Consider the following 71,901-nt stretch of genomic DNA (forward strand, 5'->3'; position numbering starts at 1 on the left):
TCCAGGTGAGGCGGAGGCTGTACTGAACCAGCGCCTGGCTGAGGTAATGCGCTGGATGAGGGACAAGAAACTGAGCCTCTACCCAGATAAGGTGGAAGTCCTGTTGGTGGGCGGATCGAGGCTTCAGGTAAGTGACTTTGACCTTGTCCTAGACGGGGTAGCACTCCCTCTAAAGGACAGGGTCCGCAGCTTGGGAGAGCTCCTCGACCCGGAGCTGTCCTTGGAAGCTCAAGTGACTGCGGTGGCCAGGAGTGCTTTCCTACAGCTTCAGCTGGTCCATCAGTTGCATCCTTACCTGGACGAACACTGCCTAGCAACGGTGATTCATGCTCAGTTAACCTCCCGGTTGGATTTCTGTAACACGCTCTACGTGGGACTGTCCTTGAAAACGGTCCGGATACTTCAGCTGGTACGGAATAGAGCAGCCAGGATGCTGACGGGGACTGGGCGTTATTCTCACATAACCCCAGTCCTCTACCAGCTTCACTGGCTCCCCATCAAAGTCTGGGCCCAATTCAAGGTGCTAGTTTTAGCCTATAAAGCCCTCAATGGCTTGGGACCAGGATACCTGAAGGAACGCCTCTTCCCTGACATGCCCTCACACCCCTTAAGGTCTGCGGGAGAGGTTCTGTTCTGGTTGCCCTCTTTAACGGAGACAAAAAGAACAACTACCCGGAGCAGGACCCTCTCTGCAATGGCACCCAGATTGTGGAATGTGCTCCCTGGAGAGGTGTGGCTGGCACAAGTTTGTATTCTTTTCAGCACCAGGTCAAAACCTTTTTATTTAATCGCTATTTTAAAAATTAGTATTTTAATCATTCTGAACAGTCACTTTGATTTTGACTTTTATGTAAATTTTTATTGTATTATGTTATTTATATATGCGGTTTTATTGTATCTTGATTTTAAGGATTGTGAGCCATCCTCAAGGGATGGCATACAAAAGTTTTAAATAAAATAAATAAGAATAATAAAATACATACAGCCTTAAATATCCTGGCAAGTGATTTTGACAGCATTCGGCTTTGCAAACTAGCTATTTATTTATGTCATTTATGACTTTGCCTTCCAGTTCACAGTCAGCGTTCCCAGGGCAGCCAAGAACCTTGAGAAAGGCCCCGGTGGGCAAGCGGAAGTTCTGTCTCCTGGCCAGTGGCAAAGACTCACGTGAGGTGCTCACACAAATGTTTGTGAAAAGGAGATAAACCAAGGGCTTCTTAAGAGCTCAGAGCGGCCCACTAACATCACGGCAAACACCAGGCTGCTGATTCTTTGCAGAAGAGGGATCAAAACAGGACAGACCGACCACGTTACTTACCAGCGGCCATAGGGTTCCCAGCTGTGCTACATGCTCTCCAAGACCACAGCGGTCCGACCGGTCCAAGAAGCCAGTCCTAGAACTGGCCCAGGGCTGATGTCACAATCCTGCTCGACGGTCTGTGAACATTCTTAAAGGGAACCAAAAGCAGTTGCAGGCAAGAAAACCGTGACACTGCAGCCCAAATCAAGGCCTTGGACTCTTCAGCCGATTGCTACCGGTCACTTGCTTTCACTGGGCCGGCCACAGACTCTCAGCCCAACCTACCTCGCAGGGTTGTTGTTCTGAGGATAAAACAGCACTATGGATGCTGCCTTGGGTACCTCACAAGAGGCAAACAGGTAGGATATGAATGCAGTGTTAGCAGCAGCCGCAGAGGCAAGCTGGTGCCAAGTGGAGAATTCGCGGTCTTAGATCAGAATTGTAGTCTCCACTCTCACATTATCTTTGGTAAATTCATTTTTCTGGGCCTGATGAGTACGAACGTCCGGTCGACAGTATGGGAGCAGCACCCAAAAGCAACAGCGGGAGGTGAGGAGCCCCGGTTTTCTGTAATGATCTTTGATCCCATAACGAGAATAAAATAATGCCAAAGTAGAAAATGGAGTGCACCTTCCGACGCTTTGGGAACAGCATTCAGAACTTTAAAATGAGGATTTACCTTGGGCCAGACTATAAACATACTTGCAGTTGTATAACTTAGAACTGCTTTTGCCTGCAACCGGAAAGATGGGCAGCGGCTGGACTTTGTCCATGAAAGGCACTCCGGGTAGTCTGACTGGCAGGTTTCATGCAGAAAAAGGGCTTTTCCGTTACCCTGCTCCCAGATCATTTTGTTGCCTTCTTTTAAAGTTACAAGCAATACTTTCTGCTTGCAAAACACACGTGTTGCCTACCAGCAGGTGTCTTTTTTCCTTCTTTCCTTATTCCTGGCAGAGGCAAGTTTCTTCCCTTCTTGCAGTCCATAGATCCTAAAGCAACTTCGTATGCTGCCTTTGCAATCTACATGATGCTTCTATGCACAGTCCCCTGGCATGCATACCAGGTCAGCCATAACAAATACTGGCACGCCCAGCGCATACTCCCACAGTCCATGAGCTGTGCTCATGCACAGAAGGCAGGGGACCAAAACAAGCGGCACACGCTGAGGCCCAAGATGTGCCCTTGTTGGGTTGTAGCATTCTCACACCATTCTTCTGCTGAGAATGACCCTCGATTTCCCACAGGAGGCAAGTGGGACCAGCAGCCGCCCGCCATTTTAAATTTCCCAGCGTACCCAGAATTCTTTCGCAGCATCACACGCAATGTAAAAAGGCCATAACCCCTCTGATGCAGGGACAAACCCACTTTGGCAAGGCCTTCTCTAACTTGGAGTTCCCACTGCATGGAATCTTCAACATCCGCATCCAGAACCTGCTGGAATTCCACGACGCATCCCCAGAATTCCTTGGAGAGTCCTTGACATCAGATCTGGGCATCCCTGTAACCTCCTGGCCTGACATTTACTTATTTAAAACTTTTCGAGACAGTCCTATTACCAAAGTGGGACGGTTTAACAAAACAATTAAAAAAAAACACACACACACACACAGAATCCTAAAAAAATCAACTAATAATAAAACCCATATTAAAACAGTCACACTGGGGAAATAAAAAGGGTTTGGCCTGGCTCTGAAAAGAATAAAGTGATGGTGCCTGGCGGACCTCTTTGGGGAGCGAATTCCACAATTGGGGTGTCACCACAGAGAAGGCCCTTCTCCGGGTAGTCCCCCTCCTAATCTCCTTCAGGGAGGGCTCCTGGAGAAGGGCCTCTGCCCCAGATCCTAAGGGGTGGGCAGGCACATATGGAAGGAGATGCTCCTTCAGGTAACCAGGCCCTAAATGGGCTGAAAAGGGTACCACACTCCTGCTTTTAGAGGAAGGTTCTGAGATGCTGAGCATGGCCTTCCGACAAGCCAAGGTTCCGGCGTACCACAAGCCTTCACGTGAACCTTGGGCACTGCACAACGTTTGCGGCCCAGAAGGCTGCACTCATGCCTCCCCTGCCTGAGATTGCTCTGATGGTGGGGAAGAACGCAGCGTTGGGGTCACTGAGGGAGGGGAGCCGAAGTCTCCTTATCCCCCACCCCATTAGGAGCAGCTTCCCCGGCACTGGCGATTTACCAGACTGAACAGCTGCCTTTTCTGTGCTGCTGATTTGGGCTGCACAGCAAAGTAGGGGAGCGTCCCCCCGAGAGTGGCCGTGGGGCACACAGGTGGTGTACCCCCACTCTCTCCAAGCAATCCCCCCCCCCCGCCAAAGAGACACACACAACTGCAGAGCAAGGGGCGGAAACGGCTATGTCAATTTAATCAGAGGGCGAGTAATTTCACACACAACAAACCGGACACACACCATGAAGATCATTAACGAGGGCGCTCGGTTTAACTCGGCTGGAGGCTTCTTCAGAGCGTGAGCGCACCTGTCCAAATATCTGGTCTTTCAGAGGAAGAAACGCTGCTTCCTCTGACATGATAAAAGCAGAGCCGGCACTCGCCTGTCCGAGCTTTCAAGTAATCCAAATTGGGTCAGTCTTTCAGTAGTTTAACGACAGGGAGTCCAGGCAGAGAGAAATTTAACACTTTCGGGAAAACAGGCCCCGAAAGGCTCCGTGCCGCGTGCTTCCCCCCTTCTTCAATCAGCAGATTAAAAGATAAGAAAATGCACCAGCTTGGCAAATACCTTAACGACCCTTTCAAACATACCTATCCACTCCCATTCCATGTGGGAACGTCAGTGCTAGGGCTATGTCCCTGCCACATGTTCCCGTTGAGTCTTCAAAGCAAATTGCTTGGACGATCCCGACCTTGCAGGATTAAAAGTCCTCTGAGCATGGTAAAAAGTCCTAGGAGCTGAGTTTTTTTGACGTCGTCTTGGTTGCGTTTAAAAATATTAAAATCCAGAGGACTTGGCACGAAAAGCGCAGCTGCGTGGCGCCCTCTAGTGGTTGTTCTTTGCTGCCTCTTTTGCCGCGATGATCAGAGGAGTGAGGCTGGACAGGGGCTTGGCAATTTTCAGGAACTGGTGCTGGAAGAGAAGGAGAAGGTGTTGGCCAAGGAAGACACCTGCCCAAGCCACCCGACGGGGATCCATCCAGAAAGCAGGTGCCTCTGCCCCTAGAACTGATAGGGCTTCTTCCTCCTATTCCGCTCCCTGGCTGAGACATGCATGCGAAGCGGGGAAGACCAGGGCTGCATTGAGCTGAAGGTGCCTAGCGGGAGGTGAGCGGCTTGCAAAGGCTGCGGAGACCATGTTCTTGGAGAAATGGCTTCAAGAGCTGGATATGTTTCTCCTGAAGCAGGAAAGAGTACGGGCTTTCTGAAGGACAGCTGTGTGGAAGATGGAGCAGAGTTGTACTCTATTGCTCTGGAGGGAAGGTCTGGAAGCAACAGGGGGAAACTGCAGGGAAGGTGATTCTGGCTAAACGCCAGGAGAAACCTAACAGAAAGCGCCTCGGAAATCACTGGGCTGCCCTTTGGCAGAGGTGGCCCAGCGGAGACTGGAGGTCCTGATCTCAGGGATGTTTATTTATTTTTATTTATTTTTGGATTTATATCCTGCTTTTTTCCTACAAAGGGCTCAAGGCAGCTTACATCATCTCTCCTCCTCCATCTGATCCCCACAACAACAACCCTGTGAGGTAGGTTGGGCTGAGAGCCTGTGACTGGCCCAAAGTCACCCAGTGGGCTCCATGGCTGAGCGGGGACTCGAACCCAGAACTCCTGAGTCCCAGTCCCATGCTCTTAACCACTGCACCACACTGGCTCTCAATGTTGTGTCAGCTCCCACTGCAGATCCTTCTCAGCACAGGGGCTGGGGCTCACTGGCCTCCGAGATCCCTCCCTAAACTATGATTCCATGGATTCCACCCCTGAATGGGGTGCAGGACCCATCTCCTGACTGCAGGAACGCAGGAGGCTGCCTTGTCCCGGGGCAGGCCGGTTGGTCCATCTATAGCCCAGGAGTGTTTCAGAACAGCTCTCTGGGGTCCTGGGGTAGGAAGTCTCCTCATTGCATGCCCCCTGATCCCTTCAAACTGGAGATACCAGGGCCTGAACCCCTCCATCTTCGGGGCCTTCTGCATGAACAGCACATATGGCGCCAGACTAGCCTCCCTGTAAATTTATTCCAGAAACGGGTTGCTACTACAGAAAAGGCTATTTCCCTTGTCATAGCCAGTGGCTGCATTCACACAACACAACAAGTGTGCTTACTACAGTTTGCAGTTTTTTACCACGATCTGACGGATCGCCACCCTTTCCAGGGGATTCCATGGTATTTGTACACCAGGACCGTGGAAACTGTGATCCTAGGTGCAGACAACACAACAAGCCATGGTGATATGGAGAACCACAGAACAAACCGTTGTTTCTTATCATGGTGAATCAGAATGGAGAAATACCATGATGTTTTTCAGACCACTCAACAGACCAATAATGGTTAAAAAAAAAAAAAAACCACCATAGCTTCCTATGTTGTCTGAACCCGGCCAATATATGAGAATTCAGGGGGATCCGAAGTTTACTTGTATATCTGTATGCAGCCTTGTGCCAAGCAATCTGCACTGGTTAGGAATGCTGGCAGTTGTGATGCGAAATAACTGGAGGTTGGGGCTGGCACTAACTGAGGCAAATTCTACACTAGCATTTGACCAAGGGTGTGGAATGGGCTTCCACGGGAGGTGGCTGAAGCCCCATTGGTGCGGGTGTTCAAGGACAGGCTGGACATGCACATGGTGGGCATGTCGTGAGCGGAGCTGGCTGGAGCCGGGGGTCAGACTAGATGGCCCGGGAGGCCCCTTCTGACTCGCTCTGTTTCTATGTGCCTTTCCACTGAGCTATGGGAATCGCACAGGTAGGACATTAAGAGCCTTGCTGGATAAGACTAAAGGCTTATCTAGTCTAATGTCATATGCACAGTGACTGGGTGGCCTCATGAATGAATAAATTCATAGATTTCTGGGCTGCTATATTTTGCTATACATAAAATATATTGGGGTATATGGTATATGGCGAAAGTAAGGTGTTTGGGGGGAATCCTGAAAATGGCACAAAATAATGACTGAAGGGTGGAGAGGCACAAAGTGGTGGAAGGGAGGATCAGGGAGGAGAGACGGCTTGGGGCCTCCTACCTAAACGTCGAGTGCCTCATGTCTAGAACTTCAGGTCTACTGAGGAGGCCCTTCGGGCTACACCATCAGTAAGCAAAGTCTAGAGTCCTGAGAACTCATAGCAGGGACTTCTCAGAGGTAGCACCCTGGCTGTGAAACACCTTCCCCCTAGAAGCTGGACTGCCACAAATATTTGTTAGCCTCAGCCTAACTCTTAGGGGGTATGTGAGGGGGTGTCACACGGAGGTGGGCAGAGACCTGTTCTCCCCTGCAGAGGAAGGCAGGATGAGCTCCAACGGAGCAAAGCTCAGGGAACCCAGGCTCCATTTGGATGCCAGGAAGCACTTCCTGACAGTTGGGACCCTGAGGGTGTGGAATGGGCTTCCTCGGGAGGTCATTGAGGCCCCATCGGTGCGGGTGTTCAAGGACAGGCTGGACGTGCCCATGGTGGGCATGTCGTGAGCGGAGCCGGCTGGAGCTGGGGGGTCGGGACTAGATGGCCAGTGGGACCCCTTCTGACTCACTCTGTTTCTGTGTTTCTAGATGTTTTGCTGGGTTTTGGTGCCAAAAGACAGTGGGCGGAGGCTTCCCCACCACTCTGCCTCCAGGCTCCAAACCATGAGGGTCACCTGTAGGAGTTCTTTTGCGGATCCTCTCTTCTCCACATCCATCTCTAGGCAGCGATTAAGGAAGTCTCTAAAGATGGGAGAAAGCTTCTCCGGATTCTGCAACTCTGGGGTCCCGTTGGTAGCAATGAGATACAAAGCCTGGGTTGGGGACAGAGGGGGAGAAGGATGAACTGAGGGAACAGCTGATCTCTCTGGACCAAGTCTTTTCCCACCTGCTTGCAACTGGCAGTGGCACCAGTAATGCAGTGGGAAATTGGGAGGCCAAGCTCTCAGTGGGAACCCCCAGGTGTTGGCACGCCTGCAGGAAGGTTGGTGTGCTTGGGCGCACTGGGACGCCCCCAAAAAGAGCAGCACATAAGTGTCATCCCGAACGTGTTAGGATCAGCCACCAGGCATAGAACAGAGAGCTGGGAAGCGGAGTGTGCTGGTTAACATGGGACTTTGGTTGGATCGACCCAAGGCTGCACGAGAAGGACACAACATGCCCCCTTCCAACTCAAGATTTTTATTTATTTATTTTATTTATTAAAATATTTTTATGCCGCCCCATTCACCGAAGCCTCAGGGCGGCTTACAACAATTAATTAAAATAATTATAATCATTAAATTAAAAAATATAAACATTAGATTAAAATACAAAAATACAATATAAAATAAGCCGCCCTGGCCAGATAAAATCCAATAATATTAACAGTTAAAATGACACTTGAATAAAAAGGTCTTTGCCTGGTGCCAAAAAACAAATAACAACGGTGCCAGGCGATCCTCTCTGGGGAGCGCATTCCATAACTTAGGCGCCACCGCAGAGAAAGCCCTCCTCCGAGTACCCACCCTCCTAATTTCTTTCACGGAGGGCTCCCGGAGAAAGGCCTCTCCCGCCGATTTTCCAAGCTTTTCCTCTCCCAGCACAAAGGATAAACATCTGATCTCAAAGAGAACAAGCCAGATCTGTTGGTTTTCACTTCCAACAGTGGCAGATCTTCTGCAAAGCTCACGGGGCATAAACCCCGATTCAAAACCAGGCCTGACTTTGCTCTGTGAGAGGGAGAGAGAGAGAGCAGCTTGTTGGAAAGACTCATTTTCCTCCAGCTATTGTAAGGGAAGTGGAAAATCCAGGGGGTGTGGCAGACGACATCACAGCCCCCGCCGATCAGGAAATCCCGGCGTGTTGACCCCGTGAGCCAGGCTCCGCTGCAACACTCGGTGCGAAGGCTGCAGCTGGGAAGCTTCGGCCTGAAAACCTAGCTCTGAGCCTTGCCCCTTCTCTCCAGGCTACACCTGGGCTGGGAAGCACTCTAGAAACACCATGTGCCCTCTTTGGGGAACAAAGGGAATGACGCTTACCCGCAGGGGATTCTCGTTGAGGTACGGAGGCTCGCCCTCGATCATTTCAATCGCCATGATCCCCAGGGACCAGATGTCCACCTTGGGCCCGTAGGCCTTCCGCGTCACCACCTCCGGAGCCATCCAGTACGGCGTCCCGACCATGGTGCTGCGCTTGCTCTGCTCAGGAGTGATCTGAGCGCAGAAGCCGAAATCAGCTGGGGAGGAGGAGAAAGAGCAATGCAAACGGCAGCCATGAATGCCAGCTTCTACCAAGCGAGTGGTCCAGCTAGTCCGGCAACCAAAGATCTTTTTATTTGGAGATTCATTAACTCGCTCTCTATTTAACCCACTTGATCACCCAAGTTCTCTGGGCCACGAACAATACACTAAAAACATAGAGTACAAATATTAAAATGATAAAACTGGTGCAGAAGAAAACCAAATAAAAGCCAGCAGCCGAATAGGATGCTGAAAGCACCAAAAGGAAAACTTCTAGAAATGCCTGGGAGAAGAAAAAGGGCATCAGCTGAGCTGGAAAGACCATGCCATTGTAAACCACCCAGAAAACATTGGCAATTAGGCGGTGTAGAAATGAAACTGCTAACAGATGATGATGATCATCATCTAGGGCTAAGAAATCTTCCCACGATGGGATGGCACTGCTCTTGCAGCTATTCCCCTTCCCTCATTTGATTGGAGCACCAGAAAGGGGTCTTGGATGAGATGCCAGGAACTGAGCACAGGACTCTTCACATGCAAATCCTTTTGGTCAAGGGAGTTTCCTCTGTGTCAGAAAGAAGATCTCCAGATGTTATGGACTTAAAATCCCTGACACTCCTGCCCACTGGCCATGCTGGCAGGAGCTTCTGGGAGGTGAAGTTCTGAAGTCTGCCTCCTGCCCACCCCTGCTCTAAGTTATGTGGCGTTTCAACTTCGGGGGCTTTAGAAGATCTTGAGTTCAGGAGCTGGGGAAGATCCCCAAATCATTTTATGAAGCAAACTTGGTCTTTATTTGCTGCTGCTCTTATCGGGGCAAAAGCAGGAGGGCCTTCTGTCTGGGCTAAAACCCAAGTGCGGAATCTCAGCTTCCAGACTGGAGCGTTGCCAGTGAAACTTACAGCTCGGCCTAGAGATGGGCAAAGGATTTGCCTGCTGGGGGGGATCTGTCAGATCTCCTGGGCTTGGCTCCCAGGACTCAATCCACTTAGCACAGCCCCGAGTCTGAGTTCCTGGCGAGATCTCCCAGTGTTTGCTGGCCCTTTCAGGAATCGAGTCCCAGGCACCTGGGGAAGCAGCGCCCCTCTTCTCCACCCAGCACTGCTCTCACTGGCTGCACAGGGGATGCCGTTTCACATCCTGCGGCCGCTGGGAAGGTTGCCAGTTGAGCCACTGAGGGTCTGGGAGCATCCCTGGACTTCCTCCTGGCTTGGCTGGCCCTGCAGGACCGGGCCAAGCGCAAGACGTCGTCCGTGGATGCTAGACGGATGGGCTCCAAAAGGGCCTTAACTCTCAAACAATGTTGCCTGCATTGCAGGTACTCAGCAGGGTGTTGTTTGGGGGGGGGGGGGTTAATAATAAGTTTTATTCAAAATTTAACCCTAAAATGAAGAAAAACTAAAATCATCAGAAATATCGGACCTGCTGGGTCAGCCCCCACATTTTTTTCCATTTATGATAACTTAAAAACAGATTTAAACCTATATGAAGTCCCGTTTCTCTAGCCAATAATAAAAAGAGCCCCAAATTTGATAGAAATCAGTATCTTCTTTCTCCTTCAATGACCAAGTCAATCTATCCGTTTCTGCACCGTCCAAGATCTTTTTTTTTTTTTTAGGATCAGTTCATCGGTGGGATGCAATCCTCGCCGCAGTAATTACATGTAAAATCAAATACATTTCTTGTTTACTAATATCAACAGGTATAATGCCTAAGAAAAAGACTTCAGGTTTAAAAGCTAAGGATTTTTGTAACATTTCCTCAAGCCATTTACGTGTTTTAATCCAATACTTTTTCACATTATCGCAAGTCCACCACATATGATAGAAAGTACCCAATTTATGTTTACATTTCCAGCAGAGTGTTTTGATCATCAAAGACTTGATGCCTAACTCTTCCTTAAGGCCTTTTCAGTCTGGACATGACTTTGATGTGTTAACTGTCCATTTTTCTCGGTTATATCCACACATAAAATCAGAGCTGCATGAAGCCAGCTGCCACATCTGCCCCAAACTGGATCGTTCCAGGTGTGCTGGCTGACAGCTCCCAGAATCCCCCAGCCAGCACAGCTGGGGGTTGCTGCCTGACACACCTGGAAGACTCCAGATTGACGAGTGCCACTCCAGAACTTTCACAGAATTAAGATGGATGCTGTTTGCTCTCTCAAATGGGCATTTTAAGAACTCACACCTGGGGCACAATTCTTGTCCTTTCTGTAAAAATGTGACTGAGGAGAACACATATTCCGTCACCCCCAGTGCTCCCTGTTTTAGAATGCACACAAAAAGGAATTTTGCAAGTGTAGGCTCAGGAAGAATTTTGCTACACCGAGTGAATTTTAGGAGTTTGGTGGTGTTACCAATAAATGCTTGGGCAGACCGGGAGTTGTATTGGCTGCTCCACCCTGAATGTCCCTCTGCTTGCATCATGGCTTGCAACAAAACAGTAACACCTTTGGTATTATAGCACAGAAAACTGGTGCTTCATGGCTCAGCTGCAGCTCCTTCCCGTATGTCTTGCGGGATGCTTTCATTACAACCACGGCTGAAATCAAAAGCCAGAGCCCCCTTTCTTTGGGTAAATCTACCACCAGGGAGGAATCTTCCATCATTCTCTAGTTGGCAAAGACAGCTTGTTTTTGTTTTAATTAAAGCAAGGGCCAAATTTACAACTTCCAGGCCTCCATTTCCCCCCCCATCATCCTTACTTAGCTTGACAGAGCCGTCCATTCCAAGCAAGATGTTGTCACTCTTGATATCCCGGTGGATGACCTGGTTGGAATGTAGGAATTCCAATGCTTGTAGACACTATGGAGGGGGGAAAACATACCCCAGGTATTAATGAGTTAACTAACCCAGCAAGTAGCACAATCATTGAAACAGGTGCATGAATGGAGGGGCCATGGGTCACAGCAGCGTTCATCCCAGCACCTATAACTATAGAAATATGGGAAGCCACCCGGTCCCTCCAGTTAAGGTCAGGGTCCATGTTTTTTGGGGATCTTGGGCAAGACAACTTCCCCAGGCCCTGCCGATCCTTCACCCCACCCACCTTCCCACCACTGTTATCACCAGCAACAAATGCTCTTCCTCCTCCCCACAGGAGCAAGAGCCGAAGGCCCAACGGGCTGTGGCATCTCCTGCCCTTCCGTCTCACCACCTCTGTTGCCTGAGCCAGCATGAGGGGCAGGTGAACCAGCAGGTGGCAACTGCCAGTGGGCCCCTGCTGAGAGGAGGGTCCCTGGCAGGAGCCCCATCATCCCACCTCTTGACTCCGGCCCTGATCAGGATCCTCTGGCTGACCAGAACGTTTGCCCTAGATCAGCAAGGTTTTCCAGCTCCTAATCCTTGGGCAATGCTAAGGCAGAATCAAGTTTCTCCTGCAAATATTGCCTATACTGCTGAAATGAAGCGAGAGGTAGGGGCTGGCCAGGAGTGGCTTTTGCTATCAAAAGGCCATGAGCTCAGTTCTGCTACTCAGAATGAATCCCTGGGCTCAGAATTATTCCATGGGAAGTCTTTGTCCCTTCCATCAGAGGCTCCTGTGGGTGAATCTCGGGATTCTAGTAAGAAAGAGAGCGGATCCTGGATCTACTAGCCTCCGCCTGACAGCCAGCAGGTCCTGCGGGCCTCAGGAATCCGTCAGGCTTTCCCCCGTTCCAATGGCATGGGAACATGCCGTCTCCATGCACACATGGAGTAGAACGATGCAAGCATTATTAGCGAGAAGGTAAGGCACAGAGAAACGAGTCCACAGTTTGCACAGATCTGAGGGCAAAATGGTATTTTTTCATTAATAACAAAGCTCCAGGTAATTAGGACAGAAATCCCTTCCTGCCACATACAAACCAGGCACCAGAGGAGACAATCAGAAGCGGGTTTCTAAAATGCCTGTTTGGGGGGGGGGGGGGGGGGGGGGAGAGGAAGAGCTTTGCACATCAATGAAAGGATAATGAGCTCGCAAACTCTCTGAGGGGTTTATTTTGTAACGGGGATGCGCCACCATTTATGTGAAATGATTCCAGAAATACCAGACTCGGTCTTTACACACACACCCGCGTAGTGAGAAATACATCCAGAAATAAAAAGCCAGATTCTGACTGGGCATCAGGAAAAGGCTCCCGACCGGTAGAGCAGTGCAGCAATGGAACGGAGACCCGGGGAGGTGGTGGGCTCCCCCACCCTGGAGGCATGTAAGGGGCAGCTGGACAGCCTCCTTGGAGGGAGGGCTTAAGCTGGACTCAGCAGGGGGTTGGACCCCATGGCCGCAGAGACTTCTATGGGCCAAGCGTGACTCATCCCTTCGGAATTCCATCCTCACCTCCCGGCACACAGCCGCGATCTGTCCTTCGTCCATGCAGGTCTCCGTCACCACGTCTGTCAACGACCCGCCTGCCAGATACTCCATGACAACCCACAGTTCGTCCCCCACGAGGTAACTGCCGTGAGCCAGAGAGAAACAACAGATGCTCATTGTCTCCCCGGGCCGAACACCTCCGCCCACCCTCCACCGAGCCTGAGAGCAGAGCCACGAAGGAAAAACTACACTCTGCAAGCTGGTAGCACAAAGCCACCGGTGTGTGAAGTTATGGGGAGGGTCTGATACTTGAGGGAAACATTTCCCCGATTCAAATTCTGACTCGGAGATTAAACTTCTTATGCGGGTCAGGGAGATGTCCTTTCACGTAAGCAGCTTTGCTCAACCCTGCCCTCTCCAGGCACGTCGGACTACAAATCCCACCATCCCCAGCCAGTGTGAAGGTAAAACGCAGGGAAAACTTTTACGCCTCTTCTGGAGCACCCTGGGGAAAAAAGCCTTTTGATCTGCGGAACACCTATCTGTGGAAACAGGTCCCAATACCCAATTTCAGGCCTCTTCAAATGAACATTTAAGATTAAATTGGTAGCTTGATAATTTTGCAGCAGGCTCCTGCAAACATCTCCCGTGTTTGATGCCTTCTTAGTTGGATACTTTTGGCACCTGGTTTGTTTGCTTAAAGCCTAACAGACCCTGGGACCTGAAAATTAAACAGAGACTGTTGGGTTGGCAAGGTATTTTACTTGCAGTCCAAGAAAGAGTCCCATTACTTGCAGAAGAGTAGAGGGGCTAGAGAGACCCCCTTCCTCCTGCGCTCTCACACCTAACTTCCCTCTACTGATGGCTGCTTGCCTGCGGTCGGAAAATATCTCCAGCGCTAGCCCTGGAATCCATCCGTGCAAAACACTGTGGGCACACAGAATCAGCCAAAGGTTGACTGAGTGCCAAGAGGCCGTTGGCCACATCCCAAGAGCTTCCGGAATTCAGCATCCACTGCCATGGCAGCAGCTGCCCACAGGGAATTCTGTTCGTGCCCAGGGAAGATGCCTCCCATCTGTGGAACAGCCTCCCGGCCGGCAGCAATTTTGCCATCTTTTCAGCGCCCGATCAAGACACTCCTCTGTGCGGGGGCCTTTAAAGACCTCCTTGCTTATCTAGGCACTGAGTGGGTGGGGGAATATCTTCTTGCTGGATCTTTTTGTAGCATTTTAGTGTTTGTTAAGCTATTTTAAATGTGTTTTAAATTCATCTGACCTTGTTGTTTTATGTTATTTTAATGGTATTTTATCATTGCTGCAAACCAGCCAGAGTGCTTCAGCTATGGGGCAGTAGAGAAAGGGATTAAGAACTACCATGCATCTTTAAGCACAGTGCTATATGAAAGATCCTGTTTAATGACAGCTCTTAGGATGAAACGAGGAGATGGGTGCCGAAGGAATACCACCCCCCCAAGCAAATTTCCATGCCTCCCCTCCCCTTCTGACAATTCACATGACCCCAACCGATGAAGAACAAAAGCCAGTTTCTCCTGCCACCCCCCTCCCACCAAGCAAGCACAGGTGGTCTCATGCAAAGCTCACAACAACCCTGTGAGGTAGGACAGGACACCCAGAGAGTTTCAAGGGCAAGCAACCATTTCAGCCGCTTTCTGCAAAGTTGAGCGCGGCTGTGTGAGTTCAGGGAAGAGCTGATTCTCCTCTGGGTATCAACTGTTGAGAACTGAGGAAAAAGGGCGGCTATCCAGGATACCTGAAGGATACCTCTTCCCCTATATGCCCCCATGCCCCTTAAGATTGGCAGAGGAGGCCGTACTCCAGGAACCCTCCCTGAGGGAGGTGCGGAGGGCCTTCTCTGCAGTGGCACCCAGGTTGTGGAACACACTCCGCAGAGAGGTCCGCCTGGCACCAACCCTCTATTCCTTTTGGCGCCAGGTAAAGATCTTTTTGATTTAATCTCCATTTTAACAATTAATATTATTTTATTCATATTGTTAATTTATATACAGTTGCATTTTATTTTTACTTGTATTAATTAAGAGAGGATATATTGGAATGTTTTGTGCTATTTATGTATTTTCATTTATTGTGAAATTTTATTCGTGTAAGCCGTCTCGAGGCTTTCGCAAAAGACAGCATACAAATGTCTTAAATCAATAAATAAATTCATGCATTTTCTTTAATGGAGTCGGATGGGCTTGGCAAGCCCTGTGCCCCCATTCTGGTTCTACAGAAACTGCACCGTGATTTCGTGCGTGTATTTACACCTGGTCTGGCTTCACCTAAGACACCCAAAGCAGCACACAAGAATCAAATCAGACAAGCCATGGATGGCCTACAGAATGTAGAACTCAGCCCCTGAATTATAAATTAAAACAGAGCCAAGGAGAGAGAAGGCATGCCTACAAAACAGTCAGAGGGGAACATTTTAATCCTGAGAATCTGGGCAGCAAAGCATCTCTGGCAAGTATGGTCAAGTAGGCATTCCTGCAGTGCCTGGCCGACCGGGACAGGAAAAACCAAGCATTCGGAGCAGCGGGGCAACGGGGGCAAATGCCAAACACAGCTTGCCTGCAAGATGGCAACTAGGGGTGGGGGGGAATCATATGGCTAAGTCCCGATAAACAGCATCTGCTCTTTAAACGCTGGTAGCATTCCTCTCTCTCACTCTTTCTGTGCAGTCCCGTGCATGTTTAAATGAATACCGGGGTAGAGCTGAAAATCGGCTTTTTTGCATACGGTTGTAAGACTACCAAAACAAGCCTTTAGGCAATGGTGGTTAAGTCTCATTAAGCTGCAGAGGTTTGCAGGGTGGAGGAAAAGTTGCAGGCATGACTGTAAAGCTGGGTTTAATTATTCGTATTATCATTTATCTTAAAAACATCCATGATATCCCACCTTTTCTTCCTGTAAGGAACCCAAGATGCCTTGCATCATCCTTCTCCTTGTCCTGTTATCCTCACAACAACCCTGTGAAGTAGGCTAGGCCAAGCAACAGACCAGCCTGAAGTCATCCAATGAGCTTTATGGCACAGTGGGGACTAGAACCCGGGTCTCTTCGGTCTACTACCACACAGGACCTCCTGGTCTGGCTGCCCCAAAGTCTAACCTAAAAGCAGAAATTTCTACTTTCGCCTTCTTAGGGGCCTCCATCAAAGACACAGGACCTGTTGTCTGTTAGAAATCCCCACTGACCAAAGTGCTCAAGTTAACTAGATCCAATTGTCTCCAGGAGAGATTATCATTATTTCAAAAGCTACTATCTTATTTCAGGAGTGGTGAAATGACTGGCTAAGAGAAGAGACAGGCATTTCCTGGGAAACCACCAGTCTTTTGAAGTTAACTCCTAGTGTGGCTACCAGGAAAAAAAATCTTCTCTCAGCTTTTGAAATGTGGTTTAATTTCAAGACGATCTCCTCAAACATGTTACGTACGTTCTGGCTCAACAGCATGCAACCGAACAAGAGTGTTATTGTTCTCCAAGTTGCGTGCTGCTCTGCACAACTGCACACATGCTATCTTTATTCACAACAAATGCATCCTCAGAGTTGGGATATGTAAATATGCCGAATGGCACCAGCCATGAACAAGAGAGGGGCTCATAGAAACCCAAATGTTTGCAGAAGGACAAAAAATAAAACTTTGGGGGAGAAAGCTAAGCTCAGGATAATTCCCATAACCATGCAAAAATCAGGTCGTATTGCACATGCGCAGTGGCCATGAGAGAACTGAATGTCGGAGGGGAGATGGAAAAAGGGGAAAGGGGAAAGGCGTCTTGAATGGAGAGCTGAACAGATGCCTGCTGCAACACCGCATTGAAGCTCGTGGCAGAAAGATGATGCTCCCACGGAGTCCCCGTGACGGCACCCTCTGAAAAAGTGATGCCTTTGATCCAGGCAAGTATTTCCAGGCAAATGGGCTCCCAGATGCCTTTTCTGTGAGGAGCTTAGGAGGTTTCCAGAGTGAAGTGAAGGGGCTGAGTGCCCTCTCCAGCTAGGAGCAGCAGAGCAAATTATGCAAAATAAGCAGATTATGCACCTCAGTCACAGAATCCAGCTTTTCTTAGCACAAAAATGAGGCAGCCTTGATGAGGACTCGTTTGCATTCCTCATTATGCACAAAGTGTACGTAACCCTGCCTTTACTTGATCTAAAAAGACTTAATTGCTGCGGCCAGCGGCTTCCTTCAGTGTTTCTCGATTCTCTCTTTTTAAAAATTATTATACTGAGCCTCCACTGTCCATGGTGTCTCCCAGGAGAATGCCACCCTAGTTATTGATTTATAATCCTTTCTCTTCCCACAGTTCCATGACTCAAAGGTGGCTGATAAAACACTGGAAGCTAAATGCAAAGGCTCTTTTAGAAGGAGCTGCAGCTGCTCAGCAAATATGCTAATGAGCTATGCAAAACTGGTGTGCACAGCTCATTAAGCTATGCACTGGCTTAGCCTGGTTAAGAGCACAGGGCTGGGACTCAGGCGATCCGGGTTCCAGTCCCCGCTCAGCCATGGAGCCAGCTGGGTGACTTTGGGCCAGTCACAGACTCCCAGCCTGTCCTACCTCACAGGACTGTTGTCGTGGGGAAAAGTTTGAGAGCAGGAGGAGAATAAGGTAAGCTGCTTTGAGTTTGTAAGAAAAGGCAGGATGTACGTCTAAATAAATGAATATATCCAGGCAGGACCAGAAGCGAGTCCAATTGGGACACTGCAGCTGTGGCTAGTCACTTATGTCAACCCTGGACTAGCTGGATGAATAATCTGATATTGCACAGGGCAGGCAAGCTTTAGGGAGCTTACTAAAAGAAGGTGCTTCATTTTGTGGCTTGAAAGATGGGGGGAGGGGGGAGAGAATCGTAGGCAAACGAAGTTGCTGGGAAAGGTATTCCACAAATAGGGTGCCACCCCCTAAAAGACCCCATCTCTAGCTGCAGCCCACCTACGGCTTGGGACCAGGATACCTGAAGGGACATCTCCTTCCTTATGTGCCCTCATGCCCCTTAAGATCTGCGGGAGAAGCCCTGCTCCAGGAACCCTCTCCAAGAGAGGAAAAAAGGCCATCAACTCGGAGCAGGGCCTTCTCTGCTGTGGTGCCGAGACTCTGGAATGCGCTCCCCAGAGAGGAACGCCTGGCGCCAAGTTTATACTCTCTTTGGCACCAGGCCAAAACCTGTTTATTTAAACAGTATTTTAAACTCTAATAGTTTTTTTAATTTAGTTGCTCTGTTTGGTTTATTGTTTTGTTCTGTTTTATTATTGATATTGTTGTTTAATTGTCCTTTTAAAAATTGTAAGCCATCCTGAGATCTTGTAGAATAGGATGGCATACAAAAGCTTTAAATAAATTATATATATGGCCAGATACTGGGGCCCTTAAAGCAAGGCTGACAAAGGGGAGACGCGGCCTTGGGGCTCTGTGGACTGAGACTTGGGAGATCTCGAATCTATTCCCGGCTTGGCAACTTTGGGCCGTACCCCGACGTTCGGTCTGAAAGGGTTGTTGGGAGAATAAAAATGGAGAAAAGCAGAATTAAGTAAAGTGCATTGGGTTCCTTGCAAGAAAATAAGGTAGGATGCGCATATACTCAAGGAATAACCACCAACCAGTTCCCCTCTTGCCGGACTGCAGGTACCTGTCCAGATAGTTGACAATGTTGGGGTTCTTGTTTTCCCTCATGACAAGGATTTCATTTATAATCAGTTCTTTCTTCGGCTGCTGCTGCAAGTTCATTTGCTTGATTGCAACCTGGAATTGGGACAGGGAAAGTTAGGGAAGAAGCATCACTATTTGTACATTACCATCAGGCTCAAGTCACTAGTCCTCAACACCTTGGCTTGAACACCTAGGCCAAGTCCTCCACTGCAACTCCTCCACCTCTCCTCTAATTCAGTGTGAAAACCAACAGTCCCACCAGAAAGTCCCACAGACACCTGACTGAACATCCAGGGCAGCCTGCATGTCTGAATCAGCCACCACAGAGCTCATGCTATGGGTGGAATTTCTCAGTCCCCGTCTGACATTCCCTCAAACATAATGCACTTTTCCATGCATCTGTCACTCTGTTGAAGAAGTTCCTAACACTCAGTGGTCCAAATTCCCGGCTGGCACATCAAGGGGACAGAGCTGGGGAGAGCTACAGCACCCTGTTTCCACTGAGTCAAAGCACCTGTCCCTGTTTCTCCTCTTTGCACCTGGCTCCATTGCTTTCTGCCCTTCCTCTGTTGATTCCCCATGGCTCTCTTTTAACGTATTGCGATCGGTCAAGTCCTTTTCTTTGTAAAGCATAGATGGCACACCGTGAGCCAGCTGTTCTATAAACGGCCACAGCGACTGGAGAGCAGGACTATAAGCAATGCTGGAAGTTGTAGGGAAACAGATTTTGACTATGCATCTGAAGAAACGTCCTGACAGCAAGTGGTGGGTTTCCCTGGGCAGGCGACAGCCCTTTGCCAAGGATGCTGCATAGAGCAGGGGCTGGCCCAGGCGATCTCCAAGACCTCTTCCAACTTTGCAGGCCTACAAAATTTAGCCTCCCTTCCAGGAAGCAACGCAAGGTGGTCTGGCTGGACGTCTGGCTGGTTGGCTACGCAAGTTCTGGCTGGTTCTTCCATCTGCCAACCAGCCGGAACTTGCGCAGCTCCAGCAATTCCACTTTTAGGCCACAGCCTTCACAAAGAGGATGCTGTTCTATGCTGGACTTGAGTTATGCCAACACTGATCGCATCAAGGAAGGAAGTCCGATTCAGTCCCATTATTTTGAAACTGAGCCACAGTTCACCAGCGAGGTGTCAAGCCCTACATCTCTACAGTAACAGCCATGCTGAGTCCCCCACTTTTATGAATATTCCTCAAAGGATTAATCTGCAGATTGAAATTATTTGCTTGGCCATTGGGTGCTCAGGCCAAGCTGAAGTTGGAAGCTGGTCTCCTACTTACCTCCTGCCCTGTAGCTACATCCATTGCTGTGTAAACTGTACCTGAAGCTCTAAAAACAAAAACAGAAGGGAAGGGTGAAATAAAAATACCTCAGGTGCCTTATTTGCAAATTTGGATTATTAGCACATGGCCTTCTCTTATTCTATGAAGAAAACAGAAGAAAAGATAGAAGAGAAGATAGGCTGGACATGCCCATGGTGGGCATGTCATGAGCAGAGCCAGCTGGAGCAGGGGGTCAGACTAGATGACCCAGGAGCCCCTTTGACTTGCTCTGATTCTATGTTTCTATATACTCCTTGTTATCCAAATAATAAGGGCACTAAACGAGCTAGTGAAACAAGCATTCTACATTTCCTGTAATCTTTTATTTCCTGCAAGAACTTGCTCTGTTATAAACCCTGGGGGGTGGGGAGGAGAGAATTTGGAGACAAGGGTTCAAGTTAAGAGGTCTGCCACTGGTCTTGTATATAAGGCATTGATTCAAAGCAGGCAGCTTAGCCATCACAGTGGAGCAGAAATGGCCAGCTACTAGAGGTCGGGGAGACAATTTCGGTGGCCCATGGAGTTCCAACAACACACAAACGAAATTCTGCCATTTTGCCACTGATTCTCATCAGCTAACCGCTACAGAAAGCTATAGAGGCCATCTATAGAGCTAAACTGGGCCTCAACGCTATTTCCCTGGTGGATCCATGCTGACTTATGCTTGCAAACCAGCTTTCGGGGGCTAACATAACCACGAATTTTGGCAGCATACGGTGGGATGCTGTGGGCTACGGGGTGGGAATCGTGCAGCCCACCCCTCCAACAGAGCCTCAGCACATATTTTGCTTCGCCTCTTTCTTTGCTGCCAGTCACGTCAGCACTTAGCTGGTCTCAACTGCTGGAATTGCCCAGTTCACACCATGGCTGGGATCGCACACTAAGTCCACAGCAGCCCCAGTCAAAGAGCAAAAGAAAAATGAACTGACAGAGCTATCTGGCAATGAGAGAGGGAACCCAAAAACACATGAAGGGGAGGGGGCATTCAGGATCCTCCTCCTAGCCCAGCTTCCCTCGCCCTCTTCTCCTGACGCCTGCTTTTCACCCTCAATTTTTCAGAAGCAAAAATTCAGCAACTTTAATGTGATTACTTTCCTCTTGAATTTCTCCATGAAAGCTGATGAGTTGGTTACATTTAACACTGTGGCAAACTCTGCTAGGGAGCAGTCCCATGAATGCTGAGAGAGGGAGAAAATCCTACAACTCCGAGCGTGGTCCAGGACTGAACTTCTCTCTAAGCACACAAAGGAGCTGCATCCTCAGTTTCTTTCCACAATTTTTTATTTTACCTTCCTGGCTGAGGTCTGGCCTGCTGTTATCCCAATAAGCTTCTTTGCAATTAAAACAGTTCACTGAAATTCCTGGCCCCATGACAAAAATGCATTCCAGTCTCAGAGCATCTTGTTGGTCTTTTATAACCTAATTACCAGCCTGTGCAAATTATTCTTCGGTGAGCCGAAGAATCACCAAATGGTTGTAAAACACAATAGTGCATAGAAGGAGTCTCACAGAGATGAGATGAACAAGTGCAAAAGCTTTTTAAAATGAATGCTCCCGCACTTTAAAAACAATGTAGTTAGGGATTGATCTAGGGGCTCTGTTATAATTATTAATTTCATTGCTATTCCTGCAGACCAGGGCTTCCTCAAATAGCCACCTGGAGCAAAGCTGCAGAACCCCAAAGCCAGCAACCAAATCAGGCTGCCTTGGAGCACGGATCTGGCCCTCTCCACTTCCCCTCAACCACCCACTGTCTGGTGCTTTCCCAGCTTGTGCACAGTCCTCCCCCTATTCTGCAAGAATGAAATTGCTCTCCTTACAACAGTTCCCGGTAGTCACAGATTTAGGCCACCACAAGCTGCTTTTCTGCTTTGTTTTACTTTGGGAGGCTGAGCTATTTTTGACCTCACCCTTGTGGCCTCGGGTCCTGTCCATCACTGGAAAACTGTCCCCAAGAACTCCAAATGGAATTTGACCCTGAGGCTGAAAAAGTTTCTCTGCCACATCCCAGAAAGTGGCAGTGCCAGAAAGACCAGTGTCTGGACCAGCACAGGATTGCTGTGGCTGAGTCAGGTCACCAAAGGACCGTTCCTTTTTAAAATGCATAGTCAAATATTTTACAATATATTTTACAATCAGGATTGCTAGTTGGCCCAAGACTTAGATGGTTACAGATGCTCTTTTTCCTTATTGTTCCTTTAAACCATAAAACCATAGACCATAAAACACCCCTTTATACAAGGAATACTGCTTATTCCAAAATGCCCATGGGGCAGCAGGTGCTTGCTAGGCAGTTATAACCCCATACATATGTGGGACATGAAGATTCCTTTCATCTGGAGCACCCCTAGGATTCTTATTCCTGAATTAAAAATGAGGAAGCCATGATGGTTTGCAGGCCTGGGGTAAACAATCCGTTCATCTGCCACCAATTTGGTAATTTGCCACCACGATGGCAGCCATTACTTTACCAAAGACGGGAAAAGGACTTTTAGGAATACCAGGCGTCACACGAAATGCAGAACAAGGTGGAGGAAGTTGGCCACAAGATACTAACCCTTGTCCAATCTTCTCAAAACTTGTGTATTTCTTCTTGGGGTCGCCCACGCTTACTATACCTCCTTCAAAAAAGAAAAGGGCAAGGGGAAGCAGACGCTACAATTAGAACTTTATTTTGCAACAGAATTGGAGAGATCGGGAAGACAGCTCACCTTCTCTGCAAGCATATATGCAGAAGCAAGGCTGAGCTGATGAATCGCAGCTCCCAGCAAGACCTCAGTTCCTTGGGAATGCAATTCACTTTCTACAGTTTTCTGAGGAATCTTATTTATCAAAAGATTAAGGAAGAAGGGTCCAGATTAGACGTTTACAGAGCAAGACCATGGGGTGTTGTTTTTTGCTCTGCTAACTTCTACACCTCGGAGTAACTTAAATGTTGTCATCCTTACTGCCAACTCACTCTGCACTGCTTCAGCAAGTACAAATTAATAGATTATATCCCGACGTAACATGTTGATCTGCTCGGCTTCATTTCACTCATGGCTCAATAGTCATACTTTGCACTGTTTATCCAGTGCATTTCCAAAGTGCTTCCATATCACAACCACCTTTCTGCACACTCAGAGGTAGCTGAGTGTGTATCACCTGCACACGCTTACAGGTGGGATTCCAAGGCCAGATCACCTAAGGAGGCGGCGACTGTCAACCTTCTTTTGATATACAATTTTCTTATTGCGCGGCATGTATATATTTGCATTTCACAGGCAGAGACGAAGGGCCCTGCTGAGTGGGACAAGCTGCGAATTGCAGGCCGTTTCCATCTAAATCCACAAAGGATCTTGCCCCAAGAGTCATTCTTGGCTCGACTCTGCCATTCACACCCAACAGGACGCAGATGCCCATGCTATTTAAAGAAGCGGCGTTATCACATCATTCACCACAAGTTTTCAGAAAGCGGAGGACTTTTTTTAATGCCAACCCTTCCTTGCACACTGGAAGTGCTAAAATGTTCGCCTTTGCTGGCTGACAAGTTACACAAACAACAAGTTGCAACATGAAGTCTGCCGAGGAAAGATTTTTGCATGGTACTCCGCAGCAACCTTGTGATACAAGAGGCAATATTCCCCCTCCCTTGAATGTACACTTTAAAGACCCAGCAGCAAGAGCCTTACTTAATTTTTCCAAGATCTCTTCGTCGGTCATTTTGGGTTTTTTCTTCGGTTTCTCTGTGTTCCTCGTGAGAGTATCAGGGGGTGTCGTGTTGTTTTCAGAAGGGGAAGGAAGCGGAGAAGTGGACACGTCCCTGGTTGGGCCTGGAGGAAGCGGTTCTATCACAGACCGAGTATAAATCTGAATTCAAGGGAAGGGTGGGAAATTTAGGCACATGTTTCCCAAGTCCAGCCAAACACTGGCAGCCTTGCATAGAACTGTAAACCCTGGTCTGTGTTAACAATGGTGTGTTGTTTTAACCCTGAATTGGCTGTATCCATGCTTCATCCATGCAGATCTAGGGTTTCCTGGTGTCTGTGGGTACCCAGGGACACCTTTTTTGCTCCCCAACTTTCCTGATTTTTATAGCAGTTCTTAAGATTTGTTTTAATTAATGGCGAGGCTAGGCTTCTGCAAAGTAAAGCAATGCTCATTAGAGTCTTCTTTATCTAGGTGCAGAAATACTTTATTAATATAATAGATTTATTTCCCACCTTTTTTCCTCTTGTGAGGAATGCAAGGCGGCCTACGCAGCTCCCTTTTATCCTAACAAGAAACCCGTGAGATAGGCCCAAAGTCACCCAGAGAGCTTCACGGTCGAACTGGGACTAGACCGATGATAGATAGATAGATAGAACTTTATTACAGTCACAGACCAGCTCCATTCAAATAGATAAACAGATTTATCTATTTATTTAAATAGAAGTTAAAAGTCATTAAACGCATTAAAAGTCATCTGTCATAAAACCCCAGTCGAATGAACTGGGACTAGAGCCAGGATCTCCCAAGTCCCCAGTTCAACTCTCTAAGCGCTGCACCTCACTGGCCTGTGTTTTGGGGGAGAGGCCCACCTCTGCCCCCCACTCAGGCTTTGGGGGCAGCTTGTTTGTCTTTTAGCCTTTCTTTCTAGTTTGGCCTCTGGAAAATACGTGTTCTGTGAACAGCCGTGCCCAACATGGCCGCCATTCTATGGATGGCTCATGTGCCACCTTGGCAGTCCTGTGAAAACAGTCTGGTGTAGTGGTTAAGAGCATGGGACTGGGACTGGGACTCAGACGACCTGGGTTCAAGTCCCCGCTCAGCCATGGAGCCCACTGGGTGACTCTGAGCCAGTCACAGGCTCTCAGCCCAACCTACCCCACAGGGTTGTTGTTGTGGGGATAAGATGGAGGAGGAGAAAGAGGTAAGCTGCCTTGAGCCCTTTGTAGGAAAAAGGCAGGATATAAATCGGAAAATAAATAAATAAAAAACACCCACGATGCACCCTCCAAATTCCAGACATGCCCAGTAGCCCAGGAATGTTTGGTTTCCTGCTGTTTACACTAGGAATCCCTAAGAGAGCAATTGCAGCCCTTCCTGATTTGATTCGCTTCGCTCCAGGGGCGCTGAGACTGCAATTCCCATCACTCCTAGCCAGTAGTGCCATTTTCTACAAGGAGGCGTATTGATCAGTGTTGATGGACCTTCTGTATGAAGGGTCCCAACCACGGTCTGAAAGGACACAGCCCAGGCACATGGCAATGACCAGCTCAGCCGGCTCACGCCAGCACGGTGGACTCCACCCGCAGTCAGCATGTCGCCTAAACCAGGCCATAGTTTCCCTGCGGTAACCCAAGCGGCTCCATGGTCTTGGGCCTACTCACGGATTTCGTGTGCTCAGGCCGAGGGGCAATGACTGGGGGAGGTGCAGCATCATCCTCATCATCTTCATCTTCCGAAACCGGGGGCACAGCGGGGGTCTCGGACACCGCCTTCACATTCTACATGGAAATCATTTAGGAGGGGGAAAGACTAACCATCAGGCTAGAAATTTACAGGACGCCATGAAGTAAAAGGAAAACGACCATCTCTGGCCTGTCATCACATATCATGAGGACTAGAAGATAAGGTGGTATTATAAATTAAATCTCAGGGTGCTAAATTCCATGAAGAGCACTGGACTCCACTGCATTTGCAGAAGTGTATATAACTCTGAATAAAAGCCCCGTTTCACTATACTATTTTGGGGAGGAATAGAGCTTTCATTGACCCAATATACTTTGCTTTTCACTGGAATCTTGGAATTCAAGGTTTAAGCCCCTGAATTTTGCAGGTAGAACAGATAATACTTCTGTTTATACAGACACGGTTGATCTACACATTTAATCATACAGCAGAATTCACAGGATTTAATGTATAACCCCACGCAATTTCTTCTTGCCACTTCTTTGCAATGACTAAAATTCACATTTGTTTTCCAGGGAACAATTCATTTACCTTCTGTATTTTAACATGATTTTAAACCACCGTTGGGGACACTCGTCGTTGGAAAACACAGCATACAAATGTTGTTATGTGCTGTCAAGTCATCACCAACTTGGAGACCCCATGAACACCCTTCAAAATATCCTGCCCTTGGCAGCCCCGCTCAGCACACAAGTGGCTGAGCTAAAACATTCATACGTGAAGAATCTGGAGTACTTTTTAAATAACTGGTTCCAAACTCGGGGTAGAGAGCGGAAAAAGGAGGCTTGTGACAAGATCCAATGGATATGCAAAAGTTACATCGTACTTGATGGAGATTATAGCATGTTTTAGTATGTTTTAGCTCAGCAGCAAACAAAACCCCATTAACAGAGGTTCAAGGAAGATTGTGCGGGGGCAGAAGGGCCCGCAAACGACAGGACTCTCCCCCTCCCTGAAAAACAAGGTTCTGCAAACAGTCTATGAAAACGCAGCACGGAAAGGAAGCATGCAAACACCGCAATGCATTCCTTCACACCGCCAATTCACAATGCCAGCCTGGTCACTGGGTGAGATGAGGCCAAACTTTCCAAGGACCAGTTCTCGTAGGGGGCTGAAAACCCCATCTCCCTGCCCACCTGATCTCTTCTGCACGCAGCATTTTAGGAGTCCAGGCAAGACTTTGCAACCAAATCCTGGGACAACACAAAGTCACTCTGCATAGCCGAAGTGCCTCTTAGCATCTTTCCCCTCCACTCTCATTCTCCCAGTTGATTTAAGAAGTGGCTTGTTTCAGCCTTTCTAAACCTACGACTGGTGAACCGACAATTCTAACTAGCTAGACTGTAAGGCAAAACCCAGTTACTCCACATCCGTACTGAACATAAAGGCATAACGCTCTGACACACCGAGAGTCTGGATGGACAGACTGGGCTCTCCCCCTCACACTGAATGCCTGCACAAGATGACACAGCACAGATGAGTCACCCTCTGGGGTCGGCTAAGTTCCCTGGACAGCTGCTCTGACCCTCTGCGGTAGGGGTGCAGGCAGCCACACGCCCCTTGTGAGCCAGGATGCCCCCTTCATGCATTCAAAAGTCACCGATCTTTTGCCTGGCAAAACATTTGTTACTGACCAAAAACACAAGGCAATCTCTAAGCTTGCACAGAGTGGTGTTTTTGAACCCAATCTGGTATTCACCTCCAGGGACTCTCCTTACGAGCACACCTGGCCCCCATCTCTTCTGGAGGGGCCGTCTGAATGCAAGCACGCCTCCTCTTTGCATGCCAGTCCTCTAATTGGGGGACCCTCCCCTGCTGGTGGCATGTCAGGGAGAGCAAGAGCCGGGGCTGCCTGGCCAGCGCCTGAAACTCCCCTGCTCCGGGTCCCCTCCCGCCAACTGGGCATCCCGGCTGTTCCCATGGACTGCCTGCCCACCCGGGGAGTCTGCCCTTGAGAACGGCGTCTCCACTCCTCTCATCCCAGAGTTTCAGCTTGGGCCACAGTTCCAGGATCCCCCCGCCCCGCAGTTCTGCTTCACATTCTGATTCCGATTCTTCTGAACCCCAGCCAGCAGGCCACGAGAACACGCGTCCAAAGCAGCCGTCTCCCTCACTCCCGGCACACTCAGAGCAACTATACCAGAAGATGCAATTTTAAATTTATGTTAGATTTCCTTCTGCTTTTACGTTTAACGTACGTTTCAGCAATTCTGGCTATGGGAACACACTGCTCCAGATTAGTCAGGATGGAGCTGCAATGGTGTGAATGCGCAGCCACGGATAAATGTCTACCACTCGATCCAAGATGAGACAATTGCAGGTCTTCCCATTACTTGGGAAGGAAGACTGAGGTTGCAAAGAGAGGCCAAGATCTGCCCTGAAGTCTGCTCTATTCCCTCCATGCTGCATCCCCACCATAGTGGCAACTGAGTATCTTCAGAGACACATTACATCAGATACGGTTGGAGCCGGAGGTCAGACTAGATGGCCCAGGAGGACCCTTCTGACTCGCTCTGTTTCTATACACCAGGGAGACTTTGTTCTTCTTTCAGGGTGGGTGGAATTTAGAAGGGAACCTGTGGAAAGGTTTGATCCTCCCATCCCAGTGCATGGTGGTCTTGATCCAAATTGGGCATATGTGCACTTATTCTATAGTAAGAGAGTAAAATCCATCTTCCGCTGCACAGCCTTCACTGAATTTAAAGTGTGTTTTTGACCTGAAAACAGGGCAGAGAAGCAGTGATGCACAAGCAACCTTCACCCCAGGTTGCGGGTTTCTCAGAAGGCCCTTGACCCATTTCATGTCAAGGTCTGAAGGAGGGCCGCAAGAAGCTTTTCAGGGTTTCCAATAAAAGGGAGAGTTTACTTTATTTACATATTTATTTATTATTCTTATATCCCACCTTACCCTCACTGTGGAACTCAAGGTGATGACATGCGGTTCCCAGAAGGGAGGGTTCCCCTCCAAGCGCAGGCCAGGGGCGGACTTGCTTAGCTTCCATCTGGTGGAAACCTTTGTTCTGCCCAACATACTTATACAATCCCTCTCTGGGGCTCAACACTGAATAAGCCACACCTTTGCATATGCCCCCCTCACCTCCCGCACTGTCACATGAGGAATCTGGACTTCGGCATGAGGTTTAGGATTTGGTGCAAACAGGACTCCAAAGAAATGAATTTTCTCTTCCAGCATCTATGCTAACATACAGACCCTGGGGTGAGATCAGGGAACTGGAAAACGTCAAAACTGGAAGGGAGTGGAGGGGTGGGGTGACAGCAAGTGGCAGGCCAGAAAAGGGTAGACTGAATACATGGAGCAAAGAAGGCATTCGCTGCCATCTTTGGCAAAGCCAGTGAAGAAAGAAAACACGCATAAGGTGTCTGTTTTGAAAGATACCCTTGAATATGAGAATATCTTCTATGAGGTTCCATGAGGTGGAAGATATTCTTGTCAAAAATGCAAGGCCCACATTTTCCCCCAACGTCAATAGGTAGCGGGACAGAATGGAAGGCGACAAGAACAGATTCTGCTGAGTTTCATTCCTATCCTAGTCCTGGGCTATTGGTGGAATGGGGTTCAGATCACCTTCTGGAGAATCAGTGGGAATTTGAATGCAGGCACTTTCACCATTCTTCCAGATGGGCGGCCACCTAAACAGAGCTGTTTTGAAATCCATGTTATGCTTCCCAAAGGACAAACCTCTCCGTTTCTGCTGTGCAAGTAATTTGGAATGGCGTTATTTATAATCTTCATTATTAATTTTAAGAGCATGAAATACAGCGAAGAGTAAGAGCCGCTTCATCTTCTCCCAGGGAAGGGCCAGCGGACTGCATCAAGGGCACTCTGCTGGCAGCGCAACCTCAGTTCTCCGTGCTAATGAAGGACAGCCTGGCACACGGCCCGTACCAACTGCCTTCAGTGCTGCTGATTAAAACGCCTGATGGGCGCTTTTAAAAAAACAAGCCACCAAGCTTCCTTTGTTCAGGATGCGCTCACTCTCACCTGCTGAGCACCAGGAATGCCGCCCCCGTTTTATTGCCAACCAGCAACATGCCCTTTGCGATGGATGGATGCGCAGAAGCAGAGAAAGGGCCTCTTTACTACAGAGGCTCAAAGGAAAGGGATGCTCGGACCAACATCCACCCACCTGTGAGAAGGACGGCACAGGTGCCACTCATTCCTGGGGCAGCGATGGTGGGAAGACGCTGTTTGGTGCTGTCAAATCATCTTTGATTTATGGCGCCCCTATGAATGAGTACCGCCTAAAACATCCTGTCCCAGGAAGATGGGAGAACCAAGTCGTTTGTCCCCAGTCTTTCCTTGAAGCCACAGTTTTGGTGGGGTGGTAAGAAGAGGAGGTGAAAAGGTGCAAGGAAACCAAGGTGCAGGGCATAAAAATAAAAAACCCAGTGGCACCAATAGAAGCAACAATGGGATTTGCAAATGTTACACACCCTGGGGCGCTGACAATATGAACAGGCTAATAAAGACCCAGAAGAACTCATAGGATGCACTCTGATCAATAAATATCTGCAGATGAGCTCAATGTCAGGCTAAAGGGACCCAGGTTCAAATACCGACTCTGCCATGAAGCCCACCAAGCACCCACGGGGTACTTGGGTGCTTGATCTACTAAGCCAGATGGTTTTGGGGATAAAAAGTGGGAGGAAGGAGGGCGACATGTACACCAATTTGAATTTTTTGAGAAAGGGCAGGTCATTAAATGAAGCAGAAGCATTAAATGAATCCTTTTGTCTCGTGAAGTAAAAGGAAAGGCACGTTTCCAGCACAAAGTACCAAGTGGTCCTTTTGCCAGCAGGTAGAAATCGCTGATCTGAGCAGATTTTGGGTGTGTTTGAAAATGGTGCAGGAGGAGAACCTTGCAAATAGCCTGGACAGACGAACACGGGAGCCCTAGATCACTGTCTTCCGGGCCCTCCTACAAGTCAGGATAAAGATCCGTGGCATGGACACCTTGACCCAACTTCGCAGCACACGGGCTCACGAAGGCCAAGCAACGCACCGGTGCTTTCCTCTGAATCCACAAGCACCGCCCTTGGTCACCGAGCACCAACACGGTGAGTGGGTCGCAGCTTCAGGTTTTCAGGATTTCTTCTGCTGGAACCTAGAAGTCCACCATCCAGAATCGGGGGCAGAACAACAAGCCGCTTTCAAGAGAGCATGTGGATTCAGGATAAAGGGACGGGGTGCATCTGGCACTGGCCTGCACTCTCGGTGCAATTTTGACAAGAATCTGCCCCACAGGAGCCGACTTTATCCAGGCAGGGTTGGAGTGGGGCTGGGAGCCCCTGTATGTTCTTGTAGGGAGCCGCTGGTGCCCTTCTGAAGACAATACAGAGACCGAGCATTAGATCGTAATCTGTTCTCTGCCCCTTCCTACCTAAGCCCCATCTTTGCCAGAGATGGTTCCGCTCTGGAGAGGTTCGCCTCCTGCTGACCTCTGCTGTTCACACACCCTCTTGGCATTCCTTCCCATCGCAGTGAAGCGAGCACAAAAGCGTCGGGTTCCCGGGGGAGGGCGGGCGCTTGGTGAGGTCCTCCTTTGTTTGCTGAAGCAGCGGTGACAATTCCCCGCTGCTTTGCTTGGAATTCAGCACCAGCTCCGTGTGGAAGAAAAGAGTAGGACCTGCACTGGGGAGCAGGTATAAAGAGGTGTCCCATTAAGAGTGGGGTCACACAGGGCTGCTTTCGTCTGGCTGGCAGTGGTGGAGGCCCCACCTCTCCCACTCCGCTGCCAGATCAGGGGAAATAACAGAAGCGACCTGTGGAAGCCGGAGAGTGCAGAAAGTGGCCTAGGAGATTGTACATACTGTTGAAAAGTGTTCGTTGTTTGGTAGGTACCTCTCAGTGCCCTGAACTGTGGTCTTGCACATCCATTTTCCCTTCAAAGAAGATTACTATTCTGATCCTAACTGCAGCTACTAACCAGCCATTGACACAATCAGCATCATTAGGGCATCTGAAGAAACAGGATTAGATTGCAAGCCCAACTAAGTTCAAAAGAACGGGCTCCAGTGTAAGTGCGCAAAGGATCTCAACCGAAAGGTGGTCAAAGCACGGGGCTGAAGGGGAAATGTGCAAATATCCTGGAAGGATAGAAATATGAGCAAGGGGGTCCTAGATCACATCAAGCCAGAACTTTCCCTGGATGCAAAAAGGACAAACTGGGGCTGATACATCAGGAGAAGGCAAGGCTCCCTGGAGAAGACGGTCCTGCCAGGGCAAGTCGCAGGCAGGAGAAGGAAAGGAGGGCCAGGTAAGGGATGGATGGACTCCATCGAGGAAGCCGCGGCCTGGAATTTTCCAGAGCTGAGCAGGGCTGTCACAAATAGGACATTTTGGAGGGCTGACCTGATAGGACAATCTGGAGGGTTTGCTCACAGGGTCACCAGAAGTTGGAAATGACTTGATGGTGCACCACAACGGCAACAACACATATTGGATGCACTGGGGTGAAAAAGCAAGCCAAGCTTCAGCAGAGTGGCTGCTCAAAATCCCCTTCTGCAGAGTAGATGTCCTCCAGCTGCCTTGATAAAAGGTCGTCAAGGGTTTTTCGAAGAGGAGAGCATGTGTGAAGATGGCTTTTTTCCATTGCAACAAGTTCTACAGACTTAAGACTGACCTGCCATGGGATATGCTGCAAACTGCAAGGGGTGCCTACAACAGACAGCGATCCAAAAACAACTGCAAAAGCTACACCTACCCCATTCAGGTGTCTCCAAGAGCATGAGGACTAGAACCCTGGGCCAAGTCTGAAGCAAGGGACAAAAGTCAGAACTCAGGAATGTAGTGCTGGCAGAAGACAAAGAGCCCTGCTCAGCTCCTCGCATTCCTCGTGTGCAAGAAGCAGGCAGAGAAACGCAACTGCTTCAAAGCAAGACGGCCTTGTGAAGGTGTGGGTGTTAAATGCAGGTGTCTAACTGTATTCATTGTTTGGAAGGGCTGCATTTTAGAAATGATTTTAATAGCATGCTTACTTCATACTCACCATTGTTTCCAGCCTCATTTTAGATTTAAAATAGAGGGTTGTTGTGTGGAGTTCTTTATTCTCCCAATAACAAGCTAACAAGCTCATTAACAGAACAAGGGCAACTTCACACTGGCTTTTTTTATCCCTGTCAGTTCTCCCTCACTACCTCTGACTCATTTCTGACACTTCTTCTCTGCGCTTAAGCCTTACCTGAACTTTGAAAGGGAAAGGAATGGTGTTAATGGCTGTTTGCACTGCTACCCGATATTCAACAGGTGAAGCACTCCCCCAGTGTAGAAAGTAAGTGCTGAGTAACCTTTACCTGTTGAATCGCTGCCTGCCAGCCAACTGTTATAGGCACTGGCACACTTCCAAAAGGGAGAGGAAAAGAAAAATGGTAGTTGCATGATCTATGCCATGTGAATAATCCAAACTTGTCTGCAGAGGGGTGGAATACAGTGACGGGGACAGACACGTTCGCATGGATATGAAGTCGTGGCAATTACGGCTCAACCAAGCACACCTGCTTCCAAGCCCAATTCAAGGTGCTGGTTTTATCCTATAGTCACCCGACAGAGCGCCTTTCCCAACTCTGATCCAACAGGCAGGATGCTAAATACCTGGGGATTATTCCTCCAGAAGCCAACTCCGAGGAAGGCTTGGAGGGCAGCGACAAGAGGGAGGGCCTTCGCTGTGGTGGCACCCCATCTATGGAATGACCCCCCCCCGAGCCCTGCCTGGTGCCCACCTGTCATCCTTTTGGCCCCTGGTTAAGATGGCTCTTTGAGGCTTTTCAAGCTCTATGAGGCTATCCAAGGGCTTGGGGGGGGGGGGAATCACCCATCCCAGTATTTTTTTACAGGGCTATTCTTCCTGCAATGTTCCTTAGCACTTGATTTTGTTTGTTTAAAATGTTCATATTTTACTGCAATGTTTTTAAGAACTGCCGTAAGCCACCCAGTCTAGAAATGAAAGAAGTACTACTAATACTACTACTACTAATAATAATAATGAAGTTAGGAGACAAGAGTACCCGGAAGAGGGCCTTCTCTGTGGTGGGGCCCCAACTATGAAATGCACTCCCCAGAGAGGTCCGCCTGGCGCCGTCATTAAATGTTTTTTGGCACCAGGTTAAAACCTTTTTATTTCATCAATATTTTAATATGTTTTAATATTGCATTTTAATATTGCATTTGCACCCAGAGTGGGTCATTAATTTATTTATGCTCTTAGCTGTCCAGAGACGCTGGTAATTGGACGGCATACAAATTTCATAAATAAATAAATAAATAAATATTAATCACTGTGGGCACTGAAGCGGAGGTGAAACGGATGTTCAAAATCCCTACTGAGCGTTGGCAGCCACAAGACAAATTGAGGAGTACCAGAAGCGCCTTTATCCTGGATCAGACTTCATGTTCAGGGAGGCAGAAATGTTGACCAAGGTAGGTGGCAATTCTCCAGGATCCTAAGTGGGAGTCTTCCCCACCCCTTGCTTTATGGTCTTCCTAACGTTTATTATTTTATTTTATTTTATTATTTATTTATCTTGCCTTTTTCCTACAAAAGGCTCAAGGCAGCTTACATCTCCTCCATCTAACTGGAGGTGCCAGGGATCAAACCTGGAACCCCCACCCACAAAGGACGAGTGCCACTACCAGGCAACCCGCCCCCGACCAAGTTCTCTGTCTCCGTGCCCCAGCCAGGCTCCCTGGCCTAAATCAAATACAGATAGAGGGCGACCCATCATCCAGCCAACACAAACAAGCCAACTTACTAAAGAAGGTGACCCATTCAGTTGCGCATCTGTTGGGAGGGGAGGGGAGTCGATGGGACCACAGAGATGTAATGCACCTCTCACAATGCTCTTTATGCTAGTGACATCAGCAGAGAGCGCTGCACCTACTGAGAAGGGGCCAGGCCCCTGAGCCAAACACCCCAGGCACTGCCCCGTGCTACTTTCAACCAGGTTTTGCCCCACAGAGTTCTCAAGTGCTCAGCACACTTAATGGCAACTCAAGTGGAGCAGGGCCTTCTCGGTGGCTGCCCCAAAGCTCTGGAACTCCCTTCCCAGGGAGGCTTGGTTGGCACCTTCCTGGTTAGGTTTCCAAAAGCAGGTGAAAAAACTTTTATTTCCAGCAGAACCTGTGAGTTTATGCTGGACTAGTTTTATATTCTATCATTTGTTTTTTTTCCCCAATTTGGGTATTTTATTCCCACTTAATTATACATTAAATGTTGCATATTTCTCTAAATAAACGTTTTAATTGCATAAGTGCTTAATGGTGTGAACTGCCCAGAGTTCAGGGGGGACATTAATATAACAGCAGTTAGATGAGGATGTGAAAGCCAGTCTCCACAACTTCATTTGGGAGTAGCCTGCAAGAGCAATGAGGAAAAACCTGTGAATACCGTGGGAGATATCAGAAGAGGGTTGCGAGTTAGGAGAGGGCGGGCTGCCAAAAAGCTGGGCCCCACAACCCATGCCTGCTCAGAGACAAGCAAAAACCAGCACGGCGGAAGCGACGCACTGGCATTTTATTCCAGAAATCTCGGCGGCACTGGGGTTTGTGAGCTTAAAAGGCACCCGTTTGGAGAACGGTTTTTAGCATGGCAGGCAAACGTCCTCACACGTAAGCAACACAGAAGTGCTTGCAAAGTGGAGGACGGCAGCCGTGGGTGAGAGTGGGAGATGGAGGAAGAGCCCGGCACAATTTCTCTCCCTCAGCGTTTTCCCTGTGCGTGCTAACACCTCCCTGCTGGTCTCCTGGGGGGCAGAGAGGAAGGGGCCAGGCAGACCCCGTAGCTCAGGGACAGAACACCTGCTACGTATGCAGAAGCTCCAGGGTCCGCCTGGACTCTCCAGGCCAAAGCATCCGCTTGCAGGCAGTGTGGGGAGAAGCCTGGCTGAGCCCTTGCAAAGGGGGGGGCTATTCCAAGCAGACCCATCATCACCAGCCTGGGACGCCTTGGGACTACAGCTCCCACCACTCCCGCCAGTCCAAGCACGCCTACTTCAGCCTTCTCGAACTTGGAACCCTCCAAATGTGCTGCCTGGGGATGACAGGAGCTGCAGTGAAACATACCTGGAGGGGGGATGCTGGGCTGGGGGAGGTCAGGGGCTTCGATGCTAATCTGGACAGGTAAGCCATGCTAACGCAGTAAAGGCAGTTGATGAGAATCTGTATCTCTGGTCAAAGCGAGCTCAGGGCAGCTTGGGCTGGGCAGTTGCAGCAACCAAGCCTGCACTAGACAAGTTCCCTTGCAAAGATGGAAGAATTACAGACACCTGGAGCAGCCAGGACCAACTGGTGATAATATGCACGCCACTTGGTACTCTGAGGAGCAGCCCTGTGAATTAAGATCATAGTCCTACGAATTTAATCAACAAGATTCCAGCAGCCTTCCTCCACTTGGCACCCACCAGATGTTTTGCACTACAGTACCCAGCATTCCTGACTAGCTGGCTTTGGCTGATGGAGGATGAAAGTCCAAAATCCCTGGAGGGTCCCAGGTTGGGGAAAGTGCTCTGCAGCATCCACAAGGGGCGAAGAAATGGGTGGTCCAGAGTGCGGGGAGATGAAGGGGTCCCACCCAACACAGCGGTATCTAGCACAACCCAGCAGGCCCATGTTAGACCGAAAGGCCCGCTTCATCCCACCCTCAGCCACACGGACTCCCCATGGAGGGAAATCCCAAACCACAGCTCCGGGATGCTCGCTGATGGAGTTCTACAGCTCAGCCCGGAAGACCTCACATGCTAATTAATGACTGAGACAATTTTCTGTAAAAATATTACCTTGACATGCAGTAAAGGAAATTAGCTTCATATGCATGGCTCTCCAGAGACAGAACCCCCATCTCTTCCCAAGCTCCGCCCGAAGGAAACTTTTAGAAACACAGTATGGTTTGCATGCTAAGAATCCCTTACCACAGGAATGTGGCTCTCCTGGCTTCTTTCGTGGTTATCTCTAATCAGAGAAAGGAGGTTATTTAAAGGCAACGAAGCTTTAAATGCCCTGCAAAGAGCGGAGTTGTTGCAAACATCTTTCCTGCTTTACAATTTGGCCTTGGGGATTAAAATATTTCCTGCTCCTGCCACACGGGCAAGCAGCCCAAGATCTCAGAAAAGAGGCCATTCCTATGTGGGCTTGATTCAGAAGCAAATTCCACACTTTCGTGGGACTTCCTTTGTGATTACATCTTCCAAACTCTGTTGCCCCCTTAAGGCCAAGGGTCTCTGGAAAGCACCAAATGGCTGGATGTTGTGAGCCGTCCCGAGGCTTCGGCGAATGGGGCGGCATAGAAATGTTTTAAATAAATAAATAAATAAAATGTTAGGACTTGACCCAACACAAAGATTAAAGGCATCCTCCCACTTCAATGATCTCAGCACACCTGATTCTGCATTTTAGCAGGTAATCTAAAGCAACAGGAGACAACTTACCAGTGTGTTGGAGGAGGTATATTCTTCTGCAGATTTATCTAGAAGAAAGAGAGCACATTTTTCAAACAGCCTATGCATGTAGTCTAATTAATACAAAAGACAGCTCAGATCAAAAGAGCAAAAAAAAAGGAGTCACGCAGTAAAAGTTCACAGTCGAATAGCTACATCTGGAAAATCAGCTGTTTCAGGACCACACCTGTCCTTTCAGAGCGGCTACAGATCCTTGCTTCTGATTTGCATTTAGGAATTTAACACCTTCCTGTCCCTCCCAGTATCCAACACATACACATTAAAAAGGTATTATTAAGAGTGAGGGGAGGGGAATGACAAAGGGCATCTCCATGTTTCTGGCTTGCATTTGCTTTCGCATCCCTTCTGGGCCCAATATGGGCCTTTAGACATGCAACTGGAGTCTGCAGCAGTTTATATTCTGTATTTTGATCTCCAATTGCAGATAACAAAAGGATTCCTCTTTGCATCACTCCTCCTCAGCGGCCACAAAGAGTGCTTAGCTCCCAGGCTGAACTGAAACCCACAGGAAGCAAGGTGAGTCTTGCAGGCCGAAGGTTGCCCTCTCCTTTCTACAAAGCAAGCGCCCTTTTCCTGAGTATTCATGAAGTTGTACAAAGGACAGTGTATTACTAGAAAGCATCCAGCACAGAATCCTTAACACGGAGTGCTGAGCATCGGCAGTTTGTTCTCTTGGTGTATTTTTATGTCCTTCATGCCAAATAAAGATTTGTTGACATGCATGGAGCCTCTTGCATGAAGCTGAATTCACATTTCGGCATTAGCATGGTCAAAGCCCTGTTCTGAGGATTCTCTCCATGCAGAGTTGTAAATATTTCTGAAGCTTTCTTCAGAAAGGTGTCCGCAGCCAACGAGAAGGCAGCAGTGCATGCCGCAATCACAACCTACTGTGCGGTTCGGAACGGCCCTAACGAAAAGAGCCTGTGGTGTCCAATGGATTTATTTATCGCCCAGATCAATGCACATTATCTTGCAAGTTTGAATGCAACTTCATGGAAAAAACAAATAACCCACACTATAGCTATACTGGTGCAAGGCCAATCAAATGCCTCCTCAGCAGCAAGAGTTCTCCACCTGCTGTTTTACAAACCTGATCAAGATCACGTACCTGTGAAGCTCATGTATTTCTGGCTGTTGGAGGTCTTTTTGGAATTGTAGAATTCTAGCACATCGAGGACTGCCTGGGGGTTTTTCTTCTGCTCCGATTTGGTGATGTTGGAAGTCTGCAGCAGGCGGGCCCACTGCTCCGGCATACCCTGGGTGAACCAGAGGGAGTGCGCCATCACTACCACGCCCCGTCACATGGAACAACTTCTGTCAGAACCATTTCCCTAATGTGGATAAGGTCATCTTGGTTCATTTAGCATCTGTGTGCCAAGACACAGCTTAGTGAGTAAGGGAGTTTGGAGTGTGCGTGGCTGGATTCTGACAGTCCCACAAGCCACACTCAAGGGCTGAATGCAAGTTCTCCTTGAACCGTGGGTTGTTGTTGAACCATGGCTTGTCATATTGTCTGAACCCAGCCGAGCTAACAAACCATGGTTGGTTAACCGCAAATGGCCGTGGCAGTTTGTGGTTCGCAAACCCAAAAACAAGCCACGGGTTGTCCTCACAGACTATGCCTGGTTAAAAAGCCATGCCATTAAATCATGACCGACTGTTGAGACATATTGTCTAACTGCAGCCAAACTAACATGTCATGGTTTGTGGACCAGGAACAACTGAAGAGAACCCATGGTTTATTCCTGCATTGTGAACTGTGGTTTGTTTCTGGTTAACTAATGGTTTCTTAGCACAGCTGGGTTCAGACAACATAATAATCACATTCAACAAGCCACAGTTCAATCACTGCTTGCACTCAATCAATCATTTTCAACCCTGTTCCAATAGTGAACTCATGTCAGAAATCACAGAAACACAGAAACAGAGCGAGTCAGAAGGGGTCTCCCGGGCCATCTAGTCTGACCTCCGGCACCAGCCGGCTCAGCTCACGACATGCCCGCCATGTGCACGTCCAGCCTATCCTTGAACACCCGCACCGATGGGGCCTCAACGACCTCCCGTGGAAGCCCATTCCACACCCTCGGGGTCCTAACCTTCAGGAAGTGCTTCCTGGGATCCGAATGGAACCTGGATTCCTTGAGCTTTGCTCCGTTGGAGCACATCCTGCCTTCCTCTGCAGGGGAGATTCAAAGCAATTCCTTGAACCCCAGTCCAACTTTCTAACCACCATACCATACTGGATCTCAGGACTGGGGAGCTGGGAGACCCGGGTTCGAGACCCCATTCAGCCCTGAAGCTCACTGCGTGACTTTGTACCAGTCACTTACCCTCAACCTAACCTACCTCACAGGACTGTTGTGAGACTCTGACGGAGCTATGGGAGTCTTGGGATTCCTCACAAGAGGAAAAAGGGCATGATAGATATGCAACATGCTACTAACAACTGCTTCAGGCGGCGGGTTCCAAAATTTCCTGCCGTCAATCACAAGTCAATCCTGGGGGACAGACCTGTGTGTAGTATCCATCTGTCCTGCACCCCACAGGGACCCGACACCCTCGGGTGCAGTGGGGGATGCTCTCCCCCTCCCTGTATTGAAGTGGGACCTAAGAGCCAATTCCCGCAACATGGAATGGACAGAGGTGCCATGTTGGGGCCTTTTGTCTCAGCCCTGCTTTGCCTGCCAGCCACCAAGAGCCGGGCAGATCGGGGCAGCCTGTGGTGTCTCGCCATGGAAGCCTCTTCCCACCAGCCTTTCCTCCCACAATCCACACCGCCTTACTGTGAATTCGCCTGTGACCGCATCAAATCCGACATGGATCGTGTGTTCGAAGTCTGAAGGGAGGGAGATTTCGGGCCGTTCTTTCTCCTTCTTTTTGTTGGCTGTCAGAAGGAAAAGAAAAAAAGGAGGGATGGGGAAATAAGGCAGAACTATCGGAAAAGCAAGTGCTCAACTGACACACTTGTGTATTTACATGGCACTCTACTGAGTGCAAGGGAAAACCTGCCTCAACCTGCTTCCAATCTAATGCTTGTAGGATTTGTTTATTTGGGATTGTAACCTGAAACAGGGGGCAAAGCAGCGGAAGACAGGCAGACAATGAGCCAGCGATGATGAAACTCAACCTGACAAGCGAGTCTGGCCCATGGCAGGACCAGGTTTGGTCCCATTCCCAACCATCAATCCTAACTTTCGCACCGTTTTTCCCCACTGCAAAAGGCCAAAATGTTTCTTCTGGTTGGGGAGTGCTTGGAGATGTAGGAATTTTTCCATTTAAAAAGGAACAAGGTGGAAATCAAGTTAAAATATGCCCATACTTAAAAACGGTAGACTTTTCGCATTTGCTCAATGTTGAGGCAAACAGGTAGGCAAGTACACAAAAAGGGTCTTCTTTGTGGTGGCCTCACACCTTTGGGAAGAGTCGCTAAGACAGGTCCATCGGGCCCCATCCTGGCAGGCTTTTCGAAAAGCCTGCAAGCCCCGATGGTTTTCGCTGGCTTTTTCCTGATCACGTTCCCACTGGCCTGTTCTGCAATTGCAGCTTATTCCAGAATTTTAGTAACGCTTTACTTCTGATAGTGAAGTTCCCTGAAAGTTTGCTGTGCGATTGTCCCAATTTTGTATTCTCAGTTTAATGTAAGCTTCTGTGCAAGGGCACCTGCCCTGAAAGACAGCCTGGAAATATTTTTAATAAAATGGGACAAATAAATCCTTCCAGCCACACCCCCACTGCAACATGGCGTCCTCAGAGCTTCTCCAAAATTTAATTTGGCCTTCGAGCTGGAAGATGTTCTGCAAAAGGCCCACCTGGAAGGCCCCAGGCTGGGAAAAGCCGTTCTAGCAGGGAAGGGGGAAGTCGTGGCTGTAATGCAACTACAACTCCCAGCATTCTGATCATGGGCCAAGTGGATTGGGGCAGGTAGGAACTGGAGTCCAAGAGCAGCTGGCAGGCCAGATCCCCCAACCTTGGTCTAGAAAGCTCTGGATGCTGAACTGGTCCCTGCAGACCCCCACCCTTGATGGAAGGAAGTTGGGAAACAAGACACGGAAGACACACTGAAACCGTGTGGTGAACTAGTCAGATTTCCCCAGGCCAGAGGAACACAGAAGCCGATGCAGAACCCCAACATGGGATTCTCTGCAAACCTGCAGCCCCGATTAGCCAGAAAAAATCCTAATTACAGGGCAGCATCAAAGGCAGAGAACTAAAGCGAGCAATGCAGGCAGGTTGGAGCGAGGATTATCTCTAGGCTTGCTGGAAATAGGGAAAGCTTTGGCTCTTGGGCAACACAGAAGTTAACAAGTAGTAATAATAATCGGAGGAAGGATTGGAGGCTGGGAACCATCATCAGCAGTAACTGATGAGTGGAGGAAACCAGCAAGGTTTCACAGCATGGAGGCAAAACTCTTTGTGCTGTCTAAGAGGGAGCTCAGGTGAAGCAGCATCAACAGAAACGCAGCCAAACGAGGCTGGTGGGAAAGAAAAGATGGCAGGAGAATGCTGAGGTTTGCAGAAGTACCAAACATCCCTTTAAAAACTTAAGAACGGAGAAAACAGACTTCCCAACCCAATAAAGGCTGCACATGCTCTGTAGCCCATGTAGGTTTCGCTACCCCATTAGCAAGCAATTCACATGAACCGTTAGTCATCAAATTAAGATGATTTAGCTTACAAGGTTGTATCTTACCCCACCAGTGACAGGGCCCAGAGTTTTGTAGCCAAAATGCCAACTGTGTAAAGAGCAACTGCTATTCACAAAATGTAAACAAGCATAGCATCTACTGCATTACATAGGTAATGTGGCTTAGTTTTGCATACATTTTAGGGCATGATTTAACCAAACTTAATTCTAACTATCACCCATTGCAATAAATAGGACTTAAAGCCACCCTGACTTTCAAGCAGTCTTCCCAAACACATTTGATGCTAGCTAAGTGCACTGGACTACAGTTCCCTTATTCCCCAGCCAGCATGGGAGTTGTAATCCAATGTATCTGAAAGTCACCAAGTTTTAAAAAAGGTGATCTCTATGAAACATTCAGTGACATCCAATTATCTGGAACTTTTCAAACTTAATGGCTTTACATCTTTAATACAAATGATAATCCATGAAAATACAAATGGGTTTCATATTTTGCTCCTTGCTATTATTGGTTTTATGCTTTGTTTTTATTGATTAATATTATGAAATAGTTATTGGTTTCATTTCTTTGTGATGTTGGGTTTTGCTTCATATATTTTAAGTGTTTGTAAACCATCCAGAGAGCCATCTGGCAAAAGGAACAGTATAAAATGTTTTAAATAAATCAATAAACATTAGACTTAAATAAGTCTCATTGTACCAGAGCCTCTTTTGAGATATTGAGGCAAGTTGCCATTCTTTGTCTTAAAATCATTTTTATCAATGAATCTTTACATGCGGCCAACCAAATCATGCTGTCACATGAGAAGCCACACAAAAGCAAGGGGAACTCACAGTTGCAAAGACTTTGGGTAAGATCTACAAATAAGGCTCCACTTCTAACCTCTGCTTTGCTCCAAAATCACTAGTGCACCAAGCTACTCACTCTTAGCCTCAGTCCACCCCCACCCGCAACACAGAAGCCAGTAAAACTGCCTTACCTTACTGGGTTGTTGTAAGTATCACAACTAGATAGTGCAAGTAAAGTCACTTTAATACTTGTAGTATAATTACTACTACAGCAAATAATATCTAGCACCAGAATAGAAAAAGGCCATCTTCAAATATTTTCTTTCCATCCCTGAGCCTGCTCTTAATACAAAAATAAGTAAATAAATAAACCCAATCCCACAATCTATTCCCTTTCTTCTGACCCAGCCAGTAAATCAGCTTCTCCTAATCAATCAGCCGATATTTTTGTCACTCCATCAGCCAAAGCTTGGCGCTCCCATTTTTCATGCTATTCCCAACAGCACGTACCGGCCTTAAGAGCACACACAGAAAGCCACCGTGCCTTCATAGCAAAAATGTCCTTCCTTCCTTCCTTCGCTACTTTTACAGAAATTTTAGCAGGCTGAAAGGCCGTTTGACCATGGAAAGATCCCTGTAGCTGCCTCTCCCAGCCCTTACGTAGCTCCTAAGGTGATGAAATTATCCAGTTCACCTGAGCCTCCCAGCTTAACCCCCTTTCTGGATTTGTGTAATTCAAACAGAGGAGAAGGCATTTAATCTGAGTCCCTGGATTTCCCTGAAAGCCCCACCTTGCTTCTCCATCAATGAAAAGAGAAAAAATATTATTTTTATTAGGATATTTCTAACCCATCCAATACAAAACATCTCTGGAGAGTTTACAGAGTAATAAATATCCAATAAATAAAATAGCAAGATAAAATGCAACTGAGGATAAATAAAATGAATTAAATTTTTTAAAACTTTAAAAATATTGAGTGAATAAAAAGGTTTTTTTGGGATCTCAGGTGCTTTATGGGAAGTATTTGCTTCCTTGTGATTTATCAACAGCTAAAGCAGACATGCTCCCTTCCTGGTACCTGCTGAACTACAATTCCCACAATCCTCAGCCAGTCCAGCTGACGGCTATAAGGTGGGGGCCCTTGGTGGGCATCCACCCATACCTGTTCTCAGCTGCTGTGATGTCCCTTACTCAGGTGGTCACTGGAGACAGTCTTTTTAGTGATGGCCCCATACCTTGAAAACCCTCTTCCAAATGATTTGTTGTTGTTGTTCTTGCTGTTGTTAGTCGCAAAGTCGTGTCCGACCCATCGCGACCCCATGGACAACACTCCTCCAGGCCTTCCTGTCCTCCACCATCCCCCGGAGTCCACCTAAGCTCACGCGAACTGCTTCAGTGACTCCATCCAGCCACCTCATTCTCTGCCATCCCCTCCTTCTTTTGCCATCTTTCGATCCCATCATTAGGCTCTTCTCCAGGGAGTCCTTCCTTCTCATCGGGTGGCCAAAGTATTTGAGTTTCATCTTTAGCATCTGGCCTTCTAAAGAGCAGTCAGGGTTGATCTCCTCTAGGACTGACCGGTTTGATCGCCTTGCGGTCCAAGGGACTCGCAGGAGTCTCCTCCAGCACCACAATTCAAAGGCCTCAATCCTTCGGCGCTCAGCCTTCCTTCTGGTCCAGCTTTCACAGCCGTACATTGCAACTGGGAAAACCATCGCCTGGACTATATGCACTTTTGTTGGCAGGGTGATGTCTCTGCTTTTTAGTATGCTGCCTAGATTGGCCATAGCTTTCCTCCCCAGGAGCAAGCGTCTTTTAATTTCTTGGCTGCAGTCCCCGTCTGTGGTGATCTTGGAGCCCAGGAAAATAAATTCTGTCACTATCCAAATGATTTACATAAGGCCAATGCAAGGATTTACGTAAAGATTTGAAAAATCCTTTAAAACTTTTGTGTTTTGATCCCTGAAGTGCCGACAGTGTTGTGTTGGGATTTTAAACTGCAGCTGTTCTTAAGTTTTGTAATTGGATTTTAAAATCTGTTTTATATATTGTGTTAATTATCTTTGTAGCCACTGGGGAAGGCTTCATTCTGAATGTCTTCATGTAAATTTTGCAAATAAATAAATATGCAACACAAAGCACTCGATAAAGTGGGCGTGGGGGAGAGATCTCACTGCAACAATGCAAAATGAAAATATGGCACTGGTTGTACACTGGAAAATATTTCCTGCCCAGTGGAGACAGGACTGTTGCAGAATTTGATGCTAGAACACAAATTATGGTACAGCCTGCATTAATAGCTAGGAAAAGGAAAGTAAATCTTTGTACTTGGAGTATAAGAAAATTAAGGGAAGGGTCATTCCATTGAGACCAAGGGAGAGGGTTTATCCTGACAACAGATTGTGGGAACCATAAATGGGTGTCAAGCTGTCACTTTAATTATTTCTTCCTGGGATTGGGGGCCGGTTTGCACCGCTTGGATTTCTGCCTACGGCACCAAAACACTTTAGCTGGGGCCTGGCTGATGAGGCTGGGCTCGCATTCCAACTATCTGCAAGCTGTGAACTGGAGTCACAAAAGCGCAGGAGGCCAGCTGTAACCAGTCCAGAAAACCCTTACTTCTGTGATCAGATTAATGCAAATCTTTGAATTTAATGCGTACTGCGTGGTGCAACATCAGCATTTTAGAAGGATGGCACAGCTGATCTAGGGAAGTCACGAGGAGGCACTCCCTTGAATACAAAATAAAGGTGGTGGAGAGAGGAGTATTTCCAGAGCTGGTTCTGTTTCCTTTTTAAGGACACTGCAGAAAAAGAAACTTAGCAAGACCCTCTCTGGGATAGCCATCAACCCCCACCTCCTTCCCCAAACCCTGGAGCCCTCCGGATGTGCTGGACTCCAAGCCCTATCAACCCCAGCCAACAAAGCTCTTGGATTTCTTGGCTGGGGACAAAGGGCTTTGTTGTCCAGCACATTTAGGAGGCACTGGGATTTGAGGAGAGAGGTGTAGCTTATCCCCAATTTCCTCTGCAGACAGCACTTTTGTCTTGTACTGGGGAGGCACTGCATTTTTGAAAAATCCCCACTGGAGAGTGGAGACCCCTCCTTTTTAAGATTACTCTTTTCCCTAATGACTTTGCTCTCTACGTGCAGGGATGATTTATTTTTTTTTATTTTTTTGCAGAGGAAAGCACTGAAACATTTTTTCTCCCCAGGAGCAGTTTGGCCCGAGAGAAACCTGGGCTGACTGATTATAGAGTAAAGGTAAAGGTTTCCCCTTGACATTAAGTCCAGTCATGCCTGACTCTCGGGGGCGGTGCTCATCTCCGTTTCCTGGCCGAGGGAGCCAGCGCTTGTCCGCAGACGGTCTCCGTGGTAATGTGGCCGGCATGACTAAACACCGAGGTGCACGGAACGCTGCTACCTGCCCACCGAAGAGGTACCTTTTTATCTACTTGCATGTGCATGCTTTTGAACTGCAAGGTTGATTATAGATTAGCAGCATGTAAATCTAAGAAGGGAACAGTTTCTACTGCATGTCCTACTAGGGGTAACTTTTTATTATAAATACTTGTATGTTGCAGGCAAACATCTCCAGAGAAAGCTGAGGCAAGCTATGATGATATCATCTTCTCTACAAACTGAAAACTAGCACATCAGAGAGAAGGAGGTTTTAGCCTAGCCTTTTCCTGGTTTTTTCAAACTTGCAGATTTTTGTGAACAAAAGCAGCCAGGTGAGTCCACACCTGCAGTCTGAAGGTAGAGGCTAGGACCAGATTTACCCTCCTCCACAATGAGATCAGCTGCAGCATTTTGTACAACTCAGGACTGGTCAAGCCCACACAGGTCCATCGCCACTTGGAAAGCAATGCATACAAGATTAAGTTGGCTCACAAAAGCAAACTAAAGGAAAATCAGTTAAATAATTAAAAAGAGCTCATTGCTTTGTACCCCTGGCCTTTCCTACCTTATTTTAGAGAGCGAATGGCAGGTGTGTGCTCAGAACACAAGATAATGACTGCTGATTTTCCCTGTCCTGATGGTTTCTGTGAGCAGGCAGAAATTCAACAGGTGTAGCTCTGCCTCTCATGAGCTGCTGGCAAGGGATTTCTGCCCATCAATTCAGTCTTCCCCAACTTGGTGGCCCCAGAACTGGACTACAGCTCTTAGCATACAGCAGAGTCAACGGCTGAGACAATCACTCTTTGTATTTATGAAATATTTTCTAGTGGGTAAAAATTTCTCAGCAAGAAAGAGGTCCCAGAAAATTCAAGGCTCTTGGGTCATCTCTGTGAGGCGGCTCTGCAGGAACCCCTGATAGTCTGAAAAGCTGTTGGGCTTGTGTGTCTCTGCCCGCGTCCACTAAGCAGTTTAAAAGCATACAGCCACGGGCATTAAAAACTAAATTAATTACCTTCAAACCCTGTTAAATAAACTGGCACTTAAGTTCTTATGCAGGAAGGATTAGAAGAGCAGATGAGGAACAGATGGTTTTCTTCATCCAAATCCAAACGGCTTTCAAGGTCTGAGCCTGAACGCATTAAAATATTAACCATCCTAATCGCCTTTTGCTGCTAAAACACAGCACTCTGTGGCATGAAGCATCGGCTTTTGGGGGCTAACAATTTAAAGGCCTGTTGAACAGTGATTTAGTGTTTAATCTCTCCTGATAGCATTCATGGATATTTGAGCTGGGACCTTTCAAGTGGCACACAACATGACCTGAACATTAAACATATTAACAGCCAGGTTGCTTAAAGGGAGGTGGGTCCTCCATTCTCTTCTGATACGCCTTTAAGAATGGCTTAAAATGGGAATTCCATCCACAGAAGGTCATCAGCCACTCCATTCCTGTATAATTTTATTAAATGTATTACGTCTTACCCTTCCTCCTCCAAAGAGTACAGGGTAACTCACACGGTCTGCCCTGCAGGCATTTTTAGCCTCACAACAACCCTGCAAGGTAGGCTAGGCTGAGAGTGACATCAACCCTGGCGAACTTTCTGCATTCCTATTTATCTCTCTGGACTGGGCCTCAGAAACTGTCTGCTTGCCAGGACACGTCATTATTCCACCCCCTGATTTTCCTTAGTGACCCCCATTTTCCTGTGCATGGATTCACAAGGGGACTTTCAGAAGCTGAGCTGTATCATGAAAGGCAGCAAACCAATTTCAGAACTCGCCCCCACCCCGGTAAGGTAAAGTAACCACCCCTTACCCAGCACCCTTCATAGGAGTTGGACTACAGTGCCCATGATCCCCGGGCACTGTGGCCCTATCTCGAACCCAATAGTGTTTGTTTAGCCTGACTGTAGCATTTCAGGGTCTCAGAACTGCAGCCCATGGTGCTCTGCCCTGATGGAGATGCCAGCATTTTAATCGGGAAACTTCGACATGCAAAGTGGTGTTGGCCTGTCTCTTGTGGGCTGGAAAATCACAGAAATCCAACTTGGAGTTGAAAGCAGTGGGTCCACGTCAGGAGTCAACCGCCAGATCTGCTGTATAATAAGACTGTGGTCCCACCCTTAAAGGAAGCCCAGAAATGACTCGAGACAGAAAACGGTCCCAGATTCAGTGCAAACCTTCCAGCCCCACTGAATCAAACCTGGGAGAATCCACCCAAAGTCATGGAAAGCAGAGAAAATAAATAAAGAAGCACGGTACTTTTGTCTCCTGGCAAGATCGAACGATAGAAGCGGTCTCTCTTTTTCTTCTCTTCTGGATTGGGCGGCAAAGGTTTCGAGCCATGGTTTAAGCTGCCCACGTCTTTGCTTCCGGCCCCGATCATGGTGCTGGTGTTTCTCATCGGGGGAGCCGGCGGCTTGTCTTCTGCTTCTAGGCCATTGTTGGACATCTTCATCAACAGCCGCTAGGAACTAAAATGAAGAGGGGGGGAAAGAAAAACGCAGGTTTTGGCAAAGCGTCCAGCCACCAACAGATGGACTCAGGAGCATTCTGGAATTCTACCGCCCCACAATCAGCCAAGGGAGTTTTAAGTCTGAAACTATTTCAATCGATATATCCGTCTTCACAACTTGATGCTCTCTAGATGCTTTGGACTGCAATTCCTATTATCCCCAGACCAGTACGCCCATGATCATAAAAAGGGCAGGAAAACATTAGGGCCTTTTTTCCTGGTTTGCTCATTACAGTTAGACCGTCCAGGACTAAATTCTGTCCCTGGGTGGAATTCCCTGTTCCCTTGCAGCCATTTGCATTTTGACTTCCAGGGAGAGGTGCATGTCCTCTCCCTGGAAGGGTGGCCAGCCTGTTGCCCCCACTGGAGGGGTCCTCTCCTTGAAGAATGTATTCCATTCCAGCTAGAAGATAAAGAATTGCATGTCAACAGTATCTGGAGAGTAGATGAAACAAGACTTACGGATCATCTGGATGCCATCTTTTACACTTCAGAAAGATAGAAACACAGAAACAGAGTGAGTCAGAAGGGGCCTCCCAGGCCATCTAGTCTGACCCCTGGCACCAGCCGGCTCTGCTCACAACATGCCCACCATGTGCACGTCCAGCCTATCCTTGAACACCTGCACCAATGGGGCCTCAACAACCCCCCGTGGAAGCCCATTCCACATCCTCAGGTGGACTTTAAAGGTGACATTTTCCTGGTCAGGAGAAAAGAGCTACAGAGAGAAAGGGCACTTGCTGAACCCTCTGGGAGTTGTTGCTAAGGGTACAGGAAGACAGAAAGGAGGAAAGGGAAACAGAGAAACAGAGCGAGTCAGAAGGGGCCTCGCGGGCCATCTAGTCTGACCCCCGGCTCCAGCCGGCTCTGCTCACAACATGCCCACCATGTGCATGTCCAGCCTATCCTTGAACACCCTCATCAATGGGGCCTCAACCTCCTCCCGTGGAAGCCCATTCCACACCCTCGGGGTCCTGACTGTCAGGAAGTGCTTCCTGGCATCCAAATGGAGCCTTCGTTTCCTGCACTTGGCTCTGTTGGAGCGCGTCCTGCCTTCCTCTGCAGGGGAGAACAGGTCTCTACCCACCTCCGTGTGACACCCCCTCACATACCTGCATGTCGCCAACAGATCCCCTCTGAGTCTCCTCTTCTCCAGGCTGAAGAGACCCAGCTCCCTCAGTCTCGCCTCACATGGCGTCCCCTGCAAACCGGCCACCAACCTTGTGGCCCTACGCTGCACTGACTCCAACCTGGCTATATCCTTCCTGTAATGAGGGGCCCAAAACTGAGCACAATACTCCAATTGCGGGCGCACCAGAGTCGTGTAGAGCGTTTGTCATACCTCTCTTGATCTAGATATCACCTATTTCTAGTGTAATTATTTTTTCTACATTCACAGCTATGTGCGTAAAAAGGCTGCATGCACATTTTATGCAGACAGAAACCTGGGAAGCTCGCCTCATGCTGGATTAGACCATCGGTCGCTCTAGCCTAGTATGAGTGGCCACAAGCTCTCCAGAGTTGATCCCCACAGCTTAATCCTAGCCTAGCTCTGCTAGGAGCAGCTGGGAATTACCCTGGCAGTGGCAGGATGCAAAGAGGGGCCTCGCCTGCTAAGCCAGAACCATTCCCTAAAATCCTTGTCCCCAGTGACAATTCACAAGTGCTTGCCCTAGGTCTGGTGTTCTTATGCTCGAGTCTGACAATCGGGTCCACCAATTTCACCTTCAAGGTGACCGACTGTGGTCCTGTCATGGACATCAGCATATCCTGGGCTAACATGTGTCTCCTGACTTCAAGTCTTGAAAAGCTGTCACAAAGGGGAAGATCAGGATGATTTCTTGATCATCCCAGAGTGCAGAACACAGAATAATGGGCACTAGTGTTTTTTGTTTGTTTGTCTAAACAGGCATCGGATCGCTCCCTAAAGTCATTAAGTTTCAGAAACAGGAATAATAATGCATACGAATCATCCAAGAGTAGAATTGGGCCAGGAAGACCATTGACCAACGGTTGCAGGACACCAATTTACACCAATTTGCAAGAGGAAACATGGTTTAAACTATTAAAAGGTTTAGACACCAACACTGCTGAACTTAATTAAGGCATATGCATAATTTCCACTTTTAACATCTAATTTCATAATTAATACTCTGGCTAAACCAACACAGTTATGCAACACAATCTGTAGGCGTCTTGAAATTGAGAAGTAGCTTTTCAGATAAAAGTAGAAAATATTTGTTTCTATCAAATAAAGGGTGTGTCTTTTCCAAAAAAATCCTGAGGTAGCACTCTCAATCATTCCTTTCAAGGGAGACCTGGTTTTATATCAAACATCCCACTGAAGTCTCCTGGCAAATTAAGACTCCTCTGCTATTTGAATTAGCCATTTTTGAAAAGCTTTTTAAAATTCTTAACATTTACAATCATGATCAAACATTTACAATTGTGTTACTTTCATCTCGTATTGTTTCCAACCTCAGAAAATAACCGTATCTCATTCTGCAATACTCAACTTCAACGTTTAAATTTGATTTAACACAGGCTACATGTTTTTTAGGCTGTGATGCTCTGTGCATTTAGACAGAAAAACATGCAGGCTGGCTGCAGTTGGAACCTTTTCCCTGTCTAAATATGCGCAGGATCGTACCTTTAGGTCTCTGGGTTCGATTGCTTGCTTTACAAAGAATCCAGTGCAATGCACGCTGTTCCAATTTTACTGCAGTTCAAAAGGTGTCCGTGGATGACTTCTGTGTGTGCTCTTTGTATAAAAATGTGTTGGCCTTTTCCTTGCACAATTTGGACAAAATTCCTCTTTGTTTAACTGGGTGATTTCACCCATGCACATTGACTAAAAATTAGTATCACTTGCATTTTTTTTCCCGTTACTAAATATTTATAAGAAAAGACTAGCAGGTCATTTTATGTGATATCTCCTCTATCAATTAACTTTCTTCCTCTCATAGAACTCCCGTTTTAACCACCCCTAAAAGAGGCACCAAGACTTAAAACAAAAAACACACAGAGAAACATCCAAACTATGCACCAAGGTTACACAAACACCACAATCTTAAATCAGTTACGCAAAGCAACCTAATTTATTTTGCATAATTTGCTTTGCTTTCTGCTAGACCCCAGAGAGGAATAAAACTCGCCTGCAGTAAGGGTTTTGTTCCGTTTCCCTCAAATTGCTGAATTTTTAAATTTAAAACTGCTTGCTCCTGATTCTCAAGGGAGTCAGCCAGTGGTTCCTGGAATGTCTCCTAGAGACCATGCAATGGCTCCTAAAAGCCCTCCAAGGTCAGAGGCATCAGCTTCTCCTTGCATTTAAAGCCTCAAACCTCCACCACAATAAGGACTAGAAACTTGTTGGCCTTCCTGAAGGCCATGACTGAAGTCCATTTTGTAATTACAGGACCTCACTGATTTTAGCAGGTTCTAACATTTTATTAATGCTTCATATAAATGTTCTATCCATGTCATGTTTGTATTTCATTATAAAGCATAATATAATGTATTGTAATATATTCACCTTTCTATGCAGTATTTTTATTGTGATCTGTGGTATATTAATCTATTAAACAAAGAAGAAATTCTAGGAATCCTGTAGCCAACTTCCACACCTGTACAGCGTGATGGTCTAACTATAATTCTGCGTAAATTTTGGGGGTCAGGGGAGAATCTGAACTAAGAAATCTACATTCCACCCCACAAAAGTCTCCCAGACAACATCAGCGATGGAGTGGTATAGAAATGAAATGAACAGTCGTACATCAAGCCACATCGCCAATATTTGCTTAGGTTATACTGGTTTTGGCATTCATGGGTGGGAACCAAGCCATCCCTCATTATGGTTTGGCTTTCACACGTGCTCAGGCTGATCTTTGCAGTTCTGTCCTATTTACCAGACTTCCAAGGAGCCCAGAGAGTAGCACAACATTCTCCTGGGACTCAAGAATCTGGATTCACTGTGTGACAACATGCGCCAGGCACAGACTTTCAGCCTGGCCTACCTCGCAGGGTTGCTGTGTTGGGGATAAAATTGAGAGGAGGAGGAGGAGAGGAGGAAAGCCGCTTTGAGTTTTTAAAAAGAAAAAAGGCAGGATATATAAGAATGAATGCTTTTGACCCACAACTTAAGCTTTATGCTTAAGTGCAGGTTTAAGTCCAGCCCTTTGTGATGGTGCACACATCGCTTGGGCGTCTGTGCACTTGGGCGGATTCTGAATCTCTTCTGCCGTGGCCTTTAGCCAGCAGGAAATCGTGAAGGGATTTTTCACTTCCCCATTTTGCTAGACGGGCTTTTTAGCCTTGAAGGAGGCCGGACGTGGCCAGCTTAATTGCATCCAGACTTCACTGCTCTCCTCCCGTCTTACTCACCGGAAAGCCCCTTTCCTGGGGTTCTGAGGCTGCTTTTCTGAATTTGGAGAGCTCCCTGCCAGCTACAACCTGGAAGAGTTTTTAGGAGCCATTCCAGGGACCACAGGATTGCTCTCTGACCTCCTTAAGGACTAGAAGCAAGTTGTTTAAATTTAAAAGAAACGAGGGCAAAGAATTTCAGCTTACCAAATACCAGATGCAGTACAAAACTCAAAGTTTTTCAAAATATTTTTATTTAAAGTTTTTAATATGCCATCCAAATACTAAAAGTCTCTGGACGGCTTAGAAAAAACCCAAAAACAAAGTAAACCATAACAACAACAGCACACAATGCACTGCATCTGATAAATAATAATAAAAAGAAGGATAGAACCAATTAACTGTTAAAATACTGGGAAAATAAAAAGATCTTCACCTGATGCCAAAAAGAATAAAGCGACGGTGCCATTTAATACAAATTAAAATAATTTTAATTTATTAATATTAAATATAATGGTTCTCAGTTTATTTAATATTTGTACTGCTTTTCATTCCCTTGTTTTAGGGATTGTTGTAAACTGTCCAGAGAGCTTCAGCAATGTGATGCTGAGGGTGATGTAAAAATGGTTGGGCGGAGAATTCAAAATACAAAAAATTCACACAATCCAGTGCTCCTCTCTCCAGTTTTCAGTGTGGCACACTGGTGTTGATTCTTAGCTCTCAGAAATTTGCTATTAGGAATTCCTGTGGGAAGGGCTGGTTTTCACAGTCTGGACTGGACCAAGTATTTTTCTGCTCGCTGGAATCGTTCTGACACTGAATTTCCACCACTCCCATTATGCACAGCCCTGCCTGCCCTAGATATCCCCCCAGCGTGGGATTGCAAAGTGGGCCAATGAAGCCAGGCAGCTGGAAAGTGGCAGCCGCATGAAGAGTTTCCAGGATCTGTCTTTGGCTGCATTCAGAAACGTGCAGTGCTCTAAAAGGTTTAATGTCAGCAACACGCATGGCTTTGTGACAAGAAAACCTCCTTGGAGCTGTGAAGAAGGTGGGCTGTGTCAGCCGCCCTTACACACAGAAGCCTTCTTCAACCTGGCAGCCTACACAGTTATGCTGGCTGGAGGATTCTGGGAGTTGTAGTCCAACATCTGGGCTGGAGAAGGCTGATACAGGAGCACTGTTGAAATACACCAAGGCGCAGGGACAGAAGCATGCACTTGGCCCCAAGCAATGCTCAAGGCTTTCAGCTGGTTGTCTGGAAAGGGGCGCCAGCCGCATGTTTTTGGCATCCAAGTCCAAAGGATTCCTCCCAAGGGTTCCATGCAAATATTAAACAGCATCGGGAACAACCCAGAATCCCATGAGGTGCCCTAGGTGGGGCCGAGGCGTCCAACCCTCTAGCGCCTCCCTCTGGTAGAAAGGAGCAGAGCCACTGCTGAAGGGCACCCAATGGCTCATCCCTGATGGGAATCAGAAGAATACGATGGCTGGGGATATCAAAGCCAGTGAAAAGACTGAGGGAACAAACAGGGTCACGAGGACCCTAACCCAGTCCAGCTGTAGCCCATATCGCAGCTGAAATCCAAACAAAAATGGCCCCAAACGGAATCCGCACTCTCCAGACGCAAGTACAACTGGATTCACCACCAGCTCCAGCTCCACCTCCATTTCGATCTCCTTATTCAGGGGTGTCCAACCTTTCAGCTTCTACGGACCACATTGGAAGAAGAAAAATGGTCTTGGGCTGCGTATTAAAACACAAGCACTAACAAAAGCTGATGAGCAAATTTAGAAGTCTGTGCATAATTTTTGTGATATTCACCACCACACATAAGCAAAGAAGTCCTCACATAATAATCCTAATTATATGGCACCCTGTCTTTTAAAATTGTCAAGCAGATCCCAAGTTTGCAATCACTAATATAGAAAATGAACATACCTAAGTAATAAAACTTCATTTTTTGATATTTTTTACAAGGAAAAGAAAAGAGGGCAACATAAAAGTAGAGGATATTTGACACTGTATTTGAGATACTAATGTATTGATATCTGGTTCAATGGAAGTAGTTGCAATTCTTAGTAAATTCTCAAGGTGCTCATCAGATATTCTGGTTCTAATTTTACTCTTAATGTGCTTCATTCTTGAAAATAGTTGCTCACAAATGTAGGTGCTGCCAAAAAGGGAAGACATGAATAAGGCATGATTGTGAAGCGAGGAATATTTGTCTCTGGAAAGACAGGACCTGTAAAAGTCCGGGATCAAATTTTTCTTTAAGGTGAATGTCAGATAGCTGCTCTGTGCATTCCATGTGAAAATTGGCAGGTAACATATTTATGTTGACTGAAAATGGGAGTCGCAAATATGTCAAAATAGTGATTATTTTCCCGGAAATCTTAAAATCTGTTTTCTAATTCTTGTATCAAATCGAAAAGCAAGGCTGCATGTTTTTCACTGTTCACAGGACTGTGTTTAGCCCACGTATAGAAATGTATAAAATTTCCACAATTATTATAAATATAAAATTATATTTTAATATAAAATTATATTTATAAAATATAAAATTGTTGTGGGGATAAGATGGAGGAGGACATATAAGCTGCCTTGAGCCCTTTGTAGGAAAAAGGCAGGATACAAATCGAAAAATAAATAAATAAAATACATAAAATTGTTTGCAGCGGTAGGTTGAAATACTATCGATTGTGGCTGTGTTTCACTTGCCAAGTCACCACGAACACATGTAACGTCTGATGGGAGTCAATTCAACTGTCTGCACTTGGAAGGTAACACACTGGAAGCCACACACCACTGTAAAAGTGAAGCCATGCATGCATGCAAATAATGAGAGCGTACATATGTTTATTTTATGTGACACTGCAACATGACATTGTTGTCCACAAAGTTCACGCTCGAGATCTGCACAATCGAGTTACCCAAAAAATTGCAAAAAAACTCATAATGTTTTAAGGAAGCTTACGATGTTGTGTTGGGCTGGATTCATAGCCATCCTGGGGGCCAGGATGCAGCCCGCGGGCCGCAGGTTGGACACCCCTGTAACCAAGAATGAGGGTGCATGTGAGAGCTGCTCAGAGTTGATCTCCTGAGTCAAGGAAAAGTTGCTTTCATAAACGGCTTGTGACTACCTCTGTAAACAGTGGGAATGACCCCTCCCACAGAGAGGCATCGAACCCTTTCCTGGGCCAAGATGAAGGCCCCTCTGTCCAAATTCACCAGTTCCTTCTGTCCAGCTTTTCCCCACTGCTCCCACAGGCTGGAAGGAGCCGGCTTCAGCTCGTACACTTGGCTGAAATCCTACTGCAAGATTTTTACCATGAGCAAAGCTAACATTGCAACCTCACCCGAGTTCTCTCTTCGAACACAAGCAAGGTTGTCTCTGTCTTCCCCAGGACCATCCGCATGTTTGGGGGAGAGAGTCTTTTTATAACACATCCACCACTGAGTAGGACAGACACTTGATTAAACAGCTCACTCTTAACTTCCAGCGAGACAAGGAGGACTCTTTCCCATGCAGACACCACATTCGATATCGGCCAAGCCTCAAAACACACTGACTTTTTCTCTCTTATTTTAAAGACACGGATGACATTCACGGGCTCCACAGAGCTCCGTGTGTCAAAAGCGACCTTAGAAATTAATGTGCCATGGACTGAAAAGCCTTGGTCATCCCTGCTTCAGTTATTATGCAACACACTGAAGACTCCAAAAGCCCTAAAGGGTGAGATTCGTTTTTCAACAAGGACCCACTCAACTGCAACCTCAACCACATTTCCTACCATTTTCCCAGTAATCAACGCGAAGCCAAAAGAACCAGACTGGGTGGCTCAGACTAGTGTTCCCCAGCCTGGCCTTCTCCAGATGCTTTGGACTACAACTCCAGCAATCCTGAGCATTGGCCGTGCTGGCTGAAAGGAGCAGAGGTTCAAAACATCTGAAGAACACTGGGCTGAGGAAGGGTGCTTTAAATGAATGTGTTAATTCAGACCCCTTTCCAGGATATCCATCCCATCCCATCCCATTCTCCCGCCCAAGAATGGCCGTTTATGTTTGTCTTTGTCTTTTATCCAGACTGGGCCTGGATCGCTCGTCAAATAGCAGGCCCCTGCAAAAAGGACGGTCCTCTGTTAAAGAGGGCACAAGGCCACCTTACATACCCCCTAGTGACCCCTCTTTCGTGCACAGTTGGTGCTACTTTGGCTCCAGAAAGATGCATACAGGATCTGGCAGCATGCTATTTTTTCTTGTTTCAGGTTTTGCACAGAAAAGGCAAACTACTAGGAGACCCCCAGGACCTAGCACTCCAAGAAGCTCCGCCTGTTTGCGCATCTGGCGTTTGTCATTAAATCATGGGTTAATTAGTCCAAGGTTTGTTCTGGGGGTTGTTTAACCCATGAGCAACCTGAACGGTCCAGGTCCAGAGCTCATAGTAACAACATTGGAATGTGGCATTTGTAGGTTTTTTCTGGAAAGCGGTCTCATTTGTGGCTCAGTTAAACCACAATTTCCTGCCACAATTTTGCTGCTGTTGCAGGCAAACAAGGTCACTCTCTCCCGTTGCAATAACTGCATGAGGTCTCTTTCATCTGCTTCCTCTTTTTTCTAAACCAAAACCCTCTGAACATTTTTTCAGCCTTTCATTTTGGGAAAAATGCCTCCAGCCCTTGTTCATTTCAGTTGCCCTTTTCTGCACCTTTTCCAGCTCAGCAATATTCTTTTCTCCATGGGGGAGGCATCAGTAAGCCTCGCATTCTGTTTATTTCATATATCTATCAGACTTTTAAGGCATTCACTCAGCCAAAGCACCTTGCTAACCAACGCTGAGCTATTAAACCTATTTTTAAAATCCCACCTTCCAACACTGAATAATACTTCAAATAAATGCAACATTTATTTGCCAGTTACGAGCCTCAGGACCCGATTGAGAAGACGCTGTACCACCACGGCTGCGACACTTTCCACTTGCGCTGTGCTCACCACCTGTGTGAGGAGCCTCTTTCCCTTAGCACCCTCGAAGCCCCAGCAGAAGCAGGTTTACTCGGAAAAGACCCACACAGAGAGCAGAGTAGGATGGCTTGTCCAGCAGCAGCAGCAACAGCAGAGCTGCAGTTGCTTGCAAAGAATTTGATGGCGCCAGCAGCCCTCATTCTGGGAGGGGGCAGAGAGAAAGCACCAAACTGATGCACGTTTTCCACGAGGCTGAAACATGAAATGCCTTTCCCCTGCTGACAGAGGGACGTGAGGGAGAGGACCCACTCCAGCACAAGGAGAGTGGAGAGTTGTCTCTTCGCTTAAATTGGATAAAGCTGCAGCTGCCATTCATGCAGTTAAGCACTGATTTCCTCCACTCGCTCAACACGTGAAGTGACTGGAGTGTATCCGGCACTGTTCATTCCCTGAACTCTTGAGAGCCAGTGTGGTTTAGTGGTTAAGAGCGTGGGACTGGGACTCGGAGGATCTGGGTTCAAGTCCCCGCTTGGCCACGGAGCCAACTGGGGGACTTTGGGCCAGTCACAGACTCTCAGCCCAACCCACCTCACAGGGTTGTTGTTGTGGGGATAAGATGGAGGAGGAGAACGATGTAAGCTGCCTTGAGCCCTTTGTAGGAAAAAGGCAGGATATAAATCGCAATATAAATAAATAAATAAAATCTTGTAGGCATGAAGTAGGGGAAGGCCAGAAGTAGAATCCCTCTTCCGGCTATTGCTTTATCAGCAGGAGAGTGAGATGGACTGGACCGTGTGGCCCTCCAGGTGTCCCAAGCTGCAACACCTGCAAAAGCTGTGTGGGTGTTTGTTTTGTAAGCCGCCCCGAGGCTCTTTGCGAACGGGGCGGCACAGAAATGTTTTAAGTAAATAAACCAACAAACATTTAACATTGGAACACAGTGCAATCACATAATCGAGGGCATAGGTGCTCAAACTACGGCCTGGGGGCCGGATCTGGCCCGCCGTGCCCATCTGGACCCAGCGCCGCCCACCTCGCCCCACGCGCAGGGGGGCAGTGGTTTGCTCTGCGTCCAGCACCAGCACCTTTCAACTGGCCCCTGGTGGAAAAGTTCGAGGACCCCTGATCTAGGGTAATTCCACTCAGCTTTTCCGGGGCCACGTCCCCGTAAAATCACAGAATTTCTCCGGCTGGGAGCCACCCCCTGCTCTCCTGCCACATGTCACGTCTTCCTTGATGTGGAAGATTTGTGCAGTGGGGGGAGCAGAGGAGCTGCACAAGGAAGGGCCTTTGGAAAGCACAAGGCAGTGCAGTTGATCCAGAAGATCCCAAAGAGAGGGGATCTCTCCCATGGGAGCCCCCAAAACAGTGGCTCTGTGAATAAAGCCGTTCCCATACCTTTCAGCTCCGCCAGCTTTCAGCAGCCATTCAGCCTGCAACGCACCTGGAGGGCACTCTGTGGGGCAGGTGCAGCTTAATGGATCCCAATTGCCTGTTCCGGACCAGTCCACCCCAAAAGCTTTTGCATCATGAGCACAGGCTGTTGCTAGGAAAATGCTTTTCCCTGGATACTGTTCGGATTGCTCAGAAGGAACAGAGAAGGCTGATTTTGGGGGTGCATAGAGATGATGCTATCATCCTAACATTATCTTTCCTTTTTAAACTTTTGAAAAAGCGCTTTAATACGTATCTGATGCCACAAACCTTTCTTGCTGTTTTATCTGTATTTTAATTAGTCATTTATGGATTTTAGGGGCTTTTAGTTGTATAATTGGTTTTTATCATGGTTTTTGATTGTGAGCCACCTAGAGCTGCTAAGGTGGAATAGGCGGCATACAAATGTTTTTAATTAATTAATTAACGCTAGGTGTTTTGGCCACCTGGACTTGCTGTCACTATACCAGAGCCCTCCCTGAGAAAGAACCCCCAGAAGCAGACCCGAATCAAGGCATTTGTGGCCTCTTCTAACAGCTAGAAAAGAGAGGTCCCATGAGCATATCCCTGGGGAGGGTATTCCATGTGTGTGTGTGGGGGGGGACACCACCAAGAAGGCCCTCTTCCTGGCACTTGCCCCCCTAAAAGCTTTCACTGCAACTGCCAGTGCAGATCCTGTATGTCAGGCAGGTGTATATTTATTTATTTTTATTTATTTTTTTATTTATATCCTGCCTTTTTCCGACAAAGGGCTCAAGGCAGCTTACATCATCTCTCCTCCTCCCTCTTATCCCCACAACAACAACCCTGTGAGGTAGGCTGGGCTGAGAGTCTGTGACTGGCCGGTACTACTTCATTTGGCCTGCTCTCGACCTCTTTTTAAACGTTGGGCTATGACTGCATCTCTAGCTCATCTTTCCTCCACCTGCGAGGCACCCAGGCCTCCTAGCACGGTCTTGCTCTTTACCATTCTATCCGCGCAACAACCCTGTAAGGTAGGCTGGGGTGAGAGTCTGTGACTGGTCCAAAGTCCCCCCGTGCGCTTCATGGCTGAGCGGGGACCAGAACCCGGTTCTCCCGAGTCCCAGTTCAATGCTCTAACCACTATACCAGGCAACCTCCCTCATTCTGTTGTCCTCGGGAGGTGGTGTACCGCAACTCCAATCCTCTCCTGACAGTACAGCCATTTGGGGGAAAGGGATCAAGATGGTGGGCATTGTTCTTCCAATCCACCATCAAAAACCCCCGAACAATGAATTTGCCCACTCACCTACCCATCTGCCTCCTCTTTGCAAAGAAACATAGAAACAGAGCGAGTCAGAAGGGACCTCCCGGGCCATCTAGTCTGACCCCCGGCTCCAGCCATTTCCAGGGCGCTTCCAAGCAAAATCCAATTCCTGAGAGCACCTTCCAATCCACCAGCCTCGGCTGACATCGTGCACAGATAACGGCAACCAAGTCACCCCAACTGCTGGAAACATCCCCACGATCCATAAAAGCAAAGAACGGATAGCTCGTATGAGCACAGAAACAGATCAAAATTCAAAATTCATCAGAATAACATCCGTTTTGAAAGACAGGAGGGGAAGGGGGAGAAAGGAGGCCCATAGGAAAGAGAAAAGATGAATTCAGCAGTTCTTCCATCTTGCCCTGCAAAACACCCTGGTGATTTGAATTCATCATGGGTTGATGTTGCACATATACCAAATGCTACAACACCTTTTCAATACGGACTTAATTAAATCATCCAATTGTCCAACTGTTGTCGGTACATTGCTGTTAATGTGTCTCTTCTCCACATGCTTTCTCAACAGCAGCTTGTTTGGTAGGAGATAGTATTTTGGATCAATCTTGTGATGCAAAGTTCTTTAATATTCAGTGCACACGTTCTTTTAAATTACCTGCCCATCTCTTGGATTTTAATGCAAGGTCCACATAAATGGATTTCCTGCGCCCTTTTGACAGCTGACGGGCTAATACAACAACACTGGAAGGATAAATGGCCAACACAACGGGTAGATGGTTTAATGAAACTTTTAATTTTTGCGCAGGTAGCCTTTAGGTATAATCTATTTATATTTACATAAATAAATTATGTAAATATACATAGATTACATAAATATATTTACATAAATAAATTATGTATTTATGAATACATAAATCTTATCCAAAAAAAGCTATAGAAGTTTATTTTATTTTATTTATTCTTCAAGAGGTAGTCTGGTTTTGTAACACACAATAAAAACTAAATCGGAAAATCCGTTTGCCACCCAATACACACAAGACCGCCAGACCTCTTGCATCCTTAATCTGGTTATCTGTTTATTTAATTTCATCTATTTCTAAAATGAATATACTGCGCTTCACCCACAGAGGATCCCCAGACGGTGGACACCATAAACAAGCAAATCCAACGCATATTCGATACAGCACATGTTGTATGTTAAAGACAAGTTTAACAACTCTTCAAACAGCAAGTCAAACAAAAGGACTACAATCGGTTCAGCTTAAAAACAAATTAGATTTGAAATTCTACGCTTAGAAAAAGACACGTCTTAATTTGGCACCAGAAGGAAAACAAAAATTGACACCAAATTTGAAAAGCATTCCAAAATCAGGGGACCACCACAAAGAAGCCCCCCATCTTTGCAAATGCATAGTAAGTATCTTCCAAGGCACAGTTTCATGCACATTGAGACCACTGGCTGGGTGTGGTAAGCTGTTTATCTGTCTTCATATGCATCGGACGGTGCCCCCACGGATGGTATTTGGGGAAGGCCATCTGGGGAAGTGCTGTAGCATGGCGCTGACTGAAATTTAAGAAACCAACACGACTCTTTTCCCTCCACCAGTAAAACCAGCTCACAGTGTGGGGACTTGACTCAAGTCCGACTCAAGTCGCATCAGCAGCTCAGCTCGGACTTGTAACAAGCAAATGACTCGAGATTTCCGCTGCTTTTCCCACAAAGTCTCCCCAGGGCTTAGAGCCCACATCCGACATATGGCCGAATATCCTGGGGCAATCTCAGCTGAATGGTCTGGAAGAGGGCAAGAAGATGGCGGAGGTGGTGGGACGGAGGCAGTTTCAAGGGGGCAGAGATAAGAAGAGGGCGAGACTTGAAAAGAACCTTGAGACTTGACTCAATTTCTTTCAATGTTTAAAGACTCGAAGGAGACTTGAACACATCACTGCTACTTAGCGATGACCCATAGTGAAGTATCAGGAAACAATCAGTATATTTAAAAAGCCCTATTTTCTTAGTTTGAATGCAATAGAAAATTTGTTGAAAAAAACCCTGGTAATTTCCTTTCCCACTACCTGAGCTCAGCTCTCAATCTCAAATTGCTTACAATGGTCAAAACAAGAACAGAACACCGAAGTTGCTCTCTCCAAACTGGGAAAATGGGCATTAAAATGACAAATGCAGCTCAGTATAAGCAAATGTGAAGTGATGCACGTCTGAGCAAAAGACAAAACCAAAAAACCCTTCACATATCACACTAACTGGGTCAGAGCTGATCTTAAATGACAAAGAGGAGGATCTTGGCGTGGCGGTAACACGATAAAAATGTCAATCCAGAGTACAGCTGCTGAGTAAAAGACAATTTCCATCTTGGGGCTCGTTGGGAAATGAAAAGAGCTGAACTGACAATATTATAATTCCTTTATATTCTGCTGGAGTACGGCTGAACGCACACCTCTGATGGACCGGGAACCCCTAACCAGGTGAAGCGTCAAAATTTAATGTCAATGCAAAACAAATTAATCTAATTATTGAATTTTATAAAGAGATAACTTATCACAAAAAGTACCCAAGGCACATCACCAACTACAATGACAGGAACATAAAACAAAATGTAGATGCACAGAAAATGGCAGCCCCCAAAGAAAGTCAATTAAAGGTCTGGATCAATGAAATGTTAACCAGGCAGCTGCACAAGATGCTGCTTCCCTTGGGGCTGTGGATTCTCAGAATGAATGCCGGGCTTCCCTGGGGGACCCAAGGGAAAAGGCTCTTCTGTTAGATCCATCAAGGCAGGCATTTCCGAAGCAACGAAGACCCCAATTACCCCTTTGGAGGAACAAGGGCCTGGATTCCACCAACGAGGCCAAAAGCAGCACCAGCTGCCATCTGACGGACATGTGCTCAGAGAAGGATGCGCTGGCAGAAGCTTGCTACCCGCTGCGGGGGACACGTGCTCTGGATGGGGAGAAGTGACAGTTTTGCTTAATGAGCTCTTCCTTTTTATGCAAACTGACCTGATTCATACTATGGGGGCTTGTGTGTGGATTTATACATTATCCCACAGATTTTCTCACTTCCCTGAACATTGCAATGTTGGCTCAAATAACGCAATGCACACAAAAGGGCCTATCGTTTTAAACGTTTATTTAAACGTTATTTTAATTAATTGTTAATTTATTTATTGGTTTTAAATTATTGCCTGGATGTTTCCAGTTTTTATATATTTGTATTGTTATTTATTTGTTGGAGGCCGCCCCAAGGCTTATGCGAATGGGCGGCATACAAGAATCCCAAATAAATAATAAATATCTGGTGTAAAAAAACGGTTTTGTGTTAAATGCAAGGGGGTGGGGCTTGCATTTTAATTTCAAAAATTAAAAAATACCACCTGTAGAAGCAGAAACTAGATGGAAGGGATTTAGGAGGTTGAAATTGAGGCAAACTGGAAATAGAGCGATCAGTTTTGGAACAGTGTCCAGATCTAAAATAGGGGTTTCCTAGCCCAGAGCTCCTGCTCCCGCAGGTAGACAAACCCACATAGACCGAGTCCGAGTCCCTGCCCAGACCAGGAATCCCAATTAAAATAATCCCAATGGCTGGAGATCCTCAAAACCTTTCTAGAAAGTTTATTCCATTGCTTTACTGGTCTAACCAGTAAGAAGTTTTTCGTGATGTTCAATTCCGTTCTGCTTTCCCTTAAGAGAAGCCCTTTGTCCCATGCCTGGCAGTTCTGGATTACAGAAAATAAGCTGCTGATGAAGTGTGTGCAAAATTCAAGGATGAACTGAATTTGGGTGGCTTACTCTCACCCTGCACAAGAGTGTCTGCTTTGGAGCATGATAGCTGGGTTGGTGAAGAGTATGTGAGAAAAGGATCTCAGAGTTGTTGCTGATCAGACACAGCCTATAAGCCAGCAGTGTGGTGTGGCTGCAGAAAAGGCAAATGCAATTAGTAGGCTGCGATCGACAAAAGCATAGTTTCAAAATCACAGGAAGTCGTCATTCTTTTCTACTTAGATTGTCCAGCCTGAAATACTCTGTCCAGTTCTGGGACCCACACTTGATGGGGGTTTCGATAAACGGGAAGGGTTTCAAGGAAGGGCAAACGAGAGGATCAGTTAGCCTTGAAAAGAGAAGACTGAAGGAGGACTTGGTAGCACCCTCCAAGTACCCCAAGCATTTGTGCTCAGAAGAGTAATATAATCTGTTCACCCAGAACCAAGTGTCTAGGGAAATGATGGGTTTTCCTTCACAGGAACTATTACACTGAAGACTAGACAGACATCTGCCAGGGACACTTTAAACTGGATTCAAAGACAGAAAAGCCTCAGGTAACTTGTTCTGCCCTTCCTTGCCATAAAAAGCACCTATTACAACTTCAAAACGAAGAAGTGGTGCCTGCGATCTGCTTCTTCCTCTTCCCTCTGGATCGCTTTTCCTTTTGTGCTACAACTTTTACATTATAAAACTAAAGGTAGCGACTGTCTCCTTATTGATCTTTGAAGGCCACCCTGGCAGCCTAGTTTGGCTGAGGAGTGGGGTAAAAAAGCTGCAAGTAAATACAGGAATGAACCAAATAACTACTCCCAGAGGAATATGATCACAGCCATGTCCGTTCTTGCAGACGCATTTAACAGACCCCAGACTGACTCAGGATCCAGCCAGCATCCGACTGGTGGAGCCAGAGTCTCCCTCTTGACATCTCCCGGGCGGATTCTCTGGATGCAGCCCAGTGTGGCTGATTACAAAGAAACTCCGTCAGCACTTTCGCTCTGCCGTTCATTGAACGGCTCCTGCCAGCCAGGACCCCGGGAGCTCTCAAGCCCGCGGGTTCCTCCCTCTGGTTGCCATTCTCAAGGCCTCAACCCGGCTGCCTCCGTTAACTGAGGCAGCACTTCAGGTTTGCAAAGCTAGGGGAAAAATCAGCCCTCCCTCATCCTGGTACTTTCCAGGCATGATGGACTGTGAAGATCCAGGAGTCATGTGCCTGGGGATGCTGGGAGTTGTAGTCTAACGCATCTGGAGGGCCCCAGCCTAGGGAAGCTTGGGCTGGCGTGCTGGAGGCAGCCTGGTGTCCTAATTTCTCCACACCTAGAAAGGTCACCGGGGGGGGGGGATATTTCTCAGCATGACCCACCTCGCAGGGCTCCTGTGAAGGTAAAAGGTGGGGAGAGATGAGGAACCACATACAGAGCCCTTGGGGGAAGCGCAGGAGAGAAAGACAAGCAGTGTAAGAGCTCATTCCCATGACAAACAGGATGCCTGTTGGAAGAAGCCGCTTTTCAGCACGTTTCTCCCTGGGAAAAGCTGCTCGTGAAGGAGCCAGGTGGGTCTCCCTGCCAAGCAGGGCATTCCTGCTTCTTGGTGCCACCACAGAGAAGGCCCTGCTGGCCATGCCCAATGCCCGAGCACAGTGGGCCAGAAAGGAAGCCTTCGCGTTTGCTCTCTGCACTCAAAAGGTGCGTATGAATCCTCGTGAGGATGAAAGGCGCGTGTGTGTGGCATAATCTCAGGGCTGGCCCTCCTCCGGGAGCCCTCCGGAAGAGACATCAGGAGGCAAAGTACCCGGAGGAGGGCCTTCTCTGCGGTGGCGCCCCGTCTGTGGAATGCGCTCCCCAGAGAGGTCCACCTGGCGCCGTCGTTATTTGTTTTTCGGCGCCAGGCTAAGACCTTTTTATTCAAACAATATTTTAACAACGTACAATATTTATCGGTTTTAATTGAGCAGCCAGGGTGTTTCCGGGTTGTAACTGTATTTGTATTATATTTATTTATTTGTGTGAGCCGTCCCGAGGCTATATAGCAAGGGGACGGCATACAAAAACTCTAAATAAATAAATAATAAATAATAATAATACTCAAGGAGGACAAAACAGAACCCCTCTGCAGGCCATGAAGCAAGCTGGAGAGGCACCTGGAGCTTCCGTCAACACCGTCCTCCAGCCCAGCGCTGGGGGCAGCCTGGGAAGTCAGGAGGAATATGCTGCCTGAGGCCATCCCCTAACAGTAGGGCCGGCCCTGCCTCTAATGTTCCAGAAAAGGTTCTGGGGCTCACCCAGAAGACCTACCCTCCGATCCCGAAACTTAACAGGCCTTGATCTTCAGCAACATGCACCCCTTCACCAAAGACAAACTCAACGCAACTCGCAATCAAAATTTAAAATCTGACCCGCCCCCTTGAAAAGAAAATACAGCACCATAAAAACATCGTTCTGGTCCAGGAAAGCTTAGGCTGTCATAAATATGCTTGGCTCTAAGGTGCCACAACACTCTTGATAGTAAGAGGAAAAATTCATCCCGAGAAACAGGAGGAAACAATTACAGCAATAAGCAACCGCTTCACCAAATCCTAGAGGGTTTCCCCTGTAGTAGATGAGAGGCACTCTTTACATGCTCAGGGACACTAATCTTTTATTAGCACTTCACGTATTGAGACCAAAATAGACATTGATTTAAGGGCACAATTCCTGCCGGAGTCTCAGCTTCCTTCCTTGCCTGTCTCCAGTGCTTTAGAGGGTAGTCCATGGAGGGAGGGGAGATGACCCCCTCCACACCTTGCTCCAGGTAATGGATACCTGTGAGCCTCCGAGTCCACAAGATGGTTCTGGGATGGTAGCGTGTGTCCAGAAGCTTTTCTTTTATAGGCACTGAGGCCTGATCCAGATCCTCAGTTCTGCCTGCCACCCTAGGATCATGATCCAGATTAGAGGGGGCCTGCACTTACTCGGGAGTAAAACAGGGAAGGAGAGAGTTTGCTAAATGCACATTTAATGGAGGGATGATGGGCACCTGGACAAGGGAATCATGTCCACTCAGAAAAGAGAGGGAAAAGAGACCATTTCTGTGGATGCTCCCAAAGAAGAGCAGAAAAGGAGGAAATCCGCAGCCAGAGTATTTGCTTCTAATTGCTGCCAAATTAATTAATGACATTTCATTAGTCATATGAGTCCCCTTAGCTTTGCATCCTTTTGATCTTCGGAAAGGATGTGAATTGACTTTTGTTTCACGAGAAGATCAAAAGAGACATTAAAAGTTTCTTTAACCACCCACCGCAGCTTAGAAGTGCTCTCCTACGCTGCTTTTCTGCAGACAAACTCATTTTTAAAAATCAGACTGGCCTTCTCCAACCTGTCACTCTCGCGGTTTGTCATGTGGGCTGCTATGAACCTCGGCCAATATGGCCTAACGTCAGGGATAATGGGAGTTGTAGTCCACTACAGTATGAGTGCCAAGGCTGGTCCAGAATCTGAAACAATTCTTAAAAGAAAGGTATTGATATCAAAGCAGCTGAAAATGGAAAGGGGCATTTTAAAATGCGAGTATAATATATCATTAAAAGTAAAACTTACTTTGAATTACTTAACTTTAAAGGCATCAAAACCTCTAGCTCAAAATCTTTGCCTGTAAGTCAGTTAGGGGAGGGGATTTTAACTGGATCAGATTAATGCATGTAAACCCAATTTAAGAGTGTTTATTTCATGGAAGACTGAAGACTCCAGAGAAACCTTCTCTCTCTTTTTTCAGCCAGTGTGGCATCATTATCTATTACACATTATTCACTTCCATTCCACGGAAAGGATTCCAACTGCACAATTCATTTTCTGCCCCACAGCAGAGACAGAATGGAGGAAGTCCCCACACGAGCTCTCCCATTACTAAAAGGCCTCTTTTACCAAACATAGTAAAGCGTTTCCTGGAATGGCACCATCCTCTATAATTAAAAATTAAAGAATCATAACAAGGGGGGCAGCATTTACTCTGTGCTGCTCTTGCTATATGCTCAGTTCTGTTCCTGCAGAACAGAACCCGCTGCATCCTGCAATGGGAAGAACTGGTACTGGCTGTGGAATTCAGCATTCAAGGAGACCACAGCTTCCACTGTTTTGGAACATTTCAAAGTCAAGTTTCTAGTCCTTAAGAACATGGGCAGCAGCATTTGATGTGCCTGCCCGTAACCCTCCAAGTTCAGAGGATTACATGCATCCATCCCCCTGGTTTTACATTTTGGAGCAGGTCTTTTAGTTGCCTTCCAGGAAATAAGTGTTTAGGAACCAGCAACGCCCTCTGCGGTAGCCATTTAAGAATGGACAAGCCCCACCATGGTGGCCACAACTGGGAGCCCCACGACCACACATGTCCATCCATTTTAAACTATCCGCTGTTCACTGTTCCATCCAAATGATGGGAGCAGGTTGTTTTAACTCTGATTCATTCCAGGGGTCAGAGATCTTTTCCAGCCCTGGGGCCAAATGCAATTTCAAGGAAGCGGTCAGGGGCAGGGTGCCAACAGTGGGCAGGCCAAAGGCAAAAAGAACACGGTCAAAGCACCAAATAAAGCATCTTAGTTGAGCTTAAAGTATTTCCTGCCTGTAAATAAACCTCAGGAGGGGTATCTCCACCTGTTCGGATAAGGGAAACCTGCACAAAAGATGCCAGGTGAAGACCTTTTTATTTAAACGGCATTTTAACTGTTAGTATTATTTGATCTTATCTGGCTAGGGCGGCTTATTTTATATTGTATTTTTGGAGTTTTAATGTTTATATTTATTGTAATTTATATTATAATTACTTTTATTTATTGTTGTAAGCCCCCCCGAGGCTTCGGCGAATGGGGCGGCATAAAGATGTTTTAATAAATAAATAAATAAATAAATAAATAAATAAATAAGAAAGAAAGAAAGAAAGAAAGAAAGAAAGAAAGAAAGAAAGAAAGGGAAAAGCAAGTGGCTGCACCAGGGCTGGAATGGGATCCCAAGGCTGAGGTCGATAACAAGCCAGGATCAGACACCATGGTTTAATCTTGGCTCATTTACTTAAGCCGACATTTTAAATCAGAGGCAGGCAACCCAATGACCTCCAGCTGCTTTGGATTACAACATCTATCAGCCCCACCCAGCATGGCCAACGGCCAACAGTTATGGGAGTTTATTTATTTATTTATTTATTTATTTATTATTTAAAACATTTCTATGCCGCCCCATCGCAATAAAGCCTCGGGGCGGCTCACAAAACATCAATAAATAAACCATACAATAAAACCCCAGTGCCATAAAACCTCAGTGCATTCTCGGCTAAAAACTTTTAAAAAAAACCTAGTTAAATAAATAAATTAACAATTAAAATAAGTTTTAAATAAAAACTTTTGTGTTGTGGTCTGAAACACTTGGAAGAGACCAGGGTGCTTTATCTCAGGTTTAAACTAACCCACGATGCCTTGGTTCGGACAAAATGCAGACAATGGTCAATTCAAAGGCGCAGTGGATGCATCCAACAGCTCCTTGCAGCTGCACTGAAGCCAAGGGGAGGGGAAGCCGAGACGCATCCGTGTAACACTAAACCAGGGGAAAGTGCAAGAAAGGTCAGGTATATACTTCCTGATGGTTAGGACTCCTAGGGTCTGGAATGGGCTTCCACGGGAGGTGGCTGAGGCCCCATCAGTGAGGGTGTTCAAGGACAGGCTGGACGTGCACATGGTGGGCATGTCCTGAGTGGAGCCGGCTGGAGCCAGGGGTCAGACTAGATGGCCTGGGAGGCCCCTTCTGACTCGTTCTGGTTCTATGTTTCTATACCAGCTGTATAACACCGATTTTTGGTGACTGGGGAGATTCCAGCCAAGCACAGCTTCAAGTGCTCTTGTACAACAATGGGCATCGAAGCCGGTTCCAAAAATATGAGCTCTGAAAGATGAGCCCTTGGCTGGCACGCAAACAGGGAACAATTAGTGACTTTTGCTTTAGCTGGAAATATCCTGCTAGGTTGGGTTAAAAGTGCCCCAGTGGCATATTTTCACTGTATTTTTTTAAGAGGAGGATTTTTGCAAGCTGAAGCAGAGGCTCTAACAAATTCAGAGTTTCCAGAGGATAATAGTAAACTTTGCAAATATAAGCATAGCTTTGCTGAGAGATAATGGATTTGACAGCTTCTCTTCAGCCAGAATTGCATAAAATAAAAGCAAACACTGAACATTTATACATAGACATTAACAATGAGAACACGAAGTACCCAGAGGTTCCTTGGTCATTCTCCAACAGACAAGCTGGTAGAGTTGATATATTTAGAACTACATAGCAACATAGAATATTTCAGAGAAAAAACACACTTGTGGTTACTGGAATTACAAATCCAATCAGAGTTCCTTGTGGTAAGTTCCCCTCTTTCTGTTTCCCTTTTGCATTGCCCTTTGCCATTTTTCAGTGATGTGCTAAGCACACGATTTTGTACTTTTGTACACGTATTTAACGTGCATGATTTTGATTCATCACAAAGTGCAGTTCTAATTTTGAAGCACACGAGCCAGATCTGAACTCCTGAAATAGAATTCTGTTATTACATAATCAAAATGTAAATTACTGAGCTCTTAGTTTTCTGTTTCACTTTAACACAGATTTCCAGGAGCACAGAAAACCTACAAAATGAGGCACTGGGCACAGAACCTAGTTTCATTAAAATGCACACACCTTCCCCTTTCATTTAAAACATTGGCAAGTTTCTAGCCCCTCCTATCATGATAATATGCTCAAAAGCTCTCGGACATTGTCTATCAAAATTAGAACATGGAAACTGGGAGAATAAGACTAAGAGGTAAGGCAGATAAACAGTATGGAAGGCAAAAAAGTTTACTCAGGTTAGCCAGACAAGTTAATGCACTGGTGAAATGATTAGAAAAGGAAATTCAGAAGGATAGTCTCTCAGACAGAGATGCTTTTTTCTGCTACTTGGCTCCTTTCGCGGCAGAAGTCAGTGTCTGCATCTGGGGTTTTCTACATGCAAGGCAGTTACGGTGCTTGTCCCAAAACAATGCCTCTTTCCCAATTTATTTAATAAAGTCATGCTTAAAAACAATGTAGGAACATGCTACCCCAAAGTCAGGGTTGGACAGATATGTCAGTTTCACTTTCTGTAATGCTGGTGTGTGTTTCAGGCACCATCCCTTCTCTTTCTGCATCAATTTGAGAACGGCACAAAATTCCCTTCGCAGTTCTGCACACAATTTTCCCTAATGCTGTGTTTGATCTTGGAACGCCACCACAAAATTTGCAAGAGTGCAAAGACGGACAGACAGCTGAGTTACAGCTCCTGTATTCATACGAGAAGGATGCATTAGGTCAGTCCATATTACAATCCAAACCAAACTAATTTCTCCTCCCTGCCTGCTCCATGCATACACAGAATGCTTTTCTCCCATTACAGAGTATTTCAAATGATCAGATTACAAAGAACAGCTTCCAAAGGTTGCATATGTAGCAAGAAGGAAGGCCTAGCGGGAAAGGAGTCAGACAAAGTTGCGAATTTAACAGCTATTTGTATGCCTCATTTAGATCATTTACTCCAGTCATAGTTTTGCAGATATCTTCCTGCAGAATTCTAGCAAATTTTTCCTCCACCCCCTCTACATATATGCACCAGCAGTAGCTTGTCAACTACCCAGTCCATGAAAACGCCTCGCCAGCCATATGAATTATGTAGAAGTTAAAAGATTTGCAATTCCAATGAGATGCACTTTCCGTCCAGCCCTCGGCACTGAACGGCCTTCCTCAATAAAGCAACCTTATAATTGGGGGTAGGGAGTCAGGAGGAAGAGAAAGATGGATTTTATACGACGGTTGCTCTGAGACTTGCATCCTCTTAATCTAGTCAGAAACCCCCAGAATGACTTATGAAACACGAGGTTCAGGATGGGAAATATTTCTGGATGGTCCCCACGAATCTGTGGCCGGCTGGAT

At 47.1% G+C, this 71,901-nt stretch overlaps 1 protein-coding gene across 1 annotated transcript; it reads right to left on the minus strand.

Moving 5' to 3' along the window:
• Positions 1 to 3,641: 3,641 nt before the first annotated feature.
• Positions 3,642 to 48,268, minus strand: PAK1 (p21 (RAC1) activated kinase 1). Its single transcript, XM_044450170.1, has 14 exons — positions 47,927 to 48,268; positions 39,611 to 39,711; positions 37,936 to 38,083; positions 36,798 to 36,835; positions 25,277 to 25,393; positions 23,597 to 23,774; positions 22,483 to 22,546; positions 19,884 to 19,932; positions 18,580 to 18,692; positions 12,960 to 13,077; positions 11,347 to 11,446; positions 8,442 to 8,638; positions 7,098 to 7,235; positions 3,642 to 4,385 (listed from the first exon to the last, which is right to left on the minus strand). Exons 1-14 carry the CDS (start codon positions 48,120 to 48,122, stop codon positions 4,299 to 4,301), a joined length of 1,644 nt encoding a protein of 547 aa, XP_044306105.1. The 5' UTR covers positions 48,123 to 48,268; the 3' UTR covers positions 3,642 to 4,298.
• Positions 48,269 to 71,901: the final 23,633 nt, after the last annotated feature.

Source organism: Varanus komodoensis, unplaced genomic scaffold, assembly GCF_004798865.1.
Source record: "Varanus komodoensis strain SLA01 unplaced genomic scaffold, ASM479886v1 scaffold63, whole genome shotgun sequence".
Taxonomy (NCBI): Eukaryota; Metazoa; Chordata; class Lepidosauria; order Squamata; family Varanidae; genus Varanus; species Varanus komodoensis.

Bases quoted from the DNA above. Each gene is read 5' to 3' on its own strand.
- PAK1 (XM_044450170.1), bottom strand. From the start codon at position 48,122: ATGAAGATGTCCAACAATGGCCTAGAAGCAGAAGACAAGCCGCCGGCT. The intron at 39,712-47,926 runs GTACCGTGCTTC...TCCTTCTGACAG, and splicing joins GATCTTGCCAGGAGACAAAA to CCAACAAAAAGAAGGAGAAA. The intron at 11,447-12,959 runs GTGAGGATGGAA...CCCCCTCCATAG, and splicing joins TCGCGGCTGTGTGCCGGGAG to TGTCTACAAGCATTGGAATT.